General features: G+C 52.7%; 1 protein-coding gene and 1 long non-coding RNA gene across 11 annotated transcripts; one reads left to right on the top strand and one right to left on the bottom strand.

Annotated features, from left to right (window-relative positions):
• Positions 1-34,587: 34,587 nt before the first annotated feature.
• LOC127487591 (uncharacterized) lies at positions 34,588-39,673 on the bottom strand. 10 transcript variants are annotated; one of them, XR_016233047.1, is made up of 7 exons: positions 38,545-39,673; positions 37,141-37,238; positions 36,355-36,792; positions 36,080-36,140; positions 35,462-35,575; positions 35,120-35,293; positions 34,588-34,863 (listed from the first exon to the last, which is right to left on the bottom strand). It is a non-coding gene; the product is annotated as an uncharacterized LOC127487591 (long non-coding RNA). The 10 variants fall into 10 exon arrangements; XR_011387726.2 differs by having other exon boundaries at positions 34,591-34,863; positions 35,438-35,575; XR_016233044.1 differs by lacking the exon at positions 38,545-39,673 and adding an exon at positions 37,362-38,537 and having other exon boundaries at positions 34,596-34,863; positions 35,458-35,575.
• Positions 39,672-44,646, top strand: OLIG2 (oligodendrocyte transcription factor 2). The gene is made up of 3 exons (XM_070071872.2): positions 39,672-39,782; positions 41,593-41,768; positions 42,381-44,646. The coding sequence occupies exon 3, from the start codon at positions 42,437-42,439 to the stop codon at positions 43,415-43,417; it is 981 nt and encodes a 326-aa protein (XP_069927973.2). The 5' UTR covers positions 39,672-39,782; positions 41,593-41,768; positions 42,381-42,436; the 3' UTR covers positions 43,418-44,646.
• Positions 44,647-70,325: the final 25,679 nt, after the last annotated feature.

Below are 70,325 nucleotides of genomic sequence, written 5' to 3'. Positions count from 1 at the left end.
TGGCACCGCGGCTCACTAGGCTAATCCTCCGCCTTGCGGCGCCAGCACACCGGGTTCTAGTCCCGGTCGGGGCACTGGATTCTGTACTGGTTGCCCCTCTTCCAGGCCAGCTCTCTGCTATGGCCAGGGAGTGCAGTGGAGGATGGCCCAAGTGCTTGGGCCCTGTACCCCATGGGAGACCAGGAGAGGCACCTGGCTCCTGGCTTCGGAGCAGCACGGTGCGCCGGCTGCAGCGGCCATTGGGGGGTGAACCAGTGGCAAAGGAAGACCTTTCTCTCTGTCTCTCTCTCTCACTGTCCACTCTGCCTGTCCAAAAAAAAAAAAAAAAAAAAAAAAGAAGAAATCAAATAATGCACATCAAGTGCTCAGGGCAGGGATTAATGTTACAATAAACTCAACGTATATTTGCTATTATTAAGGTGATAGTTTAGTATTATTGGGGATGAAAGAGTTTCCCCCATGAGTGACAAGCATGAATCTGGGGGCATACATTCTGTACAGTAGGAAGAGTTTTGATTTGTCTTTGCTTATTCCCAGTTTCTTGGTTTGATTCTATTTTGTAAAGGGGAGAGATGGTAAGCTCCAGAAAACTAAGGGGCTGCTTTCCAATGAGTCCGGTTCAGGAAGGAGCTGAGATTTGGCCAAGAAAACTCAACTCTCCTGAGTATCAGCCTGCTAGGGGTCCACACCAGCCTCACCAGCCTGGACTGCGTGTTTCAGTGCACACACTCCAGATCTATACAGCTCCGGTACCCCCTCATCCCCAAGTCTGCATTTCAACAAGAAGTGAGAGCGGCAATGACAATGACTTTCACTCGCTGAGCACCTGCCCGGAATCAGGTTCAGTGCTCAAAGCTTCACCTCCATCCCCAGGAGGCTCCTTCGGAAGGTCCATGGGATGCTAGAGGCTCATTCATCTTCCTACAGGCTACCAGCTCCTAGGGAGGATAAGAGGCATGCCTGGTGTCACCCAGTCCATGGCCAAGATCACCTGGGGTCCCTCACTCTCATTTCTGGTGCTGCTCCACTGTGTTACATTCTTGGGCTGGCACCACGGCCTGGCTCACTCACAGCATCTCAGTAAAGCACAGCACAGCCCGGTGTGGGGAGGGCGGGGCTGCAGGAAGGTGGCAGCCAGTTCTCTCCATGTAACCCTCCCTGTATTCGTTCAGGCTACTGGGGGAGGGGGGGGAAGCACCATTATGAACGATGCGAATTTATTGCCCCAGCAGTCATGACACAGAGTCACCTGCCCTAGAGACCCCTGAGAAGAGGACAGGGTAGCTCCAGCTACCTTCACACTCCCTGCAGTTACAGTTCAACTATTTGCTGCCTGAACGATGCTGTTGTACTGACAAAACCCACTGTCAGTCTGCTCTCTGTTGCTATGGTTGTAAGAAATAGAAGTGTGTTCGGCTCATGGTCCTGGAGGCTGGAAGCCCAGAGTAGGGCACCAGCCTTCTTGCCACTTTGTAGCACAGCGTGGGCATCCTCTGACCAGGCAGGGCCAGCCTGCGAGCTTGGGGCACTCCCCATCTTCTCACGAAGCTGCCAACGCTGTCACAGGGGCTCCCCTGCCATGACCTCATCCAACCCTAAGGACCTGCCACAGCACCAGACCCCCAGAGTTCTACTTGTTAAATTTAACCACACATTGCTAATATAGAAGGAATGCTGGGGCTTCAGGAATAAGAACGGAGCCCCTTAAACACCCCCAGATACTCCTCCAGTGTTTCCTAAAGCTCTTTCCCAGGTCATGCTGAGTGTCTACTCCATGGTCAGAGATAGACGCAGACCCTGGCTGCCCCGTCCCGAATAAAGGAAGCCTCGTGAGTTCAGCATCTTCAGCCTCGTGCCTTCCTGCAGCCCTGGTGGAAGACGACACGTCTTTAGGGTTGCTAGGATGGGTGGGTGTAGGGGATAACTCCGTGGACTTCACAAAGTGGTTGATTTTGTGGCACTGACAAGACCTAAGCTTGGTTGGAAGCCACTCTCCTCCAGAGCCGTATGGTGGACTGGAACCTGCCTGGGGCAGATGGACCTTGGGAAGAGTCTCGGGGGACTGCGGCTTGGCCGGAACCACAGAGGAGGCTCTTCGTGGTGTCTGCATGGAGGAGAGAGCAGGGAAGAAGAGACAGGAAATTGAATCCAACAGAGGGAGGCCTGCATGGAGGCTGGAGAGAGTGGTGGACTGTGGGAGAGAGACGGAAGAGGAGGGCTCGGAAGCTCCCACAGCTAAAGGGAGAATTCTAGGGAAAGCAGCCACACAGCAAAAATGTAGGCAAAGAAAGATGGCGTCGGAAGCCAATCCAGGCAACAAGCAAGGCAGGAGGTGAGAATGTGAGGGAAGGAGCCAGGCAAGGTGGTCGGAGCCCACACTGCACCTGCAGTTTCTTCCCGAGGACGTCTGACTACTTCCCAGACTCATTCACTCAAAGGCGAGATCGCTGGGACACGTGCTTTGGTCCCTCGTTTCTGCCTCTACTTCATGCTGTACAGTTGGCTTTTCATTCCTTTAATTCAGTTCGTTCGTTCTTTCTTTCTTTCTTTCTTTCTTTCTTTCTTTCTTTCTTTCTTTCTTTCTTTCTTTTTGACAGGCAGAGTGGACAGTGAGAGAGAGAGAGACAGAGAGAAAGGTCTTCCTTTTTTTTTTTTTTTCCATTGGTTCACCCCTCAATGGCCGCTCCGGCACCGTGCTGCGGCCGGTGCACTGCGCTGATCCGATGGCAGGAGCCAGGTGCTTCTCCTGGTCTCCCATCGGGTGCAGGGCCCAAGGACTTGGGCCATCCTCCACTGCACTCCCTGGCCACAGCAGAGAGCTGGCCTGGAAGAGGAGCAACCGGGACAGAATCCAGCGCCCCGACCGGGACTAGAACCCGGGGTGCCGGCACCGTAGGCAAAGGATTAGCTTAGTGAGCCGCAGCGCCAGCTTTAATTCAGTTCTCTCCATGTAACCCTCCCTGTATTCGTTCAGGCTACTAGAGGGGGGAAAAAAAGCACCATTATAAACAATGCAAATTTATTGCTCATAGCCCTGGAGGCTGGGAGTCTGCAAACGTGGTGCCAGCACGGCTGAGCTCCGGTAGGGGCCTTCGCGCAGAGTGCAGGTTGGCAGTTCCTCAAGGTCCCCTCCCACGGTGGGGAGAAGGCGGGAGTGCTCTCTGGGTCTCCTTTCCCAGAGCTCAGATCCTGGTCACGAGGGCCTCCTCTTTACGACTTCATCACCCCAAAAGGCTTCTCCTCCTCCTGAGACCATTCCCCGGGTGAGGGGCGAGGACTCCAACACAAGGATTCTGATAGGACACAAGCATTCGGTGCAGTGCACTGCTCCTGTGTTTAACAAAATCCTAGCAACATTGACCCGTTATGTCCTGATCTACTTCTCTGCTGGTGGGACGTCTGTTCCAAGTCTCATTGGTTTGTTTCCGTGTTCTTTGTAAAATCTCATGAGCCGGTTCTCTTCCTCTCTGCATTTCACCATATTATGCCTAGGCAGGTACCCAAGCACTCGGGCCATCTTTCATTGCTCTCCCAGGGGCATTAGCAGGGAGCTGGGTTGGAAGTTGAGCAGCCAGGACTTCAAATTGCAAGCAGCCGCTTAACTCAGTGCACCACAACACTGGCCTCAAGTAAATCTTTTTAAAGAATTAAATTCAATAAAAAGTAGGTGAATGTAAATAATGAAACTAAAGAAATCCATACAGGCAATAAAAACATAAATGAAAAGTAAAACTAATGGTTTGAGGAGTATTACTTAAAACTGAAATAGTCCTAGGGGCTGGCGCTGTGGCATAGCAGGTAAAGTCACCGCCCACAGGGCCAGCATCCCATATGGGCTCCAGTTCAAATCTTGGCTGCAGAATTTCTGATCCAGCTCTCTGCTACTGCCTGGGAAAGCCGCAGAAGATGGCCCAAGTCCTTGGGCCCCTGTACCCGCATGGGAGACCCAGAAGAAGCTTCTGGCTCCTGGCTTCAGATCTGCACAGTTCCGGCTGTTGCAGCAACCTGGGAGTGAACCAGAGGATGGAAGACCTCTCTGTTTCTCTCTCTCTCTGCCTCTCTGTAACTCTGTCTTTCATATAAATAAATAAATCTTTTAAAAAATTGAAATAGGCTTAAATTCGGTTAACCATTGGTCCAGCAAAAAAGAAAAGAAGAATATGGGACGGGAAAGAGAGAGCTCTGGTATCGGTGTGAGCGACACCCGCACACGTGCTTGCCTGGGGCCCCCTCCAGCCCTCACGCAACACCCCCGAAACTGCAGATAGGGTAGGCATTCGATTTAGGCTCTGGGGTCTCACCATTTGAGAGGCCTTCAAACAGTCCTAGAAAGTGCATGGCATGAAAAAATGACGCAAGCATTTATCTGTAAATCCCACTTCCATGAACTTTTGAAGTCCCCTCTGATAAGAAACAGTGATGTGAGAACAACACTTTTATGTCTCGGGGGAAAAACATAGAGGTTATGTTGTTTGTACGTCCTTGCATGCGGGAAAAACATAGGGGTTATGTTGTTTGTACGTCCTTGCATGCGGCCATCACGTTAAACTTTCTTTAGCTTTGAGCCTAAAGGAAAAATACTCCCTTGAAGAACTTGTATGTTCGTTCTTCTACTAAAAATTACATTGTTACGAATGCTTTCTTTGTCACTTTGAGAATGTTGGAGTTCAGAGCACGCTACCCTAAAACATGGCACCTGGGAAACTGAGAACATAGCAAAAACAGAAAGGTCACCATTCCATCTCCCCCATGCCTTTCTCTGACCTACCTCCCGGGTGGGGTGGGGTGGGGGGAGATCAGAAGCTCTTCCGGGTCAGGGGCCAGGCCCACCCCTTATGGCAAGAAATCTATAGAGAGGCCAGGAAGAATCTGAACAACCAAGGTTTGCTGTGTCCCCCTGGTTTGTTACTGTCAGCTCACACCCCTTGGCCAGCAAACTTCTACTCAACTGCCGTTCATTGAACCTAAGCCTTACGCACAGTCCACTTGGCGCCTTCTTCCTGAAAGCTCCCATGTCATGTAAAACCTTACTGGATACATTGCTTCTGCTCTGTCCTTTGTTGTGGGGTGTCACCCGGGACTCCTGCAATGGCAGAGGAAAAGGTAGTACTTTTTTCTCCCCTACAAGGGTCAGCAAATAAAGACCCACCCTGACTTCCACTAACACATCCTCCACCCAGGAGCCAATGCGACCTTTATTTTGTGATGAGAATTGAACGATTTCTCTGCCCTGCTACACATCTCTAACAGTGTCTCATTGCCCTTGGGGTAGAACACAAACCCGTGGCAAGGCTGTCCTAAGTGCCCAGCGTTGCATACCAAAGTGTCATGTCAGGGGGAGAGGGAGTTGAAATGCCCTGTGCTCCCATTTATGGTCTTGCTGTTCTAGGGACCAGAAGTTCAAAATCCACGTGTCAGGAGGTTGGAAGAGAAGATCTCAGACCTCGCTCCTGGGCTTGTGGAGCCAAGATCGATTGTCAGGTAGATTACAGACAGATTTACAGACAATCTCTCTGTAAATCCGGCCATTGACGCCCCGTGTCCCTCCATGTGCGCTCTCTCTGTCTCTGCATCCAAATTTTCTCCTTCTATAAAGACATCAGTCGCGCTGAATTAAGGCTCACCCTGGCCACCCCATACGCAGTTACTCCTCTAAAGACCCTCCTATCTCCGAGGAAGGCCACATTCTGAGGTGGAGGCAGGACTCCAACGTCCTTTTTAAGGGGAACACAGTTCAAGCCATCACAGTGGCCCATAGATCCAGCACTATCTGGCCCCTGCCTTCCTGTCCACACTGAGGTCCACTTTTGCTCACGAGTGTCACCAGCCACCAGCTTCCCTGGTGTGCTCATGCTGCCCGTGAATCAAGCCTTCTCAATCCCTTTTGCCATGGCTAATGCCAGCCCATGGCTCAGCCCGGCCACTCTTTCCTTGGGAGATCTTTCTGGAATAGCACTTCAGCCAATCCCAACTCAGCTCATCCCACAGCCATTAGTCTAGCTAGGAACCATCTATCTTTTTCATCCAAAGCATTATATATGGATTGATATTTGCATCTCCCACGAGAATTCTGTTGTGTTTACCACAATAACCCAAGTGTCTGGCACATGGTTCAGTAATGCATTGGCTGGATGGCATGAATTATACCTTATGTTCCCTATGGTATTATTATTATTAATTTCTCCCTGTGTCCACAATTTCCCAGTGCTTATTTATATTTTTTAATTTTTAAAATGTATTTGAAAGTCAGAGTTACAGAGAGAGAGAGAGAGAGAGAGAGAGAAACAAAGAGAGATCTTCCATCCACTGGTTCTCTCCCCAGATAACCACTATGGCCAGGACTGGGCCAGGCTGGAAGCCAGGAGCCAGGAGCTTCATCTAGTTCTCCAATGTGGGTGACAGGGCCCTAAACACTTGGGTCATCTTTTGCTGCTTTCCCAAGCACATTAGCAGGGAGCTGGATTGGAAGTAGAGCAGCAGGGACAAGAACTGGCACCCATATGGGACGCTAGTGTTGCAAAAGACAGCTTTATCTGCTAGGCCACAGTGCTGGCCCCTGTTGTTCATATTTTAATCATCTTATTGGATATAGATGGACCCTGACTTAACAATGGTTTGACCTAACATCTTTTAACTTTATTTGGTTTGATGGCATACCTATAGAAAGAACTATTCTGGTTTTTGCTTTTAGTGTAGTAGTCAATAAGTTATGTGAGCATTTCAGCACCTTATTATAAAGGTGACTTTGTATTAGGTGATTATACTCAACTGTAGGCTAGTTTAAGTGTTCTGCACTCATTTAAAGTAGGCTAGGCTAGCTGTATTTGGTGGATTAGGTGTATTAAATGCATTTTTGACAGGATGGTTCCAACTTACAGAGGATTGATTGGGACGTATGCCCATGACAAATCAAGGAGTTGTTATGTGTCTATATTCCGACATCAGATGTGATTGGGTGCGTTCAGGTGGTATGGCCGTAGACTATGTGTCTGTATTCATCATAAACTCCTCGCACTCCTTCTGGAAGCAGGCATATTATAAAGCTACTGAAAATAAGCTATTTTAATTTTTTATTTGAAAAGCAGGGAGAGAGAGATGGAGATGAGAGACAAAGAGAGAGAGAGAGAGAGAGAGAGAGAGAGAGAGATTTCTCATCTTTTGTTCACTCCCCAAATGCTCATGACAGCTGCAGCTGGACAAAGTCAAAGTCAGAAACCAGGAACTCAGTCTAGGTCTCCTACGCATAGGTGACAGGAGCCCACATACTTGAGCTTCACCTGCCTCCTCCCACGGTGTGCATTAGCAGAACACCGGACTGGATCCAGCCTAGAGAATAGGAGAAAAAAATTACAGACAATCTATCTGATAAGGGGCTAGTTAATAATCATAATATATGTGGAACTCAAACAGCTTAGGAGCAAAAATTCAAATAATACAATTAAAAATGGGCAAGAGATCAGAATACACATCTGTCAAAGGAAAACTTACCGGGCCAGTGCCGTGGCTCACTTGGTTAATCCTCTGCCTGCAGCACCAGCATCCCACATGGGCGCTGGGTTCTAGTCCCGGTTGCTCCTCTTCCAGGCCAGCTCTCTGCTGTGGCCCGGGAGTGCAGTGGAGGATGGTCCAAGTGCTTGGGCCCTGCACCTGCATGGGAGACCAGGAGGAAGCACCTGGCTCCTGGCTTCAGATCGGCGTATCTCTGGGTGTGGTGGCCATTTTGGGGGTGAAGCAATGAAAGGAACACCTTTCTGTCTCTCTCTCTCTCACTGTCTAACTCTATCTGTCAAATAAATAGAAGAAAAAAAAAAGGAAAACTTGCCAACAACCAATGGGTTCACGAAGAAGTGCTCAACATCACCAATCATCAGGGAAATGCAACGGCCGGAGCTGTGCCGATCCAAAGCCAGGAGCCAGGAGCTTCTTCTGGGTCTCCCACATGGGTGCAGGGGCCCAAGGACTTGGGCCATCTTCTACTGCTTTCCCAGGCCATAGCAGAGAGCTGGATCTGAAGTGGAGCAGCCGGGACTAGAATCAGCACCCATATGGGATGCTGGCACTGCAGGCCAGGGCTTTAACCCACTACGCCACAGCACCAGCCCCTGCTTCTTCCTTTCTACAAGTATCTATGAAGCGTAAGTTAAAATCCAGTTGCAGCTACTGGAGATACAAAGATAAATGATCAATATTTTGTCTTCAAGGTCTTTATATCTATTTATCTTCTCAAATTATAAGCCCATTTGGAAGTCTACATTTTTTACACATATTTCTCCTCTTGGGTGTGGATTCATATCATTGTGTTTTACTTTAGATTTAATTATTTTTTTAACTTTTATTTAGTAAACATAAATTTCCGAAGTACAGTTTATGGATTACAATGGCTTCCCCCCTCCATAATTTCCCTCCCACTCGCACCCCTCCCATCTCCCGCTCCCTCTCCCATTCCATTCACATCAAGATTCATTTTCAATTATCTTTATATACAGAAGATCGATTTAGTATATATTAAGTAAAGATTTCATCAGTTTGCACCCACACAGAAACACAAAGTGTAAAATACTGTTTCAGTACTAGTTATAGCATTACTTCACATTGGACAACACATTAAGGACAGATCCCACATGAGAAGTAAGTACACAGTGACTCCTGTTGTTGACTTAACAATTTGACACTCTTGTTTATGGCGTTAGTAATCTCCCTAGGCTCTAGTCATGAGTTTCCAAGGCTATGGAAGCCTTTTGGGTTCACCGACTTCGATCTTATTCTGACAGGGTCATAGTCAAAGTGGAAGTTCTTTCCTCCCTTCAGAGAAAGGTACCTCCTTCTTTGATGGCCCCATTCTTTCCACTGGGATCTCACTCACAGAGATCTTTCATTTAGGTCTTCTTCTTTTTTTTCCAGAGTGTCTTGGCTTTCCATGCCTAAAATACAATACAATCTCATCAAGGTGGCATGTACCAATGCCATCTCACTAGTTCAAGTGATCAATTTCAGTTCACAGTTGATCACACTGATAGGTCTAAGAGTCAAAGGGATCACACAAACAAGACTAGTGTCTGTGAATACTAACTGATAGAATCAAAAAGGAAGAGAACGATCCAACATGGGAAGTGGGATACACAGCAGACTCATAGAATGGCAGATGTCCTAAATAGCACTCTGGCCTCAGAATCAGCCCTTAAGGCATTTGGATATGGCTGAAGAGCCCATGAGAGTATTTTAGATTTAATTATTTTTAAAAAAATTCTCCAAAATTATCTACTGAGTTTATTTGAAAGGCAGAGACAGAGAGACACAGACAGAGCGAGATCTCCCATCTACTGATTCACTCCCCAAATACCCAGATGGAAGCCACAGCCAGGATCTCAATCCAGGCCTCCCACATGGGTGGCAAGGACACCTGTGAGCATTAGCAGGAAGCTGGAGGCAGGAGTGGAGCCAGGACTCGAAGCCAGGCACTCTGATAAGGGAGCAGGCATTTCAAGCAAAGGCTTGACCACTGCCCCAAACACCTGCCATGGGGCCTTTACACATACTCTTCCATATGGTTCTCACACAGCTCCGTCACAACCTCCAGCTTACTGGTGAGACAACCGTGGCCTCGCTGTCCTTAGACAGTGCAAAGGGCCCGAGTGAAGGAACAGGATGGCCAGAATTAGGATCCTGCAGTGAGCACTTCCTGTTCACCACTGTGCTGTCCCACAATCCTCCAAATGTGTGTGTTCGCATTTCAGACTGCGAAGCCAGGCCCCAGGCTCTGCAATTAAGCCTATTCCAGCAGCGTGGAAACTTAGCAGAGGACTTACCACGAGGCTGAATTCAGAAGCACCCAAGAAATTCAACGCAAGTGCACAGTGCTACGGCTGCCATGTAAATCTGGGGCAAAGTGGAAGTCACAAAGACAGCCTAAGGCCAACAGCAGGTGAGACCAAGGCAACTCTAAGCGGAAGCAGAAGCTGAAAGCCTTCCTCCTGGCAAATGGGAACCAAGGAGGCAGCACGTTAACTCCAGAATCCAGCTGGGCTCTCTGAGCAGTGAGCCAGGGGCCAAAGGCGCCCATATGTTGGGGAACCGGTCCATGGGTGCTGCCCCCGGGGCACTGATCCTTTCAAAGGTTACTCAGCAAGTCATTTGCAAAACACAGGTGGGGGCAACAGCAGGTGCAGAGGGTCTATCCGCTGAGCCTCTTTTGCTTGAACAACCGGGGTAAGTTAATGAAATTATATACGTACACAGCAAATTAACTAAAGTGGCTCCTCTGTTAGATATGAGGAGGCATCAAAAAAAAAAAAAAAAAATCATGGGAGGCACTGGTTTGTGGAGCAGGGGGTTAAGCCAACTGCCTGAAATGCCTGCATCACATATGGGTGCTGGTTTGAATTGGGCTGCTCCAGCTCTCTGCTAGTGTGCCTGTGAGGACAGCAGAAGATGGTCCCAGTGCTTGGGCCCCTGCCACCCACATGGGAGACCCAGATGACATTCCAGGCTCCTGGCTTCCGCGTGCCCCAGCCTAGCCATTGCAGTCATCTGGGCAGTGAACCAGCACATGGAAGACCTCTCTCTCTCTCTCTCTCTCTCTCTGTCTCTCCCTCTCTCTCTGTAACTCTGACATTCAAATAAAGAAGTCTTTCAAAAAACAAACAAATAAAATACTAGGCATTCTCCCTGAACTTTTTGAGGCCCTCCATAAGTGTGTGTGCACACATGAGGAAATGCACATGCTACATATAGCAGTTTTATATGTTATACAGTATAAAGGGTTTCAAGTTCATGGAACATGTGTATGATGAAAAAAAATTATGCATGGACTACAAAAACATTTTGCATCAAAATAGACATCTTTTAGGTCCATTTTTCCGTGAGTCCTTTGGAGCCCCCTCACCGCTCTGCAGCCCTGTCTCAGGCAGTCTCTCTGGGTACGGATGCACACAGAGATGCATTCAGGTGTATTTAGCCAGGGAGCATGAGAGAAGCGAACACACAAAACCCAATGTGAGCCCACAGCTGTTGAAGCAGCAGCCTTGCTTATACTACAGGGGAAGTGACAACCCACACAGTCAGTCACTGGGTTAGCAGACTCCTTTCTTCAGCAAAGGTGCACAGGAAGTAAGCTCAAAAAAAAAAAAAACCTGATGAATGTTCTGGGGTCCCTGGGGTCCTCACTCCCCACCCTCTGGGGCTGAAAGCTGAGCTGCCACAGAAGACTGCAGTGAGCCAGGGTTGCTCACCAGGCTGAGAAACTCCTCCTACACCTTGACCTGCAAATCTCCAAAGGGGCGGGCGCTTGGCTACCAGCACTGGCCCTGGGGATGATGCTGGGGGCAGGGCATTGGCAGCCACATCTCTCCTGTTGGTCTGGTAAAAACCCGAGAACCAGCTGGCAACTGATTCTGACATGGAGTGAGCAGGTCTACAGTTTGCTAGGTCTAGGGGAGCTGGGATTCTTGCCACCTCTGCAAGGTCGCATTATCTCTTTGCCTGTCTGCAATGCCCACCTCCCCCCTTCCCAGGGTGCACCTGTGTCTCATCCGAGACCAGGAAGGAAGACATGCTGTGATGACCATGTGGATTTTTTAAAAATATTTACTTATTTGAAAGGCAAAGTTACAGAGAGGAAGAGAGAGAAAGAGAGAGAGAGAGAGAGAGAGAGAGAGATCTTCCATCCGTTGGTTCACTCCCCAAATAGCCACAACGGCTGGAGCTAGGCAGATTAGAAGCTGGGATCCAGGGGATTCTTCCAGGTCTCCCATGTAGGTACAGTGGCCCAAGCACTTGGGCCATCTTCCATGACTTTCCCAGGTAAGTTAGCAGGGAGCTGGATCTGAAGTGGAGCAGCCAGGACACAAACAAGTGCTTATGGGGATGCTGGCACTGCAGACAATGGCTTAACCTGATGCACCAGCCCCAACCACATAGATATTAAACTCCACACCGTGGTGCCATAAAAATCCCAGGTGACTTCACGCCTGCGATGACCCCACCCTCCCTCTGTTTATTCAATTAAGGCCAGTACTTCTCACCCTGGCCGCAAAGAAAGCTGAGAAGGCCAGTGGAGGGAGCCCTCTTTTTTAGCTCCTGACCACAGCAGGGGTCCTATTCAGGCTCCTCCCCCACCCCCTTTAAGCATCCCTCTGGCCCACTCATGAAGGGTCTCTTTCCACGTGGGGCAGTCCACACTCACACATGAATGGATGTTCACTTTCTTGCCTTTGAAAGAAACCCAGTTCTCCCTCACGCAGGGCACAATGGCTCTGCTTAGGAGGCTTATCCCTGGGTTTGAAATGAAGGTGCCAGGCCCACATGCACCTGTCTCGAGCAGACATTTGCACAGCCGTGGGCAGCTGTTCTCAGAAGAGGCTCAGTTGTCGTTGAGTGGCCAGAAGAGAGAGAGAAGGGAGAGGGTAAAGTCTCAACTCCTGCTCACATCCAAAGTGTGCTTTCAGAAGGCAAGGCACTTCCATTCAGTTTCTCTAATCAGCTTCAAAGGCCCTGCAAAGCCCCCAGCTCACTGTGTGCCTGGGGAAAGGGCGGGGGGTGTCTGTGTCGCAACTAATGACCCCCTAATAGCCACAGGGAGGGAACAGCCTCAAGTCTGAAAGCAAAGTCGCTCTCTTCCTGCATTGCTTTCAGACCTGCCTGCCGCTCACTGTGCAAGTTACAGGAGGCTAGGGATGGGGCAGCTACTGCCTCAGCTCCCTCCAAGCAGCCGCCCCTCCCCCTCGGGGAAGATTATTTGGCATTAAAATGCTGGGGCTCGCTCATGCTCTCTTTATCATGGGGACGTTGCCTACACTTTGAGGACGGTTTTTGAAGAAAGATTAGCAGGATTAGGAAGGGTTCACATATGTTCAGCCTCACTCTTGGTATTCAAGACATCACAACCCCGCGCCACCCAGGAAGCACAAGAAAAGGGAGCAGGAAGGGGTGGGGGAAGGGCAGGGGTGGCGGTGGGAGAGGCTCCCCCTCCCCCCAGTTCAAAGCTGGGGTCAAAGGCAACCTGGGAATTGTTTCTACTGGGGAATTCCCAGGCAGCATGGCTTCCCTTCCTGTGTGACTTTTTTCTTTCCCCGCTGGAGGGGAGCGGGGGTGTCAGAGGCAGAATTCAACCACTTGGCCTGGCCACTCAACCACAGGTTCCAGGAGCTGTCCCCAGCTGCTGGCCATGGCATTTAGTTATTTATTGTTGTTTTATTTGGAAGGCATAGAGAGAGACATAGACAGACATACGGAGAGACAGAAAGATCTTCCATCTTCGGGTTCCTTCCCCAAATATTCTCAGCCTCCAGACCCGGGCCAGGTCAAAGCCGGTAACTCAATCGGGGTCTCCCACATGGGTGGCAGTGACCTCTGCCCCCCACCCAGGGTGTACATTAGCAGGAAACCGCAGCCGTCCTAAGCAGTATCTTTTTATTTATTTGAAAGTCAGAGTTACACAGAGAGAGGAGAGGCAGAGAGAGAGAGAGAGAGAGAGAGGTCTCTCACCCTGTGGTTCACTCCCCAGTTAGCTGCAAAGGCCAGAGCTGTGCTGATCTGAAACCAGGAGCCCAGAGCTTCTGCCAGGTCTCCCACATGGGTGCAGGGGCCTAAGGGCGTGGCCATCTTCTGCTGCTTTCCCAGGCCATAGCAGAGAGCTGAATCGGAAGTGGAGCAGCTGGGACTCGATCCGGCGCCCATATGGGATGCCGGCGCTTCAGGCCAGGGCATTAAGCCTCTGCGCCACAGTGCCGGCCCCCCAAGCAGTATCTTAACAACTGCACCAAACACCCACTCTGTCCAGCTTTCCTTGCACCATTTACTTGCTGAAAAGCATCAAATAAACCAATAGTCACGCTCTGAGACCTGTGAGAAAACCTGCCCCCGAGGTGGCATATTTCTGCACTGGTCATTCGTCTACTCCCTTGCAATGTCACACAGGCTATCAAGAGAAAGCAAGACAGGAGTAAGAAATGGAGAGGCTGGGGCTGGCGTTGTGGCGCACCAGGTTAAACCACTGCCTACCAAGCTGGCATCCCATATGGGTGCCGGTTCAAGTCCAGGTTGCTCCACTTCTAACTCAACTTCCTGCTAATGCACCTAGGAAAGCAATGAGAGATGGTCCAAGTGCTGGGGCCCCTGCACTCACGTGGGAGACCCAAACAGATTTCCAAGCTCCTGCCTTCTGTGTGGTCCTTCCCCGGCTGTTACAGCCATTTGGGGAGTGAACCAGCGGATGCAAGATCTTTCTCTATGTGTGTGTCTCTTCTTGTTTGTCTTTCAAATAAATAAAAATAAGGGCCAGCGCCGTGGCTCACTTGGTTAATCCTCCGCCTGCAGCGCTGGCATCCCATATGGGTTCCGGGTTCTAGTCCAGGTTGCTCCTCTTCCATTCCAGCTCTCTGCTGTGGCCCAGGAAGTCTCCCGCATGGGAGACCAGGAGGAATACTGGCTCCTGGCTTCAGATTGGTGCAGCACCAGCCGTAGCTGCCATCCGGGGAGTGAACCAATGGAAAGAAGACCTTTCTCTCTCTCTTTGTCTCTCTGTCTCTCTCTCTGTTTATAACTCTACCTGTCAAATAAATTAAAAATAAATAAATAAATAAAACTAAATTTTAAAAAAGAAAAGATGCCGAGACAGGAGGATCGCAGAATCACCAAGATGATGTGAGCGTAGTAGAGAGTAGTAGAGGGGTGGGGTCATATGGGGTGGGCGTGGTTTGGGCCACACACGGTCCCTCGGGAACAGAGCCCCTTCAGCTGCAAAGCCTTGGCAGGAGGACTATCTGAGCAGAATGACAGAGGCCAGGAGGAGGGCCCGATACAGGACGGGGGTGGGGAGGACGGACGGGGAGGTCGTTCTCAAACCTTTGGAGGTTTTCATTTTACTGCTTTGGGGAAACAAGAGGCGGGCGAGGGAGGTCTCGGCCCTTTGTACCGGGGCACCCTCGGCTCCGGAAGGCACGGAAAGACTCACGTCGTTTAGAAAGTGAGCGACAGCAAAGCACCTCGGGGTGAACTCATAAACGGTGATTTTAAGAGAAAAGAGGAGGGAGAGAATAAAGCCCCCACAAATGATGAAAGCGTGGCCAGGGGAAGCACTTGCAGACATTTCAATTATTCCAAAATTTAAGTTAGATGGAGAAAATGACAAGAAACCATGAAAGGACAACCTATCCCAGAATTAGAAAAATCTCAGAATGAAGGCAACTGCAGAAATAACTAGAAATCAAAGAAGAAAATGATGGGGAGACGCTGGCATCCAGATGGTGGCAATACAAGGGGCAGAGGAATGACAACTGATACTGTGGGATGCCGTCAAAGTCCAAACCCCCAGAAACCCTCCAGGCCACACGCCCCAACTTCTTCAATGACAACAAACTTCAGGGAGTGAAACAAAAGAAAGAGGGGGGAAATCTATAGATAAAAGAAATTTAAAAGCTGTTTCAGTCATTTGCTGAGTAAATGGTCCTATTTGATCCTGATTCAAACCATCTATTAAAAAATGACAGGGAGCAGGTGCTGTGGCACAGGTTAAGCTGCAGCCTGGTCCGCCCATGTCCCAAATCAGAGTGCCTGGTTCAAGTCCCGCCTCCTGTTCCAATCCGGCTTCCTCCTAATGTCACCCCGGGAGGCATCAGAGATGGCTCAGGTACCTGGATCCTTGCCACCCCCATGGGAGTCCAGATGGAATCCTGGCTTCTGGCTTGGATCTGGTCCCGCCCTGGCTGTCACAGGTCTTCAGGAGTGAGCTAGCATTTGTGAGATGTCTCCTTCTGTGTGTGTGTGTGTGTGTGTGTGTGCACGCGTGAGCCTGCTCTGCCTTTCAAATAAATAAAAGGGACATAGAACAACCGCAAAAGTATGAACATGACAATGGTTAATGATATTAAGGAATATTCATATTTTTGGGGGGTGTGATAAAACATGGTGGTTACTTTTTAAAAAAAACATAGTTCCCACATAATGTTCTCCACCTTGTTCCCACTCAAGTGGAACAGAGCATTCGTCCCTACACTGACCTGGGCACAGTACTCTGTGGCCTGCTGGAACGTGAGACCTCTGAGCATAAAGATTTGGCCACCTTTTGCCACTGTTGCACGCCCAGGACGTGGAATAGTAGCTGGCATGGTTAACAATGGAATGAGTCACCATGACTAATTGAGGCACTTCATCACAGGCTAGACTCACCACCTGTGTGTCTTTTCCTACATAGAGGAGGGAGAGTTCTTTCCTCGGTAATGACCTTGACTTAGCTCCTAGGGTCCTGCAGGGTGTGTGCTGTCGTCTGAATGCATCCCTCACAACGCTATGTTGAAAGGTAGACAGCAATGCTAGGGTTCAGAGAGGCGGGGCCCTGAGCAGGTCGCTAGCTCTCCGCCCTCAGGAAGGGCACGGATGTCTTATAAAAAGGGGTCCATCATACGCATCCGCCCCTTTTGTCCTGCTGCCTTCACCAGGCGCCACCTTGGAAACCGGGAAGGGACCCTCCCCAGACACCAAACCCGCTGGCCCCCTGGTCTTGAACGTTTCAGCCTCGGTAACTGTGGGCAGGAAATGTATGCGCGGAATGAGTTACCCAGGCTCTGGTGTTTTGCTGCAGCAGAGGGAGCAGGTTAAGACTGTGGGACAGGGCCGGCGCGGTGGTGCAGTTGGTTAATCCTCCGCCTGTGGTGCTGGCATCCCATATGGGCACCGGTTCTAGTCTTGGCTGCCCCTCTTCCAGTCCAGCTCTCTGCTGTGGCCTGGGAGGGCAGTGGAGGATGGACCAAGTCCTTGAGCCCTGCACACACATGGGAGACCAGGAGGAAGCACCTGGCTCCTGGTTCCTGGCTTCAGATGGGTGCAGCTTCAGCCGTGGCGGCCATTTGGGGAGTGAACCAACAGAGGGAGGACCTTTCTCTCTGTCTCTCTCTCACTGTCTATAACTCTACCTGTCAAATTAAAAAAGAAAAAAAAAGACTGTAGGATACATAGAGTCTCACCTGTGGCTTTGCAGACCGTCAGGCAAATGGCTGAGCTGCTGAAGATGCCAGAGAGCCAAAGGACGGAAGAGCGTGAACACTCGGAGTGACTGCTTCTGCTCGCAGGGGAGCCAGGAACCAGGGTCCAGCCCACAGGCACAACTCAGAGTGCACCCTTCCGTATGACTGTAATTCAAATAAACAAATGCAAATTGTATACATTCTTCATTGACATTTTGTTTCATTTCATCAGTAAGGATACTTAACTATTAGGTGTGACCCTTGTGTCTTTTTAGTTGAGAAATAGTAGATTGCAATGGAAAGCATTTTTCGAAATAGATAGACCCAAGTTCAAATCCTGGCCCTGGAGTTTGTGGACTCAAAAGGCTCCCATAGCCTACGCAGCTCATGTTGAGAGCCTTGAGTGATCACTGACATCGTACATAGGAGTGTTAATTGTTAAACTAACAACAGGAGTCACCCTGCACTAACTTCCCAGGTAGGACCTCCGTCCTCAGAGAGTGGTATTATGAGAGTTAACTGTAAAACTTGTTCTTAAAGATCTACTTCATATTAGTGCATTAAGTGGATGATATTCTTATGTCTCGTTAAGTTTTAGATAAGCCTAAATGGCCAACTCCATAGCCTGTCTCCTTAGGTGCTTCTTCAATTAACGATAAAACTTGTTCTCAAAGAAAAAAAGCATATTATTACAAAAATTAAAAGAAAAATAAGAAAGGAAGCAGGAGAAAGGGTGGGAGGGAGGGAGGATGGGGTGGGAAGTGTCATTATGTACTTAAAACTGTATGTATGAGGGGTCAGCACTGTGGCACAATGAGTTAAAGCCCTGGCCTGAAGCGCCGGCATCCCATATGGGCGCCTGTTCTAGTCCCGGCTGCTGCTCTTCCTATCCAGCTCTCTGCTATGGCCTGGGAAAGCAGTAGAGGATGGCCCAAGTCCTTGGGCCCCTGCACCCATGTGGGAGACCCGGAAGAAGCTCCTGGCTCCTGCCTTCAGATTGGCACAGCTCTGGCCGTTGTGGCCATCTGGGGAGTGAACCAGTGGATGGAAGACCTCTCTCTGTGTTTCTACCTCTCTCTGTAACTCTGTCTTTCAAATAAAAATAATAAAAATAAATCTTTTAAGGCTGGTGTCGTGGCTCACTAGGCTAATCCTCCACCTTGCGGCGCTGGCACACCAGGTTCTAGTCCTGGTCGGGGTGCCAGATTCTATCCCGGTTGCCCCTCTTCCTGTCCAGCTCTCTGCTGTGGCCCGGGAAGGCAGTGGAGGATGGCCCAAGTGCTTGGGCCCTGCACCCCATGGGAGACCAGGAGAAGCACCTGGCTCCTGCCTTCGGATCAGCACGGTGCGCTGGCTGTAGCACACCAGCCGCAGCTGCCACTGGGGGGTGAACAACGGTAAAGGAAGACCTTTCTCTCTGTCTCTCTCTCACTTTCCACTCTGCCTGTCAAAAAATAAATAAATAAATAAATAAATCTTTTTAAGAAACTGTATGTATAAGATACATGAAATGTGTTCCATTTATATAAATAAGAAAATTTAATTTAAAAAGTTAAAAAAAAAATCCTGGCCCTTGAAGCCAGTTATTCACACTGTGGAATGGGTTTTTAATCATTTGGAGTTCCAATTTGATTAACAATAAAGCAAGGTTAATATAATTTCTCTATAAACCAACATCCTATCTATATCTAGACACAAACATCTTAGCAAATTGAATCTGATAATATCTGGAAACATTGGGGCAGCATCAGCCAGTAGCTAAGGCACTACTTGGGATACCTATATTCCATATCAGAGTGTTGGGTTCAAGTCCTGGCTCTGCTCTTGATTCTAGATTCCTGCTAACGTGCACCCTGGGAGACAGCAAGCAATATGACAGCACAAGCATTTGGGTTCCTGGATTGAGTTCTGGGCTCCTGGCTTTGGCCTAGTGCAGCCCTGGCTCTCACAGGCATTTGGGGAGGAAACCAGAAGATGAAAGATCTCCATCTATCTTTCTCTGTCTCTCTGCCTTTCAAATAAGTGAAAACAAATGAAAATTTAAATCCAAATGATATACAGAAAAGATAACACATCATGACCAAGTAGGGCTTATCCCAGGAAGACAATGTTGGTTTACATTTGGAAAAGAAACCTAAGTAATTCACCAAATTAACACAGGACACCATATTATCATTTTAATAGGTGCATAAAAGGTAATTGACCAAAAAATTGCATTCTTGGTATGAGCTCACAAATCAGGAATAGAAAGGAAATTCTTCAATCTAATAAAAGGAATTTATGAAAAGCAGCTGACAGCATCAAATGTGATGCCACAGGGATGAACACTTTCTCCCCAAGATCAGGAAAGAATTTCTGTCCTCCCTGTTCCTACTCAACCCTCTCCTACAGACCCCACCCAGAGCAATAAGCAGGAAAGAGAAACAGAAGGCATTCCTTTTGGAAAGAAAGAAACAAATCTGTCCTCTAGTTGCTGGCTTATTCCCTACAGAGGGCATGATCTGCCATGAAGAAAATCCAAAGGTTATTAGAACTGACAAAATTGCGGGATATAGGGCTGGTATTCTGCCTCTGTATGCTGGCAACAAAGAATTGAAAATCGAAATATCTTCTACGAGATCACTAGAAAGGAATTTTTAGGGATACATCTGACACAAGATGTCTAAGGTCTGTAGATTGAAAACTACAAACTATTTCTGAGATGAAATAAGTGCAAACTAGGCTGGCACCGTGGCTCACTAGGCTAATCCTCTACCTGCGGCACCGGCACTGCGGGTTCTAGTCCCAGTTGGGGCGCCGGTTCTGTCCCAGTTGCTCCTCTTCCAGTCCAGCTCTCTGCTGTGGTCTGGGAAGGCAGTGGAGGATGGCCCAAGTGCTTGGGCCCTGCACCCACGTGGGAGATCAGGAGAAGCACCTGGCTCCTGGCTTCGGATCAGCACAGTGTGCCGGCCGTAGCAGCCATTTGGAGGGTGAACCAACAGAAGGAAGACCTTTCTCTCTCTCTCTCTCTCTCTCTCTCACTGTCTAGCTCTGCCTGTCAAATAAAAAAAAAAAGAAAGAAAGAAGTGCTAACTAAGTGGAGAAGTAGACCATATTTAAGGATCAGAAGACTCAAGATTATAAAGACATCAGACAGGATACTCAAGTAACTGGGTTCCCGATACCCACGTGGGAGGCCTGAATGAGTTCCTGGCTGCTTGCTTTGGTCCAGCCCAGCCCCAGCCATTACGGCATTTGGAGAGTGAGCTAGCGTCTAGCTCTCTGTCAACTGTCTCTTTCAGTTTCTCTATCTCTCAAAATAAATAAATAAGAATTTAAAAAACTCTCTCCCAATTGCCTATGAGTTGCACCCTATTCAAAAATCCTAGTTTTAAAAAAATGCAAATCAACAAACTGATTCTCTCTCTCTCTCTCTTGCTCTCCTGTTCTCTCACACACACAGCCCTGCATAAACACATAAAAGGAGGCCTGAACTAATCTGCAGCAGGTATTATCAGTTTTTTCTTTTAATTTTTAAAAGCTTTATTTATTGGGGCTAGCACTGTGGCATAGTAGGTAAAGCTGCCGCCTTTGATGCCAACATCCTCTATGGGTGCCAGTTCAAGTCCCAGCTCCTCCACTTCTGATCCAGCTCTCTGCTAATGGCCTGGGAAAGCAGTGAAAGATGGCCCAAGTGCCTGGGCCCCTGAAACCATGTGGGAGACCCAGGAGAAGCTCCTGATTCCAGGCTTTGGCTTGGCCATTGTGGCCATTTGGGAAGTGAACCAGCTCAGGGGAAGACCTCTCTCTCTGTCTCCCTCTCCCTCTCTCTCTTTCACTCTGCCTTTCAAATAAATAATAAGATAAAATTTTAAAAGATGTATTTATTTATTGGAAAGGCAGGGTGACAGAGACAGAGGGAGACACACAGAGACACAGAGGGAGATCTTCCATCCACTGGTTCACTCTCCCAAAAGGCCACAAGGACCAAGGCCAGGCCAGCTGAAAGCCAGGAGCCAAAAACTCCATCTGGGTCTCCCACGTGGGTAGCAGAGGCCCAAGCATTTGGATTATCATCCGCTGCCTTCCCAGGCCATTAGCAAGAGATGATTCAGAAGCAGAGCGGCTTGGCTGGCGCTATGGCATAATGAGTAATGCCATTGTATGCAGTGCCGGCATTCCATGTGGGTGCCAGTTCAAGTCCTGGCTGCTCCACCTCCAATCCACCTCTCTGCTATGGCCTGGGAAAGCAGTAGAAGACAACCCAAGTCCTTGGGCCCCTGCACCCATGTGGGGGACCTGGAAGAGGCTCCTTTCAACCTTCTATGGAGCCACTTGGGAGGGAAGCATTCAAAGATTTCTCTCCTTGCAGGATGAAGCTAAATTGATTAACAAAGTAAACAGCCGGGCAATAGAAACCAAGTAAGTATTCTCTGGGCAATTGCTAAGAAAGATATTCTTGGCCAACAGAGAGTGGAAAATGCTCATCCATGACAGCTGCTTTTTTTAACCTGACTTAAAAGGTAAGATGACCAGGGTGAGATAGAGCACATTAATATCTTCGCAGAGTCCGAAGTCTCTAGGTAGGCAGGCCAGAGCTGCTGCAGAATCAGGCTGTCTGGTTTTAGCTTGAGACTTTCTTCCTCTTAGTGGGCCAGCCGGCCATGTATGGCTGCAAAGGAGCCTGGGAAGCTCACAATGGCCCCACAAACAAGTTAGGGCTTTGTTGGAAAGGAGGAGGAGGAGATGGGCTTAGGTGGGCAATGAAGAGGTCCTACCACACCATCTAGAATGTTGCCTGAATTATATTTTTAGTTTGAAATGCAAATAAAGATATCCAGACACAGACTTTGATGCATGCTCTTGGAAGAACAGCATAATTTGAATGTCACGTTGAAGACTGAATTCAAAGGCTTTTCCTGCCATCTTTGGGCAACATCCGATCTCTCACGTCCCTCCCGTGTACATAGAGTTAATACATAACCTGGGCTGGGCGTTGTGGTGCAGTAGGTTGAGCTGTCACTTGGGACAACTGCATCCTTTAAGCGTGTTTGTTCAAGTCCCAGCTACTCCGTGCTTCCAGTCCTGCTTCCTGTTAGTGTTCCTGGGAGGTAGCAGATGTTGGCTCAAGGGCTTGGGTCCCTGCCACCCACGTGGGAGACCCAGATGGAGTTCCTGGCTCTTGACTTCCGCCCTACCTATCTTTGGCTATTGCGATGAAAGATTCTCTCTCTCTCCCCCTCTCTCTTTCTGTCACTCTACCTTTCAAGCAAAATAGATAATCTGTAAAAAACTCATCAAATTATGAATTCTACTGGGTTAGTGAAAGGTGGCATTACTGTTGAACCCCTGAGGCTCACACACTCGGGCTGGTGCGTCTGTGTTGAGCACCGAGCCTCGGTCACTGTTGTAGGAGGCAGTGGAGTGTAGCAGGTAACATGGCACATGAGATGCCGATGGAGCTGTTTGAATCCACTTCCCAGCTGCGGATGAAGATAAAATGTCATGCACCGTTTGCGAGCTTCAGTCTCCACATCTGTAAACTGGGGATACAATGCATACCTCACTAACTTGTTGGGAAAATTAAGCCACACACTGTATTTCTAGCACTTAGCATGGTTCTTGGCATGTGTTAAGTACCAACTAAATTTAATACTGCAAATAACTCATGCACTGAGTGATTCTATATGCCAGGTCCTCTGTGGTATTTCATCTTTTTTTTTTTTTTTGAGATTTTTTTTTTCTTATTTGAAAGGCAGAATGACAAAGAGAGAGGGAGAGACACAAGGAAAGATCTTCCATCTGTTGGTTCACTCCCTCAAATGGCTACTACAGCCAGAGCTGGGCCAGGCTGAAGCCAGGAGCTCAGAACTCCATCGGGGTCTCCCATGTGGGTGCAAGCACTTGGGCCCTCTTCCACTGCTTCCCCAGGTGCATTAGCAGGGAGCTGGATAGGAAGTGGAGCAGCCAGGACTTGAACCAGTGCTCTGATATGGGATGCTGGGATAAGGGGTGGCTTCACCCACTGTACCACGATGCCAGCCTCATATGCCCTCTGATCTTTACCTCAGTCCTATAAGTCTGGGCATCTCTTTGCTAATGCACCTGGGGCAGCAGTGGAAGATGGTCCAAGTGCCTGGACCCCTGCACCCACGTGGGTGGCCTAGAAGAAGCCCCTGACTCCTGGCTCCAGATCAGTCCAGTTCCTGCCATGTGGCCATTTGGGGAGTGAACCAGCAGATGGAATATCTCCCCCTGTCTCTCCCCCTTCTCTCTCTGTAATTCTGCCTTTAAAATAAATAAATAAATATTAAAAATAAAATAGCAATGCCCATCGACCTTCCCTCCTTGATCTGACACTAATTCCCTGGTGGGGAGGAGGCGGGGACAGTCACCCTCCCTCATCTCCTGCCCATTTGGGTCTTCTCGGGCTGGACTTCTGTCCATTCACCCAGGGGGTGGCCCATGACCTGGGCCTGGACAACCAGGTCCCTGTGACTGGAACCAGCATATGTTCTTTTTTTTTTTTTTTTTTTTTTTGAAGATTTATATATGTATTTGACAGGCGGAATTACAGAGAGGTCTTCCATCCTTGGGATTGTTACCCAGATGGCCACAATGGCTGGAGCTGTGCCACTCCAAAGCCAGGAGCCAGGGCCCCAAGGACTTGGGCCATCTTTGCTGCTTTCCCAGGCCATAGCAGAGAGCTAGATTGGAAGTGGAGCAGCCGGGACTCAAACCAGCACCCATATGGGATGCCGGCACTGCAGGCAGTGGCTTTACCTGCTACGCCACAGTGCCAGCCCTTGGAACCAGCATGCGCGCTAATCAGGGCCAAGAGGAGTCAACCCCAGGGCCCTTGCAAATGGACGATTCTCCTTCTGATGCAGAAGCCGGGCTGCTGCAGTGGGAGCCCGGAGGAGCAGCAGCACCAAGGAAGAAGAAGCAGGAAGCCAAAGACTCCAACCCCAGCCTGAGCCAGCAGGCAGCCGTAAGTGCTTCCTAAGTAGTTCAGTGGAGTGCCCTGCCGTTGGTTCACCCTCCAATGGCCGCCGCGGCCAGCGCGCTGCAGCCGGCGCACCGCGCTGATCCGATGGCAGGAGCCAGGTACTTCTCCTGGTCTCCCATGGGGTGCAGGGCCTAAGCACTTGGGCCATCCTCCACTGCACTCCACTGGCCTGGAAGAGGGGCAACCGGGACAGAATCCGGCGCCCCGACCGGGACTAGAACCCGGTGTGCCGGCGCCGCTAGGAGTTTTGTGCCTCAGTTTCCTCATCTGTAAAATGGAGATGATGAAAGTCTAGCTCTGTCATTCACTTAAGAAGCATTTACTGGGGGCCAGTGTTGTGGCATTGCGGGTAGGGCATTCCTTATGGACGCTGGTTCAAGTCCTGGCTGCTCCACTTCCGATCCAGCTCCCTGCAGATGCACCTCGGAAAGTAGCAGAAGATGTCCCAGGTCCTTGGGCCCCTGCACCCATGTGGGAGACCTAGAAGAAGCTCCTGGCTCCTGGCTTTGGCCTGGCCAAGTCCTGGTTATTACTGCCATTTGGGGAGTCACCCAGCAGTTGGAAGACTCTCTCTCTGTATCTCTCTCTAACTCTGCCTACCAAATAAATAAATAAATTTAAACCAAAAAGGCATGTATCAACTTCCTATCAAGTCCCAGACATTATGATTAGAAGACAGGAGGACAAGGGCGCAATGAGGTGGCCCAGGCACATTCCGTGGTCAGGGCGGTGGCATGCTGGGGAGTGCTAACAACCGGCTCCCCATCAGCCAGTTCCAGTGACCAACACAGTGTCGCTGAATGTGTAGCTGTGGAGGGATGCCCTCAACTGGGTCTCCAAGGCAGGGCCAGCCTCCCCCATCCCCAGCTGGTCCAGGGCCCCGTGAGAAGGAGGTGGGAGCTTTCCTGTGGCAGGTGCACCAAGGGTCCCTTCAAGAGACTTGTGAGTGGGGAGGAGCCCAAGCACCATGAGCAGCAATCCACCTGCAGGCCTCCCAGGCAGTTCACCAGGCACAGCTGGAAGGCCCAACCGGGGATTCACTCGGGACTCTGGGCCAGGGCCTCAGGTCCTCTTTGGAGACATCTCAAGCTTTGGCAGAATCATGAGAAGGAATGCACTGCTGTTGTTTGTAGCCGCTAATTCCTGGGAGAGTTTGTCACACAGCAGCAGAGAAGGAAAAACAGGGCGTTTCCCCCAGAACTTAGATCTGAATTGTCTGGGCTTGAGCAAAATGAGGACCACCCCTGCGCATGCACTTGTTTGCAAGACCACACTGTTTTCAGAAAGAGTGGGTCAAGTTCATGGCTATGATGTTGCTTCTTAGGAAAAACAAAAAAAATCTGCAGTTTTTCCTTGCAACTTGCCAAATCATCATGCAAATTTGAAAGACAATGAGAATTAGGGAGTTTTCCTAACAGATTCATGTTCACAAAACCACTAAGCATAAAATAAACAAAATGGTGTAATTGATACGTTTCTCCAATTTATCTCAATAATGAATTATGGCCAGGACTGTAGATGGGACCAGCCGGTTATTTAAGAAGAGTTAGTTGAAATATACGGAGGGCATATGCTTGTAGTGTTTGGTAGAAAGATATAATTATCATCTTCGGGTTGCTTGGTTCCCTATCCTTATAATGAGTAAGATATTTCGAGTCCCGAACTGTTTATGTGACATTTCAATAAGTAATGCTCAGATTTGACAACATTTCCATATTCCTCTTTTAAAGTCTGAATGCCTCCTGCCTTAATCCAAGCTCCTTGGCATTTATTACTGTTTGTTACACTAACAAGTAAGATTATGAGAATTCTAATGAAGGCTTCCAGTGAAAAACTCTGTGATTAAAATGCCATAATAACAGTTGCATGCATTTATGCGCCTGATTACCATAATCTATTTAGCACAAGTAAACACACAAACAGAAGGAGAGAAGCCAGCCCACTGACACTTCAGCTGAAGGAGAATTCGCAATGCGAAGGAGACAATGTAAATATGTAAATGTCTTTGTGTATTCTTTTCATCTCTCTCCTTTCTCATCCCTGCTTTTTTTTTTTTTCCATTTGCTAATGAGAAGGCTATGCCATCCCATGTGGTCCCTGCTCTACCAGGCTGAGGTGCATTTGGGGGCCATCTGCTGGGGCCAGCGTCCTAAACAATGCCACCCAGAAAGCACTGGACGCATTTGCAGTCACCTTTGACATCACAGAATAGAAGAAATGGTATCTCAAAGACTACAGTCTTTGATGTGTTCGCTCCGAACACTTAGTTCAGCTGTTACCCCATTAATGCAAGGCCTGGGTGAGCATGGCCGTGCTGTGCCCTGCACCCCTCTCCTCCCCCCACGAATTCCACATTGTCAACAAATGAAAGGCAACCACACCAGGTTTCTAAATGAGTCCCTACCCCCACCCCGCATCTCTGCCGGCTTCATTAATTTTGTCTTCATAAAACATCAGGCGGGAGGCAGGCTGGCATCTTCCACGTGGGGAATGGGCGTGAAGAACTTTCCTCAAAGTACAACTCCACACTTTAGCAGAAAAGGGCAACCCCGCTTGGGAAAGAACTTACAGAAGTTGGCTGGGCTCTCTCACACACTGTCCTAAGGAGGTAGCAAAGGCATGGGTTTGTTTGTTTGTTTTGTTTTGTTTTTGCAGCAGGAAATAATCTCTCCAAGAACTGACAGGCTGGTAGCTGGGGTGGGTGGGATGCAGAGGGACGAGCAGAGATGGTGAAAAAGAACAAGTGCAGGGGAGTTCATGGGTGCTGATGTTCCGGAGAGTATTCGACAAACACAGTCATCACCCAGAATCCTCTGGGGCTTGGTCCCAGGACCCTCTCCCATACCTGCATCCGAGGATGCTCAAGTCGATAAACAAAAGGATAAAAAAATAAAAGGAGGTAGTGATTGTCTAGAGCCTGTGTACATCTTCTTGTGTACTTTAAATTAACTCTAGACTACTTGTAACACCCACTACAATATAAGTGCTATGTAGATAGTTGTATGCCATACTGTTTAGGGAATAATGACAAGAAAAACAAGCTTGCACTTCTTCAGTATAGAAGAAACTTCTAAAATTTTCTAGGGGCTGGCATTGTGGTGCAGGAAGTTGAACCACCACCTGGGAAGCCAGCATCCCTTATGGGCACTGGTTCAGTGCCAGCAGCTCCACTTCTAGTCCAGCTCCCTGCTAATGCATCTGGGAAATTAACGGAAGATGGCCCAAGTGCATCTGTCCCTGCCACCTGTGTGGGAGACTCGGATGGGGTTCCAGGCTTCTAGCTTTGTCCTGGGTTAGCCTCAGCTGTTGGGTGAACTAGCAGATGGAAGCTCTCTCTCTCTCTCTCTCTCTCTCTCTCTCTCTCTCTCTCTCTCTCTCTCTCTCTCCCCCCTGTCTATCTAATAAATAACATAATAAAAACATTTTCGATGCACCATGGGTTGAATCCACAGATGGAGAACCCACAGATTCAGGGTCTGACTGCACTAAACATTTGAGTTTAGTACAGTGAGGCCTGAGGGTAACCAGCCTGACTCTCATTTATACATATATTTTGGTTTTTAATCATCCAACAAAAATCTTGGCATATTTTAAAAACCCCAAAATATGCATACCTAAGAAGTGCTTGTAGGTAAACTTATTGAGCTGTTCTATGTCCCAGGTCCCGCTGAAGTTCTTTCTACATAGTATTAAACACCACCCTCCCCATAAATCTGACAATACTGTTACCAATGAAGGGAACAGAGGCAGGAGTTAAGTCACTTGCGAGAGTTAGAATGGTGCTAATGCAACAAGTGAGGGAATTACAATTCTAACCCAGGCAACCCGAATCCAGAGCTGGCACTGCAAATAGACAGCTAACTTAAAATGTTGCATCCCCCAGAGTTTAAGGATTATATGTCTTAGTGGAAGGCTACTAAACCTCGAGAGAGAAACAGGAGGACCCTTCAGGAGGCTTGGGGAAGGAAGGTGCACATTCTCTTTTAATGCCATCCTTCCGGGGACTCTGTGCTATGAAGCAGCCTGCAACAGAGTAACTCTGGGCCGTGTGCACCATAACCATGGCAGGCGGGGCAGCAGTAACAGCAACAGCGCCACGGTCTTAGAAGGCACCCTTCTTCATCTCCTACACATTGCCATGCACACTGATAGCCATTGTTCAGATCAGACTATTTTTTGAGGCGGGCAGAGGGGTAGAGAAGGGAGAAGGTTAAAAAAGTGAGAACAGCCCCATTGTCTGGCCACACAGCCCCTCACTTACCTGCACATATGGCTGAGCCTGGAAGTCAGCGCGCCACGCGCCATATGCACCCAATAATCACGGGGCTGGGTTAAAGAGACAGCCTTCCCCCTAATTTGACCAATTTAACACTTGGGGTGTCCTCTCTCTCTGCCCATCTTGTGAATTTTTAAACAATAGGTTGAAAGAGAAATTAGGGGAGGCAGGCGATATTTTGGAATCAGCCTAATAAATGCCAACAGCTGCGGTGCGGATCAGCAGCACAATGACTGATGGGTCCTTGCTCGCAGGCCAAACTCAGCGCCCGCCTCCCTCGGGGGTTCTGTCCGCTTCTGGCGGCTCTGCGCCTGCGCAGCTTCGTCTTCCCGCAGAACGACTGCCACTTGCACTGGTGTGCGTCTGTGCTGCCGCCACCACCTGGCCCAAACCCTGAACAATCCCAGCTGGCCACCAGACGCTCCCCACCGAGTCTCCAACTGAGCCGGTCCAAGACACCAACGCATCCTCAGGGATCCTTCTGCCCAGGTGATGAGATGATGACACCCATCAAGCCACCCAAGCTTGGACACTAGCACCACCCTACACTACCGTGACCCCTACCTGTCCAGGTAAAGCCAGTCACCAACGCTTGCAGATCTTTTCTAAGATTTATTTATTTATTTGAGAGGCAGAGTTACAGAGAGAGAGAGAGAGAGAGGTCTTCGATCCACTGGTTCACTCCCCAGATGGCCACAACAGCTGGAGCTGCCCCAATCCGAAGCCAGGAGCCAGGAGCTTCTTTTGGGTCTCCCACATGTGTGCAGAGGCCCAAGCCTGGGCCATCTTCCACTGCTTTCCCACGCCAGAGCAGAGAGCTGGATTGGAAGAGGAGCAGCCGGGACTAGAACCAGTGCCCATATGGGATGCCAGTGTCACACGTGGCGACAGCCTACAATGCCACAGTGCCTGCCCCCAGGCCTGCAGATTTGACTCACTGAAAGCATCTCCCCATTTCCATGCCAACAACACTCTTGCAAACACGCGGAAAGTTCCTGAAGAAGCAGGGCAAGCAGCAGCCCTGCAAAGTAAGACAGCAAGGAGGGCAAAGACCGTCTGTATGTCAGGGAACCCGGCGTCAGGAGAATCGGCAGAGTGGCTGGAGTGGGTGGGCGGAGCCAATGTCCACAAAAAGGCTGCGACCACAAGAAGGCTCTGCGGGGCTTCAGTGGGTGCAGCCCCACTGCAGATCCAAGAGCATGTGGGCTAGTGAGAGATGTCAGCCTGTCCCTCTGGGGTGAGACCAGAAGGGACAGGGCCACGCGATCCAGATCTCAGCCTCAGCTTCCATGCTGTTGTGAAGACAATGAAATCTTTTTTTTTTTTTTTGAGATTTATTTCATTCATTTGAAAGATAGAGTTACAGTGAGAGGTAGAGACAGAGAGAGAGGTCTTCCATCCGATGGTTCACTCCCCAATTGGCCGCAACAGCCAGAGCTGTGCCGATCTGAAGCCAGGAGCCAGGAGCTTCTTCCAGGTCCCCCACCCCCCACCCCGTGGGTGCAGGGGCCCAAGGACCTGGGCCATCTTCTACTGCTTTCCCAGACCATAGCAGAGAGCTGGATCGGAAGTGGAGCAGCTAGAACTCAAACCAGCGCCCATATGGGATGTCGGCACTTCAGGCCAGGGTATTAACCGGCTGCGCCACAGCACCGGCACCAACAATAAAATCTTAAAGTTACTTTTCACTTAAAAACAAATCTGCCCTCTGTCCCCTCCTCTGTGTGCCCCTAACAAAGTTTTCCAGGATGGCCTTAGCAAAGCACCATGGACAGGGGCTCAGCCACAGCAGTGCCCCACCCTCAGGAGGCAGAAAGCCCAATAGCGTCTCCCAGGCCTGCAGGTGGCTGTCTTCGTGGGGTCTTCCCACTATGTCCAGTCTCCTCCTTTTTCTATTTTTTTAAAGATTTATTTATTTATTTTACAGAGAGAGAGGGAGAGATACACAGAGAGAGCTTTTTCATCTGCTGGTTTACTCACCAGATGGCCACAGGGCCAGGGCTGAGCCAAGGTGAAGCCCAACTTCTCCTAGGTCTCCCAAGTGGGTTCAGGGGCCCAAGGACTTGGGCTATCCTCCACTGCTTTCCCAGGTGCATCAGCAGGGAGCTGGATGGGAAGTGGAGCAGCCCGGACACAAACATGCATCCATATGGGATGCTGGCACTGCAGCAGAGGCTTAGCTTACTACTGCACGGTGTTGGCCCCCAGGGTCTCCTCTTACAAGGACACGCCCTATTCACCCATGATGGTAACTCCAGGCTAATATGACATTTTTTAGTGACCCCACCCCATGTCCAAATTCCATCACAGTCTGAGACCTTCCAGCGTAGGACCTCAACACACAAATTGGTAGAAGAACACAGTTCAGGCCATGGCAAGGCCCATTACTGCCTCATACTGTGGCTACCATGAACCCCTGCTTCTGCCAAGTGTGCTTCCCAAAGTTCCCAGCAAGGACCGTGTCTTACTTCTAGCATCAGAAAAAAGTAGTACTGGTGTCGGTCCATGTCCTGGCCGCCCCACTTCCCACCCAGCTCCCTGCTGGTGGCCCAGGAAAGCAGTAGAAGATGGCCCAAGTCCTTGGGCCCCTGCACCCAGGTGGGAGACTCAGAAGAAGCTCCTGACTCCTGGCTTCAACCTGAAGCATTTTGGCCGTTTGAAGAGTGGGCCAGTGGATGGAAGATCCTCTCTCTCTCAATAAATAAATCTTTTTAAAAAGAAAAGGAAAAAGTAATTAATGAGTTATTCTGGAGGAATCTGGGCTGTCCTTTTCCCGGCTCAGGGAAGCCACCTTGGATGCCATATTCTCCGACATGCCTCATCTCTGAGGTCACGTGTCTCCATTTTTCCAGCCCATGGCCTCCAAGTCTGGATTTGCGATCTTGGATTTCAGGTTCCACAGGGAACAGGCAACAGGCAGAGTCACGATGCGTGCATTGTCAGGGAGCGGTGAGGTCCACTGTGAAACCAAACTCACACACTCACTCTTGCCACAATGAGGGAGATAGGTAGGTGCCTGTGTGGTCCCAACAGGAAATAGCACAACCAAATTAAGACACTTGGAAAAGGGTTAATTTGCAAAGGGACCCATCCCCGCGGAGGAGCAGGGTACTGGGGAGCTACAAGAGAGTGCAGGAGCCTTGAGTCCTGTGACAATGTTGCTCCATACAGAAGGCAGGATTCAGGCTCAGTTGATACAACAAAATCTGCAGTGGATAAATCAACCCACACAGCATGCAAAAGTCCCCACCGCATCAGAAAACCCAGTGTGGTAAACAAAACAGAAGGGTTTTCCCTTTCATCGGAGAGTCTGGCAGTTTGGTCCCCGGCAGGTCCAGCACCCTGCAGAGTCAGGGACCCAGGCACCTTCTCTCTGCTCCTGCTCTGTGATAGGTGCTGCCGCAGTGCCCACCTGGTGACCCATAATGACTCCTGCAGCCTTGGCTGTCACGCTGGGGCTCCAGCTGGCCAGAGAACAAGAACGGAATGAGAAGTGCATGTCCCCTCCCGGAAGGATGCTTCTGTTTCCATTATCCTGGCTGCAACTGGGTTACACTGGAGGCTGGGAAATGGAGTCCTCTCCAGTGGCCATGTGCTCAACCAAAAGTTCTAGGTGTATACAGGAAGTAGATGAGATTTGGAGAACATCAGGAGTCGCATGTCTTAGAGTTAGTCACATATATTCTACTCTCAGCACCTTAGAGGACTGACTCTTGAGAGAACCAAAAGAAATTATAACAGTTCTGAGAGTCATTGCTTCTAACATACCTTTTTTTAAAGATTTTTATTTATTTATTTGAAAGTCAGAGTTACACAGAGAGAGGAGAAGCAGAGAGAGAGAGAGAGGTCTTCCATTCGATGGTTCACTCCCCAATTGGCTGCAACAGCTGGAGCTGCGCCCATCTGAAGCCAGGAGCCAGGAGCCTCCTCCAGGTCTCCCACATGGGTACAGGGGCCCAAGCACTTAGGCCATCTTCTACTGCTTTCTCAGACCATAGCAGAGAGCTGGATCGGAAGTGGAGCAGCCAGATCTCGAACCGGCGCCCATATGGGATGCCCGTGCTCCAGGCCAGGGTGTTAACCCGCTGCACCATAGCGCCAGCCCCTCTAAGATAACTTTTGACAGCTGCCTGGAATAGCTCATGGCATGGGAAGAGTTTGATAGATATCTGAGAATTATTTGCTTAAAATATAAATATTTCTTACCTTTAACTGTTATCTAAATATTGCTTAAATGTGGTCAGCGTGGTGCGCCGGCCGTGGCAGCCATTGGAGGGTGAACCAACGGCAAAGGAAGACCTTTCTCTCTGTCTCTCTCTCACTGTCCACTCTGCCTGTCAAAAAATAAAAATAAAAAATGTAAATATTCCTTGGCTACATCTGCTATACAATGCATTGACACACTTGGGCTGCTCCACCCAGCTTCTTGGGGAGGTCACCAAGACATTTCTGGAAGGATCGGAAATAGTACCAGCTGCTGAAATCCACTGTAGCCTTGGCATGTTGGAGGGGGGAGTGACATATTAGTATTCTATCCTGTCAAGCCGTAGCAATCTGTCCCATCACCTATTCAACATCCAAATTAGAGATCATATTTTCCCTGGACTCAAGAAAATAGAAGCTGAGCTTTCAAGCTAGTGTCATCCAGGCAGTCTTTGCTACATTGTAACATATATTGGGACAGCAACCCTTAAGTGACAATTTGGCAACATCTAGCAAAATTACAAATGCACAGACTTTGTGATGGGGCAACACCAACTCTGGGGGGTACCTTTGTGTTACACATGTGCTGGTGACAAGTTACAAGTGACAAGTTTCACCACAGCCGTGTTTGTATTAGCTGCAATTAGCTCCAGGAATTAGCAGACCTGGATTGTTCTCCCAGTACCTGGCTCTGGCCATGGCCCAGCCCTGACTGTGGAGATGCAGAGCAGTGAAGATGGAGAGCAGTGAGTACTGTATGTCACCACTGGCCAAAGAAAGCAAACAGTATATGTATTTGCAGGGGCTGGTATTTGAATAGAACTTTGCAAGGACAGATAAGTAATGGTAACCCAGCCACAGAACTGGGTGACGGGGAGGGGATAAGAGTGCAAAACAAAATTTTCATTGCATGCTTTTGAGTTTTAACCATGTGAATATATATTACATATTCAAAAATAAACAAAATAACAGCAACCAATTAGCATCATATATTGGTATATATATATATATATATATTGACAAGCAGAGTGGACAGTGAGAGAGAGAGACAGAGAGAAAGGTCTTCCTTTTCATTGGTTCACCCCTCAATGGCCGCTGCGGCCGGCGCACTGTGCTGATCCGAAGCCAGGAGCCAGGTGCTTCCCCTGGTCTCCCATGCGGGTGCAGAGCCCAAGGACTTGGGCCATCCTCCACTGCACTCCCAGGCCACAGCAGAGAACTGGACAGGAAGAGGAGCGACCAGGACAGAATCCGGCACCCTGACCGCGACTAGAACCTGGTGTGCCGGCACCGCAGGCAGAGAATTAGCCTATTGAGCTGCGGTGCTGGCCGGTACATATATTTTTATAAATATATATGTGTGTGCATATATATACATATATATATATATATTCTCAATTTGAGAGGCAGAGAGAGACCACTCCCACCTGCTGGTTCACTCCCTAAATGCCTGCCACAGCCAGGGCTGGGCCATGGCCAGAGCCAGGTACTGGGAGAACAATCCAGGTCTGCTAGTTCCTGGAGCCATCACAGCTGCCTCCCAGGGTCTGCATTAGCAAGATGCTGGGATTCAGGGCCAGAACACTCTGATGTGGGGTGGGGTTATCTTAACCACTAGGCTGAACACCCACTCCTCACATACACTCTTCTTCCAAGTATGTTTCTCTAGATATATTCGGCTGATTGTCCTACTAACAAGAGAAAAAAATGATCACTGTTTTTTGTAAGTATGGGAGGGAGAAATGGACGCACCGGCTAGTTTCAGCAGCAGCTACCAGTACTGTCCCAGGCACACCTGCCTTGTGGAATTTTATTCAGTGCAGAAGGCACCTTGATCTCCCCTCCCCTGGGGCTCTGAGTATCCTAGCTTCTCTGTGAGCAAGGAAAGCAGGGGTGGGGGGAAGCACCATCAGGAGCCAAGGGACATCCCCAAGGTAAGGGGGGTCCTTGTCCCATTTTGGTGATGGGGCACCTCTCACCGCTGTGCTGCAGGGATTCTGGGGTTGGTGGTTACAGGAGCCAGAGAGAGAATCTTCTGTGACAGGCCTGTGCAGCATGTGCCAGCACTGGTGTGAAAGAGACCGATGAGTAAATATTTGTACAGCCAGCATTCTTTCTGGACTAAACAAGAAACTGTAACAGAAGTTGCCTCTGGGGACCTGGTGGAGGAAGTTTGCTTGTACCAGATAGACTTAGTACTGCTTGAGTTTTATTTATTTATTTGTTTAAGATTCATTTATTTGAAAAGCAGAGTTACAGAGAGAAAGAGACAGACAAAGAAAAAGAGATCTCCCATCTGCTGGTTCATTTCCCAAATGGCCACAACAGCCAGGGCTGGGCCAGAAGCCAGGAGCTTTATCCAGGTTTCCCACGTGGGCAGCAGAGGCCCAAGGACTTGGACTGCCTTCTGGTGCTTTCCAAGGAGCATTAGCAGGGATCTGGATTGGAAACAGAGCAGTGATCACTCCCTGGAGTGGAACCTGCGCTCCTATGGGATGCCAGGGCCACAGGCAGTAGCTGCACCTGCTATGCCACAAGGCCTGCCTCTTGAGTTTCACTTTAAGCAGGTGCTACCCACTACCCATTGAAAGAAGAAATTCCAGTTCAGGAATTCTCTGCCTCAGTCTGTCTGTCCCTTCCTCCCTCCCTCCCTCCCCTGCTCCTTCCCTCTCCTTCTCCATAAGCCATACCTACCCTGTAAACAGCATGGCTTCCTTGCTCAGAGAAGTCACCCTAGGAGCAGAGGAACTTTTGAGCTTACTGGAAGAGGAGTGGTTAGGAATTCTCTCAGTCTCTGAGCTGGAGTTCTGCGCCTGCACACAGTCCAGCCAAGGAATGTTCCCTTTGCATGTTGCACATTTCTTTCTCCTGTAGTTCAAGATCAGTGGGCTCAGCATTCCCAGAACCTCCGACTCTCCTCTGGGCCAAGGGAGACTTGAAGGAAAGGACTCCCTCCTAAGGGGAGCACTAGCCCTGAGCACAGAGCCCACAGGTGGCCAGGAGGAGGGGTACCTGCAGCCCATGGTCCTCACCAACCAGGCTTGCCGTGGAAACAGGTGAGCAGGGATTTCAGCTGGGACAGGTTTCCCATGGCTGCACACGCCCAGGGCAAAGGAGAGCAGGATCCAAAGGCGATTGCTTGGTGCTGCCCTAGAGTGTTAAAAGGACCAGGAGGACCTTGTGTTGGTATGGAAGACACGTTCAAGCCTTACTGGAAACTGGAAAAGGTTACAGAGCGTGCATGCACACAGCCTGGAAAAGATGTTCAGCAAGAACCTGGCAGTGGCTGGTGGCAAGGGTGATGTCCATGCAACAGGGACAGTTGCTTTCCATAGTATTTAATGCTTTGTTATTCACATGGGCATGCATTTGCTTCAAAAAGCACTTCTTGCATTCCATTTACTGGTGGTCACAGAGGTGGGGGACACAGACTGTGCAAGAGGTGGGGGGAGCGCTATCCCCCAAATCTCCAGGAAATAGACTGTGAGACCCCAAAGGGAGAGAAGATCCCAAGGATCTCAAAGAGAGGAGCAAGCAGACTCTGCTTTGAGCCCTTCTCATGCCCGGGCAGGTGCAGGTGCAGGGGCGGGGCGGCGCGCAGTGGTTAGACAGAGATTTGGATTAGACCGGGTCTGAGTGGTCTGTATTTCCCACCTGGGACTACAGAGGTGTGCAGGGAGGCGGCGGGAGGGCTCGGGTAGTTCTCCTGTGGTGCCTGGTGGTGTGTCATTTTAATGAAGAGAGAAATTCAAAGATAAGATGCAGGTATAGGTATTGGAGGGAAGTGTGTGTTGGAGAGGGAGGGGGAAGTGGAGAAACAGGTGACATGCCCAGTCTCCTGCCTTTCACTTTCCCCATCTCCCTTCACCGCCCAGGCGCGCAAGGCAGAACTCCCGGGCTCTGCGGCGGCGCTGTGGGCTGGAACCCACCTGCCAGGAGTCGCACGCCCACGCGGTGTCCAGTGTGTTCCGCGGGCCTTCGGCCATGCACCCGCGCGGCTGGGTTCCCCCCAGAGCGCGGGCTCCCGCTCGGAGATGAGACTGGGGAGCTCTCAGAGCCGCAGCGGATTCCCGACTTGCGATGGGATCCGGCCAAGCCGAGCGAGGGCTCCGGGCACCCGAGAGCGCCTTACCCGGGTCCCCGACTCGCCCCGCGCATCTTCCCCTTCCTGTGGCGGCCCAGAGGTAGCAGCCGGAGCACGGCGACGAGCCACACACACACACACACACACACACACACACACCGCCGCCGCCGCCACTATCGACAGAGCCTGACCGGGGCTGGAGTGGTCGGTTCCCGGGCTGGTTCCTGAAAGGCGCGTGCCGGAGAGAGCCAAGGAAGAGCGCACGCCGCGGTGCGGGGGACACCTGTTCGAGGATGGGGTCAGAGCCGCACCAGTCAGGCTCGCCAGGTCCAGAGAGGGAGTGGAGTAGAGAGGGTGGCGTGGCTGCCAGGAGCCATATCAGGCCTTCCCCAAACGCCTCAGAGGGCGACGGAGGCACGCGCTGCTGGAGACTCGCGGTGCTACTTCTTAGAGCAAGTTCCGAGCAGCGCCGCAGCAGTGCGCCCGCCTCTGCCCGCGGAGGCGAGCGGTTCCCCTCCTTCCGCCCTGCAGCTCCTTCCTGGTGCATCCCGCAGTGGGACGCTGGGCCCCAAGCGCCCACTCTCCTCCTGCCCCCCCCCCCGCAGACCCAGGGTGCGTGGCTGTCACCTACTGGGAACCTGGAGAGGGTCTCTCCCGCGCTCAGCGGCCGCTGCTTTCTCCAACGAGGCTCTTCGCAGCCCCTGAACCGCTCGAGGTCTCCGGGTTCACCTTACAACCAAAGGGAGCGCACGCCATAGCAGGTTCCTCACCTGACCAGGGACGCCCCCATCGGTGCTCGCCGACAACCCCCCTCCATCTGGGTTAATGAGGACTGCGGCAAGGGGGGTGCACCTCAGGGAAGGCAGGTGCAGGCTCCCTCCGAGGATCAGTGGGGTGGGGGTGGGGGAGCAGAGGCTCTGGAAGCCCTGGCGCTTGGCATCCTGTGAGCTGGAGGCTGAACCCCAGCCTGCAGGGACCTCCGGTCTTGCTCTTCTTCATCCCTAAAACGGGAACCAGTGCCTCTCTCTCCGCATCTCAGGGCGGGCTGCCAGACTGGCCCGAGAGAGCAGACTGTAAATGGAACTCAGGAAAAGTTCTTCTCCCGAGCCTTCTCAGTCCAATCGCCAGGTCATTCCACTGGGAGCTTGGGGACAAGTTAATTTCAAAGGCGCTGATGAAAACCTGCCTGTGGGTGCCCCGCCTGTTTGCAGAGGCTGGAGGGTCCCACGGGAGGGGCTGACCATGAATCTGGGTTTTGCCAGGTTGCTTTTCATTTGTTGTTTTCTTTTCACTTCCTGGTCCAGCCCCCCTCTCTCCCCAGGCCCTGGGCATTCCTCTGGACCTCTCCAGAGCCCCTAAACCTAAACCAGGCCCCAGCAGGGGGTCCCCGGGCCTGCAGTGCCTCACAGGCCTTCAAAAAGCTGAAGCATCAGTAGAGCAGAGACATTGAGAGGAGAGGGACGCATTGGGTTCTCAGATCTCCCAGCGGACTCACCCTTGGGAGCCAGGGGTAGCTTCCAGAAATTCGAATGAGAACCAGAGACTGAGAGAGAAAGACTCAAGATCTCCAAGGCTCTGATATCCCCTGGATTCACCCTGTGCTCCCAGCCTTAAGCCAACATCCACACCTCTCTAAGCCACAACTTCCCCATCTGTAAAATGGGCCAGGGAGAGAAGAAATAAAACCAAATCTGTCAGGACTCTCTGAGTGCCTGGCACAGCTTCCCCCACAGCTAAGAGGTCACAGTTGTCATCAAAAGGAAGCCACCAGCCCTATCATTTTATCAGCTCCGCACCACGCCAGCAATCCTGGTGACAGACCTCACGTGCAAGGTGACCAGCAAAGAAATACAAAGTTTCACACCAGCCCCAGTACACCTGCACGTGCGAGCTCTCAGAAGTATTTGCCCAGCGCCTGCTGCCTGTCAGGGCCCCGCGGGACGCGGGCATGACCCTGGACAGCTCCGGGAGCTGAGTTTTGCGAGGACCGCCAACCATTAGTTTGCAGAGTTCTGACTTCTGCCGGGGGTCTCACCGCGCACGGTCGGGCGCCGAACGCCGCCGTTCCACGCATCTCTCCTGGCTTCCGGACCAGAAACACCGGCGGAAATTCGCTTCTTTTTGTCCTCTCTTTTCTTTCCGGTGCCGGGAGCCTGGCCTCCCACCGCCACCTCTGGCCAGCTCGGCTCAAGGACGCAGCTCTCCCTGGCAGCCAGGCGGAGACGTCGCTTGAATGTGAGCAGGAACTCGGGGAAGCGAGAGAACCGAAAAGAAAGGCCCGGGAGGGACCGGGAAGCGGTGGGAGGTCTGCGCCCTGCGGCCCCGCGCGGCCCGCCCCGGCCGGTTTGGCACAGGCTCCGCCCGGGGCCTCCAGGCGGCCGAGCAAAGGCCGGCCCCAACACGCACCGGGCCTTTTGTGCGAGGGAAACACAAAGAAGGGAGGGGGGAACACGTCTTCCGTTTGGGCGGAAGGGGCCAACGGCTCCGGAGCGCCAGGGCCAGACTGGAACTCCCGGAACGGAGGCCGATTCGCCTCGGCAAGGGAGCATTCAATCCCTGGGCAGGGCTGCGGCCCACCTGCGCACGCCGGCGGCGAGGGAGGTTCGCCCAGGATGGGCCCGCGGGGCACTGGGTACTGGCTCCCCGACCAGGGCCGGGATGCCTCCTGGGCGCACGTGGCCAAGCACAGGAGGCCGAGTTTTACTGTTTGGTTATTCGTGCGGGGCGCAGTGGGCACAGGAAGACAGTGAGTGGTGTTTTGAAGGAGCCTGGGGGACCCCATGGGCCCCGTGGCCTAAACAGCTCCGGCGAAGGGAGGATATGGGTGCTGCAGACCGGGCCTGCAGCTCTGAGTGCCGACCGAAGCGCCGGGCGTGGCGAATAAGGACCGCGAGACGCCGCCGCACAGACCCCGCTGCCTCGGCTCGGCTCGGAAGAGCGGGGCCGGAGCCTGGAGCGTCCTCCTGTGCGCCTACGCACGGACCTGGAGAGCCAGTCAGCTCTCCTGCCTGGTCCCCATCTCTTCCAGGCGCTAGTCTAGCGCCGCGCCCGGGGAGGGCGCCGCCAATATTAAGCCCTTGTCTCCTCCAAGTCCTGCCATTGGCCCCGAGCGTGTTTGAAACCTTGGCCCGCGCACTCTCGCGGAGGGCCGGACGCACGAGACACCAGTTGGAAGCAACAAAAGGCGGCAGCCAGGCTCCGGACCGGTGCGGGCGGCCGCCACCGAGGCGCGCGCCTGCTGCGCCCGCTGGCGTGGATTGGACAGACGCACCGGTAGGTGCCCCTCTCCGCGCCCCGGCTCGCGCGCCTCCGCGCCAGGCCCCACTTGCGGGTTTTGGGGGCTGCCCGCGCTCTTCCCGACGGTCCCGCCTGCCTCTCCCTGGGTTCCTCCTGGTGACAGATTCCGCTAATTGAGCGGTTACGGGTCGTCCTTGTAACGGTTGGAAGACACATCGCCACGCGTCAGTTCTTCACGTCTTAAATACATATTTAACGGATGGCTGCCGAGCCAGCTGGGGAACACGCGGGCAGAGATACATACTGCTCCGGAAGGCACGGGCATGGGGCCGAGGCGGGAGCCCGCTGGGCGTCCGAGGGGAGACCCCAAAGAGAGGCTGATCTCGGAAATAAGGGCTTTTTGTTCCTTTTCGCAGTGGCTTATTTTTGTCACTTTGCTACACGAAGGCCCATTCTTTGCTACGTGTATTTACGTTTGCTGGTTTTGGAAAAACACGCGTGCACATGAACAATTCCCAGAGGAAGCAGGTGACCAGAGGAGCGCGCAGCACACCTCGGGTGACAGAACCCGACCTGTGCGCGCGCCCGCAGCCTCAAGAGCGAGCTCGCACCCCAGATCAGAAGCAGCAAACTTCGGTGTCCCCAGTGGGAAGCCCTCCGCTCCGCTCCGGTTGGTTGGGGGTTAGGGGAGACCGGGGTCCGCCTCTCCTGGTCCAAGCGGGTTTCACTGAGCCGAATTAGTCCGAATTGGTCCCCCCTCCCCCGCCCAATTCTTTGCTCTCCAGGTTCCCTCGTGGGTCCCTCCACGTCCGCGTTTGTAGTCCGGGCAGGGCTGAGCTATGAACGCTTGGCAAACTCCAACCCCCGCCTCTCAGTAGTCTTGCTGCAGATTCCGATTCTAGATTATCCCATCTGTAAAATGGGCGAATGCGTTCTGCGCTTCTCCGGAGCGGATTTAATTCCTCATGGTCAAAGGTTTTCAGCCTTCCTCCGGTAAAACGTGTCCGAACGGGCCCGCAGGCTGGGCTGGGCCGTCCCGCTCCGCGGCCCGCAATGCGGAGACGCCTTTGCTGGGTCTTTGCGCGTGGACCCCTTCCCTACGGCGCAGAGGCCCTCACAAAGGCGAGGGTACCGTCCTCAGGCCTCCTGATAAGAAATGGGGGAGTGGGGTGAGGCACACGGCTCTGCGGGGGCGTGGAACTCCCTCTTCCCCGAGCTTTCACCACCCCCCAACTCTGAGATTCCTTTCAAAGCTACGTTCTGGACTTGGTTCCTTCCTTGCCTTCTCTCTGCCCTTAGGGCCCTGTCCCCAGCTGGTGGCGCCGCCGCCAGTGACACTGACCAAGAAGGTGCAGCTTTGGGGCCCACGTGTTGATGAAACCCACGGAGGGGGGGGCACGGCGGCAGGAAAGCAGAGAGGAGGGAGAGGGAGAGGGAGAGGGGGAGAGAGGGAGAGAGAGCGCGAGAGAGAGAGAGAGAGGGAGGGAGAGAGAGAGACACTAGGCGAAAGTCCTGGGTCGCGGTCGCGTGGGAAGTCGCGGGGGACTGCGGGCACAGTCCCACGCCCCAGCCTCACTCCGCGGCGCGTGGGCCACGCTCCTCCTCGCCCCGGTCCCCGGCTCCCCGCGAGCCTGCCCGCCTCTTCCCGCTGGCTCGGGCTGTCCCTCCGCGGGTCCCTCCTCCAGTCCCTGCTAGCGAACTTCGCGAGCGCGGGTGCCCATTGGCTGCGCGCAGGCGGGAGGCGTGTGCCGGGCCGGGCGGGTTTCATTGAGCGGAATTAGCCGGGATGACATCAGCTTCCCAGCCCCCGGGCGGGCCCAGCTCATTGGCGCGGCTACCCCTCCAGGACCGGCACATTGTTCCCCGCCCCCCTCCCGGGCCGCCGCCGCCACCCGCCTATAAAAACCGGCCGAGCCCCGAAAGGTGCGGATGCTTCTCACCGAGCGACGCGGCATCAGCGCCCGGGACCCGGCTTTCCACGGCGGCGTTTCGGGGTCGGCTCCTCCAGGAACCCCAGCTACGGTAAGTGTCCCCGCCCTCCAGCTGAGCTCCCAGGGACCGACGCCCCCCAACTCGGCTGCGACCCAAGATGCTGCCCATAAAGGGGGCCCGGGTCCCGCCCTCGCCAGCCAGTTTGCGGGAGCGGTTGCGGGGCTCCGACCCCCTGCACTTTCACCGTAGCATCTCCTCGCTAAGTCCCGGGTGGCGGCGAGCGAGGTGCCCGCGGACCCCACACCAACATGTGAGGCGTGCGGCTGCCGGGTGCGTGTGCGCGCGGGGGTTTGTTGCGGGGTGTCAAAAGACAGATCGTAGCTGCATCTTAAGAACCAAATAAATAGTTCTCTCTACGCAGAACTCCAACCTCCCCAAAGAAATCCCTCACTTGCCCCCTCGTTCTTTCCAGCCCCGGAACCCCAGCCTCCCCGTTCCTAACCCAAGGTACAGATCCTCCAGGATACCACCCCCACGGAGGGTCTCATAATATTCCCCGAAACAACCTGTGGATGCGGGGAGGACAGAGGTCACTTACCCGCACCCGGGCCTGGACCCTGAGCAGACAGAAGCAGCTGTCCCATCCCGCTGAGTCCGTCTTTCTTTCTCTCTCTCCTCCCCCCCCCCCCCAACCCTTGGAAGCTCTGAGAGCCGAGGGAGAGAGGACCCTGCGAAGGCAGCGACTGTGCCCCGGGGCCATGGACTCGGACGCCAGCCTGGTGTCCAGCCGCCCGTCGTCGCCGGAACCCGATGACCTTTTCCTGCCGGCCCGGAGCAAGGGCAGCAGCGGCGGCGGCTTCACGGGGGGCACTGTGTCCTCGTCCACGCCGAGCGACTGCCCGCCGGAGCTGAGCGCCGAGCTGCGCGGAGCCATGGGCGCGGCGGGTGCGCACCCCGGGGACAAGCTGGGCGGCGGCGGCGGCTTCAAGTCCTCCTCGTCCAGCACCTCGTCATCCACGTCGGCGGCGGCCGCGTCGTCCACCAAGAAAGACAAGAAACAGATGACCGAGCCGGAGCTGCAGCAGCTGCGGCTGAAAATCAACAGCCGCGAGCGCAAGCGCATGCACGACCTCAACATCGCCATGGACGGGCTGCGCGAGGTCATGCCGTACGCGCACGGCCCGTCGGTGCGCAAGCTCTCCAAAATCGCCACGCTGCTGCTGGCGCGTAACTACATCCTCATGCTCACCAACTCGCTGGAGGAGATGAAGCGCCTGGTGAGCGAAATCTACGGCGGCCACCACGCCGGCTTCCACCCGTCGGCCTGCGGTGGCCTGGCGCACTCGGCGCCGCTGCCCGCCGCCACCGCACACCCGGCGGCCGCAGCGCACGCGGCGCACCACCCGGCGGTCCACCACCCCATCCTGCCACCTGCCGCGGCCGCCGCTGCCGCCGCCGCCGCGGCCGCCGCCGTATCCAGCGCGTCTCTGCCTGGCTCCGGGCTTTCGTCGGTCGGCTCTATCCGGCCCCCGCACGGCCTGCTCAAGTCTCCGTCGGCCGCCGCCGCCGCCGCCGCCCCGCTGGGGGGTGGTGGCGGCGGCGGCGGGGGCAGCGGGGGCTTCCAGCACTGGGGCGGCATGCCGTGCCCCTGCAGCATGTGCCAGGTGCCGCCCCCGCACCACCACGTGTCGGCCATGGGCGCGGGCAGCCTGCCGCGCCTCACCTCGGACGCCAAGTGAGCCCGCGATGCCGGCGCGTTCCGCCCAGCTTGTGGGGAGGGAGGGAGGGACCCGGAGGCCGCGGGGAAACGGAGCCTGCCCGGCGCTCTGGGCGCTGAACCTCGGGCTGCGGGTGGGGGGTGGGGTGGGGGAGACTCCAGCACGTGGCAGCCGCACCACCGGGGCGGGCACAGACCCCTGAACAGGGCTCGCGGAGCCCTCGGTGGCTTTAACCCGCGCGGGTTGTGTAGACTGCATCGTGTAAGAAGGCGCTGCTACGTGCGTCCCAGCCCCAGGAACAAATTCTAAAACCCGGGTTTCCGGAGAGCACGGCTGGACTCCCCGACTCGACCAGGGCGGCGCTTGGTGGGAGGGCGGGGGCTGGGGACACGTTGGGGCCTCCCTCGCCTGCTCTCTCTGGGCCGATGGGAGACTCCCTGGACCCTTCAGGGCCGACGAGTTGGTTCGAAGCTCGCGTTCCGTAGCCGAGGCACTTGGGGTCGTGTCCAGTCCGAGTTTCTGGCTGCACCCACGGGGTCCAAGACCTGCGACCGTTCGTTCTTCTCTGTGTCTCCTGTTGATTTGGGAGTTTGTGCTTTTCTAATAAATCTGTGGATTTTTTTTTATTATTATTTCAAAAGTGTGAGCAAGCGTTATAGACGCTCAGAATAGAACCACTTGTGGATTGGAGCAACGTCCTCCCCCCAAGTATCGATCGTGGAAGGGGGAGGGCGTTTGGTTTTCCAGTTGTTTAAAAACACAAACCAGCCCTCTCCCCACCCTTCTCGTCTCTGCGCACAAAGTTATTGGAGTTTTTTGGTTGTTATTGTTGGTTCTCGGTTAGGGGCGGGTCGTGTTGATACTCGCTGGATCGCCCCAACTGAAAGGCACCTGCTGTGACTATAGCTCGGGGGTCTTTACTGGGGGTTTTGTTGGCTTTTTGCGTGTTTCTTTGGGGGATGTGTAAATAGAATGTCCTCCAGGGGGCAGGTGCGCGGGGCGGGCCCTCACGGCTCGCTCCACGCGGGTTTCTCCACGTGCGCCGCCGCCTGCTCGCCGTGGGGTCTTCGCAGCGCCCGCCGCCTCACAGCCCTCCTCCAACCACGCTGCCCTTCGCCGAGAGTATATCATCTGTTTTATTTTTGTAAAAAAAAAAAAAGTGCTAAATAATATTTATTACTTGTTTGGTTGCAAAAACGAAATAAATGATGGAGTGTTGAGATTTTAAATAACATGTGAGGCCGAGCCTGTATCATCCGTGGGAGAGAAAGCTCAGGGAGCCCGCAGCCCCTGAGAGCGACTGGATTTGATTGTGCCTCAGGTTTCTCCCGCGGGTGTCAGTGCCTCCCCCTAAAAACACACAAGTTCTCCATAACACATGTTCGGGACAGACACATCCTTTGGGTGTTTTTTCTTCTTCTTCTTCTTCTTCTCACGACTTGCTTGTCCTTATTTTTATTTTCCAAGGACTCATGTGGAGCGCCTTGCCTTTCCGTGGAGTACTGAGTTAGTTTCAAAGTGAAGCTTTTCTTCCGAGACTTTGGGTCTTCGGCTGGAGGTCCTAGAGGTCGGGCTTCCTCCACTGCCGGGATTTTATTTTCTCTCTGCGCGGAGGCGGTGTCCAGCGCACGGCCAGCGGGATGGGCTTTCTTGAGCTTCAGCTGCGGACCACGCACTCGGGGCTCCAACCCGCACAGCCACAGCACGGGGCCCTGGCCAAGCCCGGTCCACTAACCCTCCTGCCCCTTCTCTGCGCTTGTTGAGACCCTCCCTTGGCGCCCACCCGGCCTCCAGCTGCAGAGTCGGATCCTGGGCCGCGCCTGGAACCGGTGGGGACTCCACGCGCAGCGCTGTGCCCTTTGCGCTGTTTATCCGGGGTCGCTTCTGTGGGGTCTCCACAATCCAACATTGCAACCTCAATTTAGGATGCGGCCCTGAAGACAGATTCTAGATGAAATTTGAAAACAAACAAAAAATGTGGCCTTCCAGGTCAAGGACAGGGACAGCTTCGTGCGCGCGTCGCAGACCCGAGCCCCGGTCCGGGGCTGAATGGCCGACACTGTCTTTGTTGGCGGCTGCCAGAAAGGTCCTGGACCCGGCGGGCTGGCGATTTCCCTGGTTGCAGCCCCATTTCTTGAGTCTGGCCCCTGAGCCCGGCCCACGCAAGCGCCGGTTGCCCAGGCCTGAGGGGTGGCCCCAACCCCGAGAGCTGTGTCCTCCGGCCGGTGGCTCCAGGCTGTTGGGTTCACGGAAGGAGGCAAGGGGTCAGGCGGAGGCAGAGCGGCTGGCGGATTCCCACAGCGCGTCCCGAGCACCCAAAGTGCGGAGGGCAAGGATCCAATCGTTTTTCAACCAAAATCTCACTTGAAACTTCTCAAGCAGTGACGACTGAGTCCTGCTCCAGCCACAGACAGAAACTACAGAGGAACGCGAGGAGGTGAACTCCCAAGGCTGGCGCTGGCGCGGGCGCGGAGAGCCGGGCCAGGTGGGAGAGCCGACCTAGTTTTGGGGGCGGCTTCATCCTGATCCGCGGGGCACGGTGCAGGTCGGCGCCTGGGCTTGCGCTGTGTAAGTCAACCCCGGTCCCCAGGCCCTCAGCAGCATCCAGCCGCCAAGCAGCCTGGACCTCGGCCTCCGCGGGAGGAGGGGCTGTGTCCAGCCAGGCGCTGGGCTCTTCCCCGGCCGTCCGCCTGAACCCCGTGGCCGCCACCTGTAAGATCTACGCGTCCGCAGACGCCAAGGAGACTGACATCGGTTCCTACGGATGCGCAGGGCGCCCGGCTACTGGAGCTGGTGCCCCTCGCGGAGGGTGGCCCAGGACCGGCGGTGAGAGGCGGGAGAGCACGGGTCGCGGCCCCTTTGGCTTCGGTGGTGGTCATTCAATGGAGGGAGGGCTCCCCATTGAGAGAAAGAACGAGGAAGGGCCAGAGGGAAGCGAGACGCGCTCAGCGCAGTCTGCCAGGCACCCTGGGAGGTTAGCCGGGGAGTCGCTCCAGCGCTTCAGCTCAGCGCAGCCTCCTCCGCCTACCCCAAGCATGCAAATCTCCCAGCTGCAGGTCTCCCAAGGCCTCCAGCCCTCTTGAAGAACCTGCGCTTGGCTAACCAGAAGGGCAGGGGCAGAGCCCAGTGGGTCTAACCCTAGTGTCCTTCACTGCCCTCTGCTCCCTAAAGCACTGTTCCCGGGTTCCTCATTCTCTCACACGGGCAGGGCTCGCAGGAAAAAGAGGATTTCCTGCACCGAGTGTTGGAAGACTTGCCAGAGCTGCAGGTGCCTCTCTGTGGAGGAGTTGGGGTCCCGCATCCCAGGGGCAGCCAGGGAGTTAGGGTGAGGCACCACTTCAAGTGCACCTGTGTTGGGGGGGGGGGGTCACACTCTGACCTGGCTATAGGAAGACTTGATACCAGGGACACCCATGGCAGGATCTGCCCTTCTCATTCCCAGAAAGAAACCAGTGCAGACCAGGGTGCTGTGTTTTAAAGCCTGCCTGGTGTTCTCATGGATTAAACTACCCCAGTGCTGGAGACGTGCCTGCCTCCCGCATGGCTGAATCCGACCCGCGTCCTGACTCCATGGATGGCGTGAACCCTTTGGTGCTTCCTGGGAAGTTCATCCAAGGCACGTCATTCCCGCCATCCCTGCCCCTCTCTCACTCTAAGTCCCCTTTGCATAGGAAATTTTGCTCCAAGTCTCCCTCCCCACTCCACCTCCCAGTGCCTTAGGGCACCAGCCTAGGTCATGGGTGTCTTCAAGACACCCTGCAGGTGCCCAGCGCCTCATTCAGGGTCTCTGGGGACCTGTAAGGGGTGCCAGGATCCAGACTGGCTTTTCCCGGAGTAAGGGGGTGCTGTACTCAGTCCCTCCCTGGTTGGCTGCGAGACTTGGAACCTCCTGGGTGAACAGGGCCACTCCTTGGCTTGGAGGCTGCATCCCTCACTCCCTCTCAGAGTGGGGGGAGGGCATTCTAGGTGGGACAGAGGTAGGGGTCATGCAACTCTCTCTCTCAAACACACACACACACACACACACACACACACACACACACACCATCCCCATCTCTTTCCCACGGACGGAGTTACTGCTCCACGAAGCCAGTTCTCTGGCAGCGGGCGATTCATGGGAGCGGGGATGCAGTGAGGAACAGATGTGGCAGAGCTGGGAGGAGGGAGGCAGGGCTCCCCTGGGGAGTTCTGGATATTAATAATAGATGGAGGAGGCTGGGAGAGGTTTTGCTGAAAGGAAGGAGCGCAGAGCTTTCCCTAGGTCTGTTCATTCAATCCTCACGCAATTCTTTGAAGAGCTGCGTGTGTTGTCCCACTTTACAGGTGAAGAAACTGAGGCACAGAGCCGGTGAATGAGTCACTCCAGGGCACAGCCGGCACACAGAGGCAGCAAGGCTGTACTCCGGGCGTCTGGCTGCAGAGCCCACGCCAGGATGTCGCCTGACCCGTATGCAGGCTCCACCCCGGCAGTCCCCAGGCCCTTGCCTCGGGAATCCCTGTATCTGACGCGCCCACCCGCTGCCCACGCCCCAGATCCCCTAGGTGATGCTCTCCATACTCCTCGTCGGCGCCTGGACCCCATCTGTCCCTGACGTCCCCATCTGGGTGGCGGGCGGTGGCGACAGGCGTTAGCAATTAGCGGGCTCGGGTGGGCGCGCGGTGCGGGCGGAGGCAGGGCGGGGGGAGCAGGTGAGCCGAGGCGCTCCCTCATTAGGGACCGTCGTTAGAGCCGGGACAGCTGCTGGCCCGGCCTCAGCCGGATCCCGGGCCGGATCCCCCGCGCCTGGGCTGTAACGGGGAACTGGGAACGCCAGCGGGGGCCAGGCGGGCTGAAGGACCGCGCCGGGAAGCGCGCACTCTCCTCTCCGGGCGGGGCCTCGGACCCCAGCGGCTGAGGGCTCGGGGCCCCGCAGACTCTCACTCTGCAACCCCAGAAAACCTGGCGGGAGCTCCGGATTTGGGGGCCACATCTTCGGCTGGGGGTCCCCGGGCTGCCCCGCGGCGGCTCTCCGGGAGCTCTCTGAACTGTGCGCCCATGGCCTTTCCGCTCCTTGCACCCTGGATCCCGCACGCTGCTCCCACCTGCCAGGTGCCCTCCCGTGGCCCGCCCCCGCCTCGCTGCGGTGCGCTGCTTTCCTTTGGCGAGAGACCGCGCGGCCCAGCGTCCGCTCTGGTATGGAGAGGGAGAAAGCAGCGTACAGAACCCTCCAGAAGAGTGCGATTCCCTGGGGGCAGCAGCCAGGACCGGGACACCGGCGGAGCCCACGCACCAGAGTCTGTGCGCGCATACACGAACCAGCTCAGGCTCCCGAGTCTGCGCACCCAGGGCGGCCGGGCTCTGGACGCCGGCTGGCCCTGCTGAGACCTTGGGGAATCAGTCATCGGAGTTAGAGGGTGCAGAGCGCTCCCCCAGCTCACCCAAGAGCTGGGGCCCTGCACTATCCCAGGCTCTGCCCTCCTCCCCCAGGCCTTCGGACTCTGAGCTCTGGGCTTTCCCAGACCAAGCCCCGGTGGCACAGGCCCTGGTGGCTGGCCAGGCTCTGCCTCAGTCCCCCCCCCCCCCCCCCCCCCGCCCCGGCCCAGCTTGCTGCAGAGGTCCTAGGAGCCACTGCCCACCTCCACCCACCCCCATCCGGGGAGGCTGAGATAGATGGAAAGAGCACTCCTTGGTGCCTCCGGTGGGCACCCATGGACTCCCAGCCTCCTGAGGCAGGAGTGCAGGCCGCACCCCAGCTCCCCTTCTACAAGTGGCCAGGAGTGTGCAGGTCGTGGGCATTGAGCACCTTGGAGACAACGAGTCTCCGCCGGGCTCCACCAGGTGTGTGAGCTTTGAGAGATTTTTGAGCCTTGGTTTCCTTATCAGTCTTCTCAGAACATCAGGTGTGAAAGGGGAACCCAGCCCTGGGCCTGGCACACAGAGCATGCCCAGAGAAGCAGAAGAGTGTGCCAGGCTCCCCGGGTGTCATCTCGCTGAATCTTCTAGAAGGCCTACAAGCTAGAGTCTCTGTTGCCCATCTGAAGGGGCCTGCATGCCTCAGGACCTCAAGGAGTGGCCTAGCAGTGTCCCTGAGCTGGGCATGCGGCCCCTCCCCAAGCCCCTCAGTGCAAGAGCAGGCCCCTGTTCTGACCTTTGCATGTTCCGGGGTGCCTGGTACAGGGCCTGTTGCACAGCTGGTCTTCAGGGAGTCTTCTTTGCATTGCCCAGTGGAGAGGGATGGCCAACATGCCACACAGAGGGAGCCAGGAGTAGAAAGGAATGAATTCAAAAATCAGTTGCCTGCAAGGCCCAGTCTCCCACATCATGGTGCCCACCCCGATCAACCTGGGCAGAGGCTTCCCTCTGAGGGCCAGGCCTGCTGGTGCCTCTCACAGGCCCGGTGCAGGGGCAGCAGGAAGGCTAGGGATGCTTCTCCCTGGGAAACTGCAGCAGGGAGTCACAGGCAGAACAGCGCTGGGGCCTCCTGGGAGCTGAGCCGGCAGCTCCGCCCTTTCTGGGTGTTTAGGCCAAGGTAGCACTAGGAAGATGCTGGAGTCCTGTGCAGCCCAGGGGAGCACTGGCAGGGAGCCAGGGGGCATCTCTGTCTCCCCACCCCCATCACAGGCAGCCCCTGGGGCTGGGTCTCCTCTCTGTCCCTCTCCTTTCCAACACCCCCTTCCAGCCACCTAACAGTCTGCTTGCCATCACCCCCTTGTTGGGCTTCACCCATCAGTTCCCATCCCATTCACACTTGGCCTTGATTTAATCCAGGCTCAACTCCTTTACCATGAAGTTACCCATTTTAAAGTGAACAGTTCAGTGGCCTTCATGGTGCGGTGCAGCCACACTTGGGTCACCTCCATGCTGGTTAGCAGCTCCCTCCCTCCCTCCCTCCTCTCCTCCCACTCCTGCCCCTGGCAACTGCAATTTGGTGTCCACCTCTATTGTGGATATTTCCCATAAATAGAACCAGGTACCACGTGCCCTTTTGTGCCTGGCTTCTTTCATTTAGCACAGTGTTATTTTTTTTTAAGATTTTATATTTGAAAGTCAGCGTTGCAGAGAACGAAGGAGAGACAGAGAGAAAGAGAGATCTTCCATCTGCTGGTTCACTGCCCAGATGGCTGCAATGGCCAGGGCTGGGCCAGGCCGAAGCCAGGAGCCAGGAGCTTCATCCTAGTCTCCCACATGAGTGGCAGGTGTCCAAGCACTTGGGCCATCCGCCACTGCTTTTTCCCAGGAAACTGGATCAGAAGTGGAGCAGCCGGGACTCAGACCGGTGCCCAGATGGGATGGCGGCGCTGCAGGCAAAGGCGTTACCCACTACGCCAGAGCACCGTCCCCAGGACTGAGTAACATTATACTGACTGTATGAACCACATTTTGTTTATCCACTCAGCTAACGGAGGGCTCATTCACTTCTGAGACACCCCTCAGGTCCTTGCACGTGACCTTCCAGGGTGAAAAGAAGCGTGGACAAGGAGTTTTGAAGTCTAGATCTCCCGGACAGAGTTCAGGCTCCTGGCTTTGGCCTGGCCCATCATTGGCCGTGGTGGCCATTTGGGGCATGAACCAGCAGGTGGAAGATCTCTCTCTCTGTCTACCTCTCATTTTCTCTGTCACTCTGCCTTTTAAATAAATAAATACATAAATAAAATAAGTCTTAAAACAGAAGCTCGGGTCTCTGAGCACGCTGGGTGGCCTCAGGCAAGTTGCTTGGCCTTCCTGGGCCTGGAGTTTTGCATTCTCCTGCCCTGCTCCGCCGTTCCTTCCCCCACAGCATGCTTAGTATTTATTAAGCTTGGTGTTGGTTATCTGTCTTCCCCACTGGAAGGTCGGCTCTGCCAGGCAGAGAGCTTTGCTCATCCTGATCGCTGATGGGTAACCCTGCTCAGCACACCCTAGGTGCTCAACAGGTAGGCACTGAATGAGTGGAGGCACAGAATCAATGTGCGCAGCTGATTTTTACCAGGAAGCCAGTTTACAGCTAGAATGGAGGAGGCACAGAGCTTCACTCGGACTCCCACCCAGGGGCCGGTTCTGTGGCATAGTGGGTAAAGCCGCCACCTGCAGTGCCCGGACCCCTTATGGGCGCCGGTTCGAGTCCTAGCTGCTCCACTTCTGATTCAGTTCCCTACTAATGTTCCTGGGAAGGCAGCAGAAGATGGCCCAAGTCCTTGGGTCTCTGCATCCATTTGGGAGACCTGGAAGAAGCTCCAGGTTCCTGGCTTCAGATCAGCTCTGTTCCAGACATTGCGGCCATCTGGGGGCGTGAACCAGCATATGGAAGACCTCTATGTCTTTCTCTCTGTAACTCTGCCTTTCAAATAAATAAACAAATCTTTAAACAGAAGGAGGAGGAGGAGGAGGAGAAATCAGAAGAATACAATCCCATGATAAGTGCACCACTGCATTCCATTTTCCTTCCAAAAATGCTTTTCAAACATCTGCTAGGTTTTAGCAGCGGGCCTTGCATTGATCCCAGGGTAGAGAGGAAGCAGACTTTCTACAGTAGCTTATCAGTTAGGATCACAGATGTACTAAAGCTACAAGTGGGATTTTCTCCCCCTGAATGACAGCTGCCCCCTGAAGCCACCTGTTAGTCTTTGGGCACAAGAAATTTCCAGATCTTGAGCCACAGGATTCACCTTGAAGTTAAACAGATCCATACTGGGACAGTTCGCTCTAAGCCTTTGGGAGGCAACCTTTGTTGAATTAAAAAAGACAAATATGGGGGCCGGTGCTGTGGCATAGCAAGTAAAGCCGCTGCCTGCAGTGCCGGCATCCCATATGGGGATTTGAGTCCCGGCTGCTCCACTTCCGATCTAGCTCTCTGCTGTGGCCTGGGAAAGCAGTAGAAGTCGGCCCAAGTCCTTGGGCCCCTGCACCCATGTAGGAAACTCAGGTGGAGCTCCTGGCTCCTGGCTTTGGGCTGACCAAGATGTGGGCATTGTGACCACTTGGGGAGTGAACCAGTGGATGGAGATACCCATCTCTCTGTTGCTTTGCCTTTCAAATACATAAATACATCTTTTTTAAAGACAAATATTCAATTAGATGAATTGTTATGATGAGGAGCATATCTGAAAGAGAAAAATACCTCCTGGTGGATTAGTAGCATCCATGTCAATGTCACAAACAGAGTGTGAGTGGAGGTGGGGACGAAGCTTCCCAAGGCAGGCAGCTAGTGCAAGCCTTAACATAAAGTCTCAAAAAAAAAAAAAAAAAAAAAAAAAAAGCCCCAGTGGTTGTGTTTACCCGGAATGCAGAACTGTCCCCTTTGTTGAGGTCGGCTGAACTCAGCCAGAGAACAATGTTGCGGCTGCTGGCCGCCGCGTGCGAATGTGGTCATGCATCACAGGCTGCACCAGATGGCCGTGAGAACACCCGGCCTGCGCTGCCTGGGCCGGGACACAGAGCCAGAGCTGCCGCGGGCACTGCTGGGAAGTAGAGCCCTGCTCCTCTGTGCAGAGACGATGGCTGTCTTGGGACAGGGGGTCGGGGAGTGGCCCTGGCCCTTCTCCCCAACTTGAGTGCATGGGTGTCAAGGACTAATGACTGGGGGTGGGGTCTTCAAAAAGTTCATGGAAAAATACATAATATGGAAAAACTGTGCATGGATTTCAAAAGTTAGGGCAACCAAATAAACTTGTCTTTTGATCCGAGCCTCATATTTGCTACAATGGAGGAGCAGGCTACCCTACCCACTTCTCCAGCTGGTGCCCCACTGAGACCCACTCAGAGCAAAGGCTGCTGGGATGAGGGAGGCACCCCCGAGAGTCACCCACAGATCCATGCAGACACAGAGAAGTACCACAGGCTCACAGAGAGCAAGGGGACTAAGCTGGACTCTGAACTGCACAAGCAGGTGCACCACCAGCCGGGGGGAGGGGCAGGGAGGATGTCATCAAAGCTGGCCTAAGTTCACAGGGAGCCCTGAAAAGCTGCTCCCCACCAGCGTATCCCCACCCAGCGCTCCTGCTGCTATGGTCACTGTGTGGCTAAGTGTGGTGTCCTATCATGATGCCCATACACAGCAGGCCGCCTGCAGGGACGAGTCTAGAAAGTGTTGCTGGTAATGAGAGGCAGGGCCCTGAGAGCCTGGTGAATCGAGCCTGGAAGGGAAGCTAGGTGCGGGGACTGAATTCTGATGAATGGCAGGTGTCGGTTCATCCCGAGTCTAAGACCATGGACAGGGTCGAGGCATGTTTGCAGGTACTTTTATCAAACACCACGAAAGTCACATGTGCCTGAATCACTACAACCCTCTATTTCTGCCGAATAAAAATTCCAATTCACACTCTGACACCTGCCCTACTTCATCCCCCCCCCTTTTTTTTTATCTTTTAAAGCTTTGGTCTACCTGAGAGTTCGTTTCCCAGGAGCCATCTCCCTGGGCTTCTTGAGTTTCCAGGTTAGGAATTACCCAGCTAAGGGCTCTGCTGGGCTGGTTCCTGTCTTGGTGCAAAGACTCCAGCATGAGATAGGAAAGTGGTAGATGCAAGCAACACTGTCTGATAAAACATTCTGGTGGGGGGAGGGATGTTTTCTATCTGTGCTGTTCCGTTTGCCAGCTACTCACCCCATGGGGCAATCGAGCACGTGAAACATGACCAGTGTGACCAAGAAGCGGAAGTCTTAGATTTATTTCATAATTAATTTTAACAGACATAGCACAAGTGGCCGTGGCTATTGTATTGGATCACGCAGCTTTAGAAGGAAAGGCTATGGGGGTCTTTGGTCATCACACTTCAGCAGGTGCAGCATTAATCGTTGTACTTCTCTTTCCAAAGCCAATGCCACCAAGCCAGGCCCTGAAGACAGAGGACTTTGTCAAGGTCAAAGAAGGATGCCTTTTTCCCAAATCATATCTTTTGCATGGATTCTACTAGCAAGCAAGAACACCAATGTGTGCTGGTCAAGATCACTAGACTTCAGAAGAATCATGGAGTTGGCATTGTTGGCCATTTGTAGTAGACCTGTAGGAAAATATATGGCACCACTACCTCTTGTTTCCTTCCCAACTTGCCCACACACCCACAACTCTGTTGTTCCTGTATTTCCTCTCCCAAAACTCATGTCCTTGGGCATTTCTGGCCTCCTGGCTATGTCATGAGCACCAACACCTCCTGAACAGTCTAGAAAAGCCATGTTTCCTTTGCTGAGCTCCTGGGTCAAGTTTCCCGTGGGTCTCTCTGCCCATGAATAGTTGAAGATAGGACTATTAAAGGCATCGATTGAGAAGAACTTCCCTGTGGTCCCTGATGGCCAGTAGGAGAGTTTGTTCGTGTTCCCCAGATCTACGGCAGGTGAGCAAATTCTTTGAGTGGGGAAGATGGACTTGGCTGTTGCTCTGGGGTCAATAAGATGGCTGACTACTCTACTTTGGGGCTTCTCAACAGTGACCTAGGCCATTGGGGCCAGAGAGTTCTCTGCTGCGGGGCTGCCTGTGCATTGCAGGATGTTTAGCTGGACTCTGTCCAGCCCCCAGCGGGAACAACTGAATATGTCTCCAGGCATTATTAATGGCCCCTGGGGTACAAAATCACCCCTCACTGAGAACCCCTGCTCTACTGCCATTTCACACTTACATTGTGAGCCCAGACAAGAGAAGACAGAAAAGTCACACAAGACCATGAATTTTATTAGAATCCTGAATGGTCATAAACCTCTTACTGAGTGTTCCCATGTGTAATGCAGTTTTACTTCTGAACTCTGAGGAGTGAGACAAGTAGCAGATTTGTGGATTTCACCTGGATGTCTCTGTAATGTGTTTTGGAACCAAGAAAGTCAGGTCTGAAAATGCAGGGAGTTGATTCACTTGGGTTCCTACACAGGGAGTTGTTTAAAATTAAGAGATCATCTATGCTGACATGATTTGCTCGTTGTAGAATGAATTCAGGGGGGCCAGTGCTGTGGCTCACTTGGTTAATCCTCTGCCTGCAGTGCCGGCATCCCATACAGGCGCAGGGTTCTAGTCCTGGTTGCTCCTCTTCCAGTCCAGCTCTCTGCTGTGGCCAGGGAAGACAGTGGAGGATGGCCCAAGTGCTTGGGCCCTGCACCCGCATGGGAGACCAGGAAGAAGCACCTGGCTCCTGGCTTCTGATCGGTGCAGCGCTGGCCTTAGCGGCCATTTGGGGAGTGAACCAATGGAAGAAATTCCTTTCTCTCTGTCTCTCTCTCACTGTCTATAACTCTACCTGTCAAATAAAAAAATTCTTTTAAAAAGTGAATTCAGGGGCGCTAATGATAGGACTGTCCCCTATGCTGGGCATTGTTCCAAGAACTATGTATTATTATTATCTTTTTAATTTGAGAGTCACAGAGACAGAGACAGAGAGAGCTCCTGTGTCTGCTGGTTTACTCCCCAAATGCCCACAACAGCTGGGGCTGGGCCAGACCAAAGCCAGGAGCCCAGAACTCAATCCAGGGCTCCTAGGTGGGTGGCAGGGGCCTACTTCTTGAGTTATCACTGCTCTCTATGGGGTTTGCAATAGCAGGAAGCTGGAGTCAGGAGCCAGAGCTAAGAATTGAACCCAGTACTCTGATGTGGGATGCAGATGTCTTTATATATATATATATATGATTTATTTATATATATGATTTATTTATTTTATTTGAGAGGTGGAGATACAGACAGTGAGAGGGAGAGACAGAGAGAAAGGTCTTCCATCTGTTGGTTCACTCCCCAAATGGCCACAAAGGCCAGAGCTTTGCTGATCCAAAGCCAGGAGCCAGGTGCCTCCTCGCAGTCTCCCATGTGGGTGCAGGGGCCCAAAGGCTTGGGCCATCTTCTACTGCTTTCCCAGGCCTTAGCAGAGAGCTGGATTGGAAGAGGAGCAGCCGGGACTAGAACCAACACCCATGTGGGATGCTGGTGCCGCAGGAGGAAGATTAACCTACTGCCCCATGGCGCCAGCCCCTGGATGCAGATGTCTTCAGCAGTGTCAGCCACTAGGTCAAATGCTCACCCCAAGAACTACATATTTTTATGCCTGTTCTACCCATAAGGAAACAGAAGTACAGAGATCATATAGGAAACGGATTGTAGGGGTGGAATTCAAGACCCCAGGTTTAAAAAGATGATGCTGTACTGGTGTAGTAAAAAAGCACACAAATTCCCTCCAAATTGATTTTATAACTACCCGTTCACTTGAGAATCATTGCAGATGCCCAGAAATCCTGCATGGTAGTGCAGAGAGATCTCATACACACATCGCCTGGCTTCCCCTATAGCTAACATCGGTCTTAACCTAGGTGCACCTGTCATTACTGCAGCATGAACCTGGTCACAATGATATTAATGAGACCATGCTGTTCAGATCTCAGCAGCCTTTCCACTGGCAGCATTCCTTGTTCCAGAGACGAGTGGAGGGTACCAGGACAGGAGGCCCCACTGCAGTCAGCTGATGTTTCATTTTCCTGGAGCTGACCAAGGGACTTGCTCCTCCCCGCCCCTTCTCAGAGCGCACATAGAGGCTGCCTCTTTGGAAGCTGTTATGCAAAAATTCCACTGGGCTAGAAAATGGAAAACAGAGGAAGCTAATCACCACTGCACTAAGATTTGGTGGAAGGAGATTTATGGGATTAGAGGGAAAGCAGGTGAGTGTGCTGCATGGGGAGGAAGTTCTGTAATCCGTGGGAGTGAAAGGGGGCTGCAACACCCTAAGGGACTGCATCATTAAAACACAGCAGATGACAATTCCACCGAAACAGGAGGGGACAGGAAAGAAGCGCCACAAAGCACTGCTCGGAGACCTAAAGGGTCCGGTTTACAACGTGGCAAGAGGAGAGAGAACCCCCTCGTAAATACTCTTAGTCCCTGGCCCTGTGCCGCACGCTGCTGAGTGGTTACCACGGCAAGGGGAAAGTGAGAGAGAGGCAGAGAGAGAGGGGAGTCCATGCATAGAGGTCTCTGTGCATGCACAGGGGGACTGCAGAAAGCTCATGGAACATGCAATTTTGCTGCATCCAAATATTTGTTGTGGATCAAAATATTTTTGAAATGAAAAAATGCATAGTTTTTGCAAAGCGTGCATTTTCCAGGAATTTTTTTTGAAGACCCTCCTCCTGTGTGTTGATTTCAATATTTTGGCATTGTAAGAAACTTACCTTATAACTCCATTTTCTTTTTTTTTTAATATTGATTTATTTTTAAAAATTTGTTTGAAAGGCAAAGAGACAGAGATAGAGAGAGAGAGGGAATCTTCCATCCTCTGGCTCACTCCCCAGACGCCTGCACCAGCCAGGGCTGGGCCAGGCTGACGCCAGGACGCTGGATCTCGATCTGGGTCTCCCATATGGATGGTAGAGCCCCCACAACATAGGGTGTGCATTAGCAGGAAGCTAGAATCAGAAGCGGAGCCAGGACTCACTGTGAAATCAGATGAGGGTGCGCCACGTAGCATGTCAACTGCTGAGCCAAATGCCTGCCCCTGTAATACCATTTTCCACACATTTTTTTTCCACAAATTTTTTTGACAGCTGCTGGCATAAGAGATGTGTCCATTTCAGACTGTGTCCCTCACACACACAATCAGAACAAAGCTCCCTTCTGTAATCATAAAGAGCATGGTTGCTTCTAAATCCACACCAGAACAATTTTTTTATTGTTTTTATTTATTTATTTTTTGACAGGCTGAGTGGACAATGAGAGAGAGACAGAGAGAAAGGTCTTCCTTTTTGCTGTTGGTTCACCCTCCAATGGCCACCGTGGCCAGCGCACCGCGCTGATCCGATGGCAGGAGCCAGGTGCTTCTCCTCGTCTCCCATGGGGTGCAGGGCCCAAGCACTTGGGCCATCCTCCACTGCACTCCCTGGCCACAGCAGAGAGCTGGCCTGGAAGAGGGGCACCCGGGACAGAATCCGGCGCCCCAACCAGGACTAGAACTCGGTGTGCCGGCGCCGCAAGGCGGAGGATTAGCCTAGTGAGCCGCGGCGCTGGCCCACACCAGAACAATTTAAAACTCACCGTACCTGCTCTGCCAGATGAGGCGGAGCCTCTATCCAAAGGTACTATCAAAGCAAATGGTTGAATCCTTCAGCAACTCAGTAAAACTCTGTTGGGAAGCCAGGCCAGACCCTGGATTTGAGCACAGGTAAGAAGCCATGCAGCGTACTTCTCTTCCCATGCAGGAATTCTCCTGCCCCTACCATGTCAATGTGGGAACAGGCATGAACTGATTTACTACAAAGCCTTTAGGATAACATCAGAGATGAGGAGCAAGAGCTGGAGGCTGGCAAACAAGGAAACCTGATCCAGGAGGAAGCAGACTTTCTCCATCTGGCATATGGCGTTTGCTCCCTGCCCCCACCCTGCTTCCTTCCCTCCCCCAACACCCCTCGCTCCCTCTGCCTTTCTCCATAGGCGTGCCGCTAATTCCTTTTTGTTTCTGGGACAAGAGAATAGAATCAACAGAATAGAATCCAGGAGAATGGATGTCACCAATCTTCTCCAAATCAAAGCAGAAAAGTTTCCAGCAACCCGTCTAAGGTACCACGGACCCAACCTAGCTCCAGCCTCCAGGCTAACGAAATTGCAAGAAATGAATGCCCGGGAGATTTGCTTGAAGGTGACTACAGTGAACGAGCCACACCAGGCCCCACTGGAAAGGAACGCAGAGCTGCTACTAAGGTGGCCGCAGTGACAAGGAACGGAGCGGTGATGAGCTGGATCGCAGTGCTTTGCAGACCCAAGCAGGCGCTGCCAGAGACTGGTCCCGTTGAAGGCAGCAGTCAGTGTGTCTGGGCTGCAGGGAGACAATGGTCTCCCAAGGAGGCTCATGCCCTTCTCTCTGGAAGACCCGCTAAAGAGACAACAGGTGCACCACCGCCTGGCTGCTCTGCATGCAGGAGACAACTGTGTGTCCCGGACGGTTCCGGGGAGGAGAAGAGCTGAAAGAGCAGACAGGGTCCTGAAGGCAGGGAAGCCTTTAGGGAGGCGGGGCTGTAAACCGGCCCTGAAAGGTGAACCGGAGCTGGGCAGGGGCTGGAGCTTGGGTTTGTCCTGCTCAGGACAGTTCTGGCATCCTTCTGCCTACAGAGAGACCAAAGTCAGCCCAGGGCTCCACCACCTGGCTACGCATCAGGACCTCCTGGGTGTACCAGGGCCTGACTGCGACCTGATGCATCTGCATTTCCAGGACATGCATGTGTGTGTCCTCCGATCTGCTGAACTGACCCAGTGACCCCCGTCTCAGAGCTGAAGACATCGAGGCCCATAGAAAGATGAGATTGGCCCATGGGGTGCATAGTGTGGATTCATTTAGCAGGTGAACTTCCAGCCATGCCACCGACCCTTTTCCTCCCCTGGGATGCCCCTGAAACCACACCTGCAAAGGCGAGCAGGTGTAACCCTCGCACTTCTCACCGACTTGGCCCTGTCTGCCCAGCTGGGTCCAGAGGGCATCACCCTATGCGGCATCTTCTTTGCTAACAACCCACTCGTCTAGAAGAAAGACATGTGGCTTCTTGTGCTACCCTGGAACTGGACAATTAGTCCTTAGTAAAGTGGGGAGGGGGGTGCAAATATCACTGACACTTTTCCTTTGGCCTCAGCTTCAGAGTCTCCCAGTACAATTGGCCATCCTTCCACCAACCACAGACAGAAGGCATATGGGGAAACTGCATCTGCATCAGACAAGCGCAGACGTTCCTCTCTTGTCATTATTCCCTGAGCAATGCAGAACAACTATTCCATGGCATTTACATTGTCTGAGGCATCACGCGTCACCTCGCGATGTATGCAGGAGCAGGTTCGTAGGTTCCATGCGGACAATGCCTCATTGGACATAAAGGACTTTTGTATCCATGGGTTTTGGTGTCTGTGGGGGTCCTGGAATCAATCCACTCCTCCCCTCTGCCCCACGCAGCCAAGATGCAGGGGAACACGTGCCCACCATCTCACTCCCATCTCCAGATTTCTTCCTGGATGCCTTTGCAACCCTAAGCCAGACCACTGTCCATTTCTCCCCTCCCTGCAGCACTTCCTCCCATGAGGCTTTGCGGTTCCTACCAGCTCTGCCCAAATCAGTTACACAACTGCCTTCCTCCGCTTAGACCGACACAGGCATTTTTCACACCCGCCCCCAGATGTCTCTACCTCAGCTCTCCCCAGACTACCTCACTATTTGTTTCCAAAGAGACTTTCTTATCTTTCATTCCAAGGATGAGTGTTCCCAGCCCAGGGTTCCCCGGCCACCTGGCCCTCTGCATTCCCTCTGTCTTCAGCTGCACCTACGGCAAGCCCATTGCCCCTGACATCCCATCGGCTTTGCTAGGGCAGGGCCCTCTGGTGGGACTGAGGCTCCAGGCTTGAGCTGGGTTTGGAGATCACACGTGGATCTTCTGCCTCCTTGGTGACACTGAAAGCCCCAGAGTAACTCAACCGTTCATCAAATAAAGGCAAGGGGTCTTCAAAAAGTTCACGCAAATGTGTGTCATGAAAAAACTGCATGGATTTCAAGTCCTTTTGTGCCAAAACAAATTTATATTTTAATTTCATCTTCCAAGAAATTTTTGATATACCTTCATATGTTTTATGCAGCTACTGCAACTCAGGCACCGTGGCTCCACAAATGTTAAGGTCCAGTTTGACAGATTCAGAAATCAAATTCAGAGTTGCTTAAAAATTGAATCATGGGGCTGGTGCTGTGGCACAGCAGGTTAACACCTGGCCTGAAGCGCTGGCATCCCACATGGGCACTGGTTCAAGTCCCGGCTGCTCCACTCACAATCCAGCTCTCTGCTATGGCCTGGGAAAGCAGTGGAGGATGGCCCAGGTCCTTGGGCCCCTGCACCCACATGGGAGACCTGGAGGAAGCTCCTGGCTCCTGGCTTCCGATCGGCGCAGCTCCGGTTGTTGTGGCAAATTGGGGAGTGAACAATCGAATGGGGGACCTCTCTCTCATCTCTCTCTCTCTCTCTCTCTCTCTGCCTCTCCTCTCTCTGTGTAACTCTGACTTTCAAATAAATAAATAAATCTTTAAAAAAAATAAAAAATTGAATCAGCCCCAGTGTTGTGGTGCAGTGGGTTAAGCTGCTGCCTATAATGCCGACATCCCATATGGGCACTCCACTTCTGACCCAGCTCCCTGCTAATGCACCCAGGAAAGCCTCAGAAGATGGCCCAAGTTCTTGGGTCCTTGTCACCCACATGGGAGACTCAGTTAGGGTTTGTGGCTCCTGGCTTCAGACTGGCCCAGCCCTGGGTGTTTTGTCCATTTGGGAAGTGAATGAACAGATGGAAAATATCTCTCTCTCTCTCTCTCTCTCTCTCTCTCTGATTCTCCCTCTCTATAACACTGCCTATCAAATAAATAAGAAAATCTTTTAAAAACAAAGTGAATGGAAGACTCCAAGTGACTGCAAGTCTTTTTTGTTTCTCACTGTAAATGCACAGTTCTCAAGAAACAAGGAAAAGGTGTCAGAGACTGTCTGGGGCCCAGGCATTGGGTTGTTCCTGAAGAAGCATTGAGTGCTGAGCCTACTTCGGCTCCATTCATTTGATGGACATTTTTAAGTGCCTCCTGTGTAACACATCTCCTTAGGGTACCTGCCAGCTAAGGTCTGTGGAGTTATCACAATGGGGCTTAAAAACCCTAACAGGTAATGGGGCAGGTTCTGCGGCGTACTGGGTTAAGCTGCTGTCTGCAGTGCTGGCATCCTATATGGGTGCCAGCTCATGTTCTGGCTGCTCCTCTTCCGATCCAGCTCTCTGCTAATGGCCTGGGAAAGCAGTGGAAATTGGCCCAAGTGCTTGGGCCCCTGCACCCACGTGGGAGACCTGGAAGAAGCTCCTGGCTCCTGGCTTCAGATTGGCCCAGCTCTGGCTGTTGCAACCATTTGGGGAGTGAACCAACAGATGAAAGATCTCTCTATCTCTCTCTCTCTCTCTCTCTCTCTCTCTCTTACTCTCTCTGTAACTCTGTTTTTCAAATAAATAAATAAATAAATCTTTAAAAAAAGCCAGCAGGTATGAAAATCTTCTAGAGAATAGCTGAACAGTAACATGAACACAGCGGTCCCACTTACTCAACATCTTACTTCCTGTGGCTTCAGTTACTCGGCAACTCAGTCTGAAAAGAGAAAATGGAAGTTCTAGAAATAAACAGTTCATATGTGTTTGAATGATGCACCATGGCCAGTGGTGGGATAAGAGCTCCCTGGCCCCATCCCACCCAGCACATGACTCATCCTTTTGTCCCATGTGTAGACGCTCCTGGCCCTTACTCACTCACTGATAGCCACCTTGACTACAGATGACTCAAAGTATGTCAGCCCGAATGTTCACAGAACCCTTAGTTTACTTAATAACGGCCCCACAGTGCATTATTAAGCAGTGACACAGGAGGCACCAGCATAGAAAGCCTGGAAGGACCAGTTCACTCTGCTCCTCCATGGCACCGCTACAGGGCATCCAGGAAGGGGGAACCAGGAGGGTGTGTTTCTGCCCACGTTGCTGGCGTCCACTGGGAGGCTTGGAACAGATGCGCCTCCGCTATACAGTTGATGCGACCGAGCTGTACACTTCAAAGTGGTTAAGACAGCGGAGTTCAGGTTATTTTTTTTTTAACCAAATAAACACAGGTTTATTTTCCTCACAATTCTAGAAGCTGGGAAGCCCAAGAGCAAGGCATTGGCCTCTGACCAGGCCTTCATGCTGCTCTGTTGGGTTCTGTGTCTCCCCAACTAACCCGTTCCCATGGATCCATCTGCGAGGGCTCTCTGCCTAATCACTCTAACAGGAGCCCCTCCCAACACCGCTGCGTTGGGCACTAAGTTTCCAGCACTCAGATCCGGGGGATGGACGCATTCAAACTACACCAGGGAGACAGCCCGGGAGAGACAGACCAGCCACAGCTAACCTACCTGCTCACCCAGGAAAACCGAAAACACAGCCAGAGTGGGCAAATGGGGAGCACGACTTGCATTTCTTATTTTGTGGAAGACTTTCTTTTGTTCCTGCCCCCCCCCCCCCAAGAATCGAGTTCTTTAAGTATCCATGTCTTACAAGGAGCTGGTCCTTGCCCCGGTGGGTCAGGGGAGGGGGCGGGCCTACACTGTAACTGAGAAAAGCACAAAAATGGTTTCTAAGATGCACCTGCCAACAGCAGCGGCCTTCAAGTTCACTTAGGGAGCATAAAGAAATTAAGTTTGGAGTTTGTTTTTCAGTGAATCCCAAATGAAGGCTGACTCTGGGCTCATGGACCTCATCGAGATTACGATTTAAAATTGTCCCTTGGGGCTGGCACTGTGGCCTAGCAGCCAAGTCAATGCCCATATAGGCTCCAGTTGGAGTCTTAACTCCTCCACTTCCTATCCAGCTCCCTGCTGATGTGCCTGGGAAATCAACAGAGGATGGTCCCAGTCCTTGGGTCCCTGCACCCACAGTGAGAGACTTGGAAGACGCTCTTGGCTCCTGGCTTCCAACTGACCCAGCTCTGGTTGTTGTGGCCTTTTGGGGGAGTGAACCAGTGGATGGAAGACCTCTCTGTCTCTGTCTCTCTCTCTCTGTGTGTGTAATGCTGCCTTTCAAATACATAAATAAATATTTTTTAATTCTTCCTTCTCTGTCTCTTCTCTGTTCTTCTCATGGAGCACAAAAGTGGCCCTCAGCAGAGCCGGTCACACAGGCATAGGACCCGTCAGTCAGTCCCACAGAACCCGATCTCAGAAGATCCTGAGTTTCGGTCAATGCTCTTCTGTCACTGCTCCGAGCTCCTTAGTGACTGGGTTTCACTTTGCACTGAGCCCCCACATGTATGTAGCCAGTGCTGCTCTTAGCAATGAAAGACTTTGGGGTCCCCCATGCCAGCCATGAATCTTTTCTCACCATCCCCACTGCCATGGTGGGCATTAAAATCGTCCCCACTATGCCAGTGGGGAACAGGAAACATCACCCCCTAGGTCCTAACTCAGCATCTTCTCCTAAAGATGAGTCTTTTTTTTTTTTTTAAGAATTATTTGAAAGCCAGAGTTACAAAGAGAGGAGAGATGGAGTTAGAGACTGGTTTACTCCCCAAATGGCCGCAATGGCCAGGGCTGAGCCAGGCAGAAGCCAGGAGCCAGGAGCTTCTTCCAGGTCTCCCACGCAGGTGCAGGAGCCCAAGCACTTGGGCCATCCTCCACTGTTTTCCCAGGCCGTTAGCAGGGAGCTGGATGGGAAGTGGAGCAGCTGAGACATGAACCAGCGCCCATATGGGATGCTGTTGTCACAGGTGGTAGCTTTACCCACTAGGCCACAACGCCAGCAGCAGAAGACAGGTCTATTGTAAAACAGCAACATGAGTCTTTAAGTCTGATACAATATTTCAGTTCAAGGTACTCAAGCAATTTAAAATGAGAAGAAAACTCCCTTGGGATTCTCACCTCTGCTAACATAAGAGAAGAGAGGAGCAGGCTGATGGAACAAAACATCCACTCCTTAAAACTCTGAAACATTTTGGCTCCCATGTAGATGAGGTCACTATCTCTGCTTACATTGACTGAAACACAACTTCCTTCCCAAAGCCTCTAACCCCTGGATGAAAAATGACAGGAGCGCACGTTTCCTGACTACAGAATCAAGCAACCAAGGCTTCCCAAGGGCCTTCTCATGCCCCCACCCCGCCCCACCCTGCCCCCAGCCCCACTCTGTGCTGGGTTTTCAAAGGACAAAATGTTTTTGTGAAAACAGCATTTGTTTCTCCGTTTTTAAGGGGTGAGAGTGCCGCATCTAAATCAATTCTAATATATCGCGAATATATTCATTATCATGCACCAAAAGTGAATTCCCATTTTCTGGTTCTCGGAGGAGAGTGACAGAGCCTCGTTTGTAACAGCCCCAGGGCATAAGCCAGCATTGTGTAGCTTAATTAGATATTCCCCGTGCTGGAGTGAGGGACATATGTCTATTCACTGCAGCACGCAGCGAGAGCGCCAGGCGCTTCCAGATCAAGGCATCGCAAGTGCAGGCTCTCCCAAGGACCTGCGGCCCCAGCCGGCCCCGGCAAAGTCAGCTCGCATTCACCAATTGGTTCCGGTTTATTAACAGCCTATGAACTTCTCATCTGTTTCCCAACTGGTTTGGACTGTCACCTGCAGCCGCCAGGCCTGCGTCGGCACTTCCACTCCTTGGGATCCGAGTAGAACAGTGTCCGTGGGACTAGATGCTCTGTCTTTCCCAACACAAAGGGCTGTGGGCCAAGCATCTTCCAAAAGTTCATGGAAGAGGGTGCATTATGAAAAAACAACAACAACAACAACATCAAAAAATGATGCATGCATTTCAAAGATTTCTTTGCACCAAGATAAACTTTTTTTTTTTTTTTAAGATTTACTTATTTATTTGAAAGGCAGAGTTACAGAGAGAAGGGGAGAGACAGAGAGAAAGAACTTCCATCTGCTGATTCACTCCCCGGATGGCCACATGGCCAGCACGGGACCAGGCTGAAGCCAAGAGCCAGGGGCTTCACCTCCATCACCCACATGGGTGGCAGGGGCCCAGACACTTGGGTCACCTTCTGCTTTTTTTTTCCCAGGCGATTAGCAGGGAGGGAGCTGGACCAGAAGAGGAGCAGTCAGAACAAGAACTGGCACCCGTATAGGATGCTGGCGTCACAGGCAGCAGATTTACTGCTATGCCACAACGTCAGCCCCAAAACTTATCTTTTAATTCCATTCTCCCATGAACCTTTTAAAGTGCCTTCAAATCTGGGGAATTATAAACCAGAGTAAAAAAGACAATAAGCTTTTAGAAAGTTCCAGAAGGGAAGGCCACCTTGCAGCTATAAGCTAAAGCAGACTTGGCCAATTTTATTATTTTTCATAAAGATTTATTTTATCTCTTTGAGAGGCAGAGTGACACAAAGAGAGGGCAAGACAGGGGCAGAGAGAGAGAGAGAGAGAGAGAGATCTTACCTTCACTGGTTCACTCCCCAGATGGATGCACCAGCCAGGGCCAGGCCAGGCTGAAGCCAGGAGCTTCTTCATTTCCCATGTGGGTCCAAGGGTCCAAGCACTTGGCCCATCTTCTGCTGCTTTCCCAGCTGCATTAGCAGGGAGCTGGACTGGAAGCAGAGCAGCCGGTACACGAACCAATGATCAGATATGGGATGATAGCGTCGCAGGTGGCGGCTTAACCCTTTGTACCACAAAGCCAGGCCCTGGGCTTGGCCAGTTTTAAAAGGTACTTGAATTATTATCATTTTTATTTCTAAATATAACTGCAGGTGAATAAGGGTGCAGGTAGGACAAATGGGAGCACGTCTTACACTAAGTCCTTCCTCTTTGCAAAAAGGCAAAATACGAGAGTGAGAGATGAAAGTCGATGGCCTTGGTCCCCAATATTTTTCTCTTCTGAACTCCACCTCAGGGGTGTGTACCCCACCCAGTCTAAATTCTTCAGCTGGAAAAAGTGTCTGGGTAAGGAATTCTGCCTGGTTTCTTTCCCCTCTGGGCAGACGTGTGCATTAGTTAGCCGAGGGTACCCTAACAAAACACCACACAGCAGACATGGACGGTCTCACAGCTCTGGAGGCTGGGAGGCTGAGCTGAAGGTGTCAGCCTGGCTGGTTTCTCCCCAGGCCTCTCTCTGTCACCCCCCCTCCCCGAGTCTTCTCATCATCTTCCCTCTGTTTGTCTGTTATTGCGCTTCAGTTTCCACTTTTAGAAGGACACCTGTTGGGGCAGGCTTTAGCTGCAGCCTGTGACACCAGCATCCCATATGAGCACTGGTTCAGGTCCCGGCTGCTCCACTTCCAATCCAGCTCCCTGCCAATGCACCTGGGAAAGCAATGGAGAACAGCCCAAGTGCCTGGGTCCCTGCCAACCATGTGAGAGACCCGGATGGGGTTCCAGGCTTCTGACTTTGGCTGGCCAGACCCAGTCATTGCAGCCATTTGCGGGGGGGGGGGGGTGAACCAGTGGATAGATGATCTGTCTCTCCTTTTCTCTCTATAACTCTGCTTTCCAAATAAGGAAATATATTTTAAAGTATATAAGAAATTAAAATATATCTCAAAGCCATGGGAAGTCATCATGGCAGCCTGCGTGGACACTCCTGGATCTGACACCCCTGCCCGCCGAGGCTCGGGAACCCAAACATCCCTGCAGCTTTTCTCTACCCTTTTTTAAAAAAAAGATTGATTTATTTATTTGAAAGTCATAGCTACACACAGAGAGAAGGAGAGGCAGAGACAGAGAGAGAGAGGTCTTCCATCTGCTGGTTTACTCCCCAACTGGCCACAATGGCCGGAGCCAGGAGCTTCTTCTGGGTCTCCCACATGGGTGCAGGGGCCCAAGGACTTGGGCCATCTTGTACTGCTTTCCCAGACCATAGTAGAAAGCTAGATCGGAAGTGGAGCAGCCGGGTCTCGAACCAGCACTCTGACATGGGATGGTGGCGTCAGAAGCAGTGGCTTACCCCACTGCACCACAACACCAGCCCGTGTTTGGGGAGAAGTCGTAGGGACTCTGGGAATCCCCAGCCTGGAGCTCTAGAGACAGGCATCTTGTCAACCAGCAACAGCACAAGGCTTCCGGTACTGGTGTGGGAAGGTCCTTTCTCTCCTGAGGGCATGTGCCGCTCAAGGCTGGCGGGGTCTGGGCCAGGAGACTGTAAGCTCAGCAGGTGTGAAAGTGTTGTACAAAAACACAAGCTCAGCGGTTCCTCCTGCTCACCGTCTCCAGTGCTGTGGTCTCAGTTACTCGCAGGCAACTATGGCCTGGAATAAAGTACTCTCACATTTTAAATAACCATGACTGCGCTATGTTGTTATAATTGCCCTATTTTAGCACCAGTTATCCTGGTTAATCTCTTGCTGTGCCTCACTTATAAATGAAGCTTTATCTCAAGTATATATGGATGGGGGAAACCACAGTATATTCATAGATAGGCTTGACTAGTGGGTGACAGGTGTCTCAGACAGGTCCCCCACGGGTACCGAGGGACCACAGTATCTGACTTCCGTGTGTTCTATTCTTGCCACATCCCTCGGGCTACCTCAGTCTTCAACTTAAGGATTCAATCAGCATTGCTGACTTTGAATAAATGAAGGCACAGTTTTCTTCTGAAAAACGAGACACCGCCCAGCCAGGGATGCAACACTCTCTGGTGCAGAAGTGAACAAAAGCAGTAGGCAAGCCGTTGCTTAAGCCTGATAACAGCCCCGGGAAGTAAAAAGCGAGAACTAGGAGGCTGGCAGGCTTCCACCGACTCTCAGGGGTCCCTGAGCAAGCCCCACGGAAGACCGGGCAGAATCTCACACCTGTTCCAGGTCACTGCCGTCCACTTCCTGCAGGATGCGGGACCCAGGGGTAAATGCAGGCCGACCGCCCATGAGCCTCATCCCTCTGTCCTGAGGTTATGCACTAGCTTAGGACAGAAAGACAGAGCAACTAACAGGAGCACCCCCCCACCATGGGAAAAGAGGAGGGGAGAGAAGGAGCAGGGTCACTTACTAAGGACATGACAGAAAGACGTGCAGCCGCGGGCTCTGCGGCCACGAAGGAACAAGGTAGACGGAGGCCTTTCATTCACGGAGCAGGAGGGGGAGGAGGCAGCAGGAGCAGGTGCCGGAGCTGGGATGATGTCGGGGTTGCAGGAATGACCGGGGAGGGGGGGGCTGGGGAGTTGGAGCAGGATGATGGCGGGGCTACAGGAGTGGCAGAACGCAGGGTCTGAGAGGCACACAGATCCACTGTGGTCTCAGGGCGTCTCTCTCTCTCTCTCTTTCTCTTTCTCAATCTCTCTCACTCTCGCTCTCTATCTCTCCCCATAGCCTCTTGAGCAATCTTGCTGGACTTCTCACATCACAGCTGCCTTCCAAAGGCACAGAGGCTTGGGAGCGGGGTTGGGTAGGGCCTTTGGGGTCAGTGGATCTAACTCTAAGTGTTGTGAGCCAAGGACAGCTTCTGAGGGGGCACTGATCTGCTTGATTTGCAGTTGGTAAAGAATGGAGACTGGGGCGGTCCTCTCCTGTGTCCACTGGGGGAGGCACAGACGTTGGTCCCTTGTCCTTAGGACAGTAAAAACTGAACGGTCAAACTAGGCTATTGTGTGGGAGCCGGGAGGAAGAGTGGAAATAAGGCCCCATGGCTCCTGTCCTGCCACTCTTCTCTCCCAGCCCCTGCTGTGTCACACATGCATGGGAGGGGACAAATCCTGGGCCATCACATCCCCTTAAACTCCTCAACCACAGGGAGGGACGCAGCCCAACAGGGCCGGGGGATGGGGGCCTTCATAGCATGGACCGGGCAGGTGGCCTGCGTCTGAGCGTTGAGATCAGCGCCACAGAGAAGCACTGGAGTCATAGAGACGTGACCTTCACTCAGGCCATCACTAGGGGGTCAGTTAACTCCCCCACAGACAGCATCTCCACTCGGCAGAGTCTCCCATAGCAGCCACAGGGGGTGACATTTCCAGCTTGCACATGGCCTCCAGGGCAAGAACAGGGGGAATGAGAACCTGGGAAATGGGTGCACTCAGAATCCTACACAGAGCAGCCTAGTCCGGTGCATAGCCAACTTATTCACAGTAAAATCCACTCTCAGTGGTTTTAAAAGAGGCCGCCCAGCCCAAGACCCAACCCGGGACGGAGCCCTTGGCCCCTGGCTCCACCCACCTCCCAAGGACAGGGACAAGCAACTGATAAGAGACAGGCAAGAATAGCCAGGTGACACTAGAAAGGCAGATGGGTGTGAGGACAGAGAGGGGTGGGCACCAAGGACCCTGGGGTGTGGTTGTTAGAGGGGCCCACAGAGTGGACCCTTCTGGGGGCACCGTCCAGCTCAAAATGCTTCCTTTCCCTGGACGACCCTTGGCCTCTACTGTTCGTGCACTGGGGGAAGAACCAGCTCATCTGCCGAAGTCCTCGGGTAAGCACCACGTTTGACCAGAGAAGCAGCAAGTCACCAGCGAGTGCTCAAACGAGAAGCCAATCTTTCCCAGGTGAGTTCCGTTAGCTGGAGCGC

This window comes from Oryctolagus cuniculus, chromosome 4 (genome assembly GCF_051225735.1).
Source record: "Oryctolagus cuniculus isolate XC-2025 breed Fujian yellow rabbit chromosome 4, ASM5122573v1, whole genome shotgun sequence".
NCBI lineage: Eukaryota > Metazoa > Chordata > Mammalia > Lagomorpha > Leporidae > Oryctolagus > Oryctolagus cuniculus.
The sequence above is the reverse complement of the archived record's forward strand: the minus strand, read 5'-3'. Positions and strand labels throughout refer to the sequence as shown.

Bases quoted from the DNA above. Each gene is read 5' to 3' on its own strand.
- OLIG2 (XM_070071872.2), top strand. From the start codon at position 42,437: ATGGACTCGGACGCCAGCCTGGTGTCCAGCCGCCCGTCGTCGCCGGAA.